General features: G+C 38.6%; 5 protein-coding genes and 1 pseudogene across 6 annotated transcripts in view; 3 read left to right on the top strand and 3 right to left on the bottom strand.

Moving 5' to 3' along the window:
• The window catches only part of mrps27 (mitochondrial ribosomal protein S27), a 19,844-nt gene extending 5,894 nt beyond the window's left edge, over positions 1-13,950 (bottom strand). The window contains exons 1-10 of the mRNA XM_088336294.1: positions 13,693-13,950; positions 13,382-13,459; positions 9,400-9,470; positions 9,267-9,325; positions 6,453-6,567; positions 5,746-5,824; positions 2,977-3,092; positions 2,795-2,897; positions 2,569-2,711; positions 991-1,143 (exon numbers count right to left, since the gene is read on the bottom strand). Of these exons, the coding sequence (XP_088192420.1) occupies positions 991-1,143; positions 2,569-2,711; positions 2,795-2,897; positions 2,977-3,092; positions 5,746-5,824; positions 6,453-6,567; positions 9,267-9,325; positions 9,400-9,470; positions 13,382-13,459; positions 13,693-13,813 (1,038 nt within the window). The 5' untranslated portion in view covers positions 13,814-13,950. The remainder of the gene's footprint in view (positions 1-990; positions 1,144-2,568; positions 2,712-2,794; positions 2,898-2,976; positions 3,093-5,745; positions 5,825-6,452; positions 6,568-9,266; positions 9,326-9,399; positions 9,471-13,381; positions 13,460-13,692) is intronic.
• A 6,809-nt stretch (positions 13,951-20,759) lies between these two features.
• On the bottom strand, positions 20,760-55,738 carry znf366 (zinc finger protein 366). Its single transcript, XM_088335119.1, has 8 exons — positions 55,483-55,738; positions 44,665-44,831; positions 35,788-36,708; positions 32,065-32,232; positions 29,983-30,133; positions 27,173-27,364; positions 23,924-24,098; positions 20,760-22,873 (listed from the first exon to the last, which is right to left on the bottom strand). The coding sequence occupies exons 3-8, from the start codon at positions 36,699-36,701 to the stop codon at positions 22,515-22,517; spliced, it is 1,959 nt and encodes a 652-aa protein (XP_088191245.1). The 5' UTR covers positions 36,702-36,708; positions 44,665-44,831; positions 55,483-55,738; the 3' UTR covers positions 20,760-22,514.
• On the top strand, positions 33,621-33,754 carry LOC148365855 (U2 spliceosomal RNA; annotated as a pseudogene).
• On the top strand, positions 48,288-53,878 carry oxt (oxytocin). The gene is made up of 3 exons (XM_088335118.1): positions 48,288-48,530; positions 50,892-51,096; positions 53,580-53,878. Exons 1-3 carry the CDS (start codon positions 48,411-48,413, stop codon positions 53,723-53,725), a joined length of 471 nt encoding a protein of 156 aa, XP_088191244.1. The 5' UTR covers positions 48,288-48,410; the 3' UTR covers positions 53,726-53,878.
• Positions 55,739-57,616: 1,878 nt separating the features above from the next.
• LOC148365857 (fatty acid-binding protein, liver-type-like) lies at positions 57,617-59,680 on the top strand. Its single transcript, XM_088335123.1, has 4 exons — positions 57,617-57,782; positions 57,868-58,040; positions 59,433-59,522; positions 59,595-59,680. The coding sequence occupies exons 1-4, from the start codon at positions 57,716-57,718 to the stop codon at positions 59,643-59,645; spliced, it is 381 nt and encodes a 126-aa protein (XP_088191249.1). The 5' UTR covers positions 57,617-57,715; the 3' UTR covers positions 59,646-59,680.
• Positions 59,681-62,010: 2,330 nt separating this feature from the next.
• Positions 62,011-71,749, bottom strand: part of smyd1b (SET and MYND domain containing 1b) — a 13,754-nt gene continuing 4,015 nt past the window's right edge. The window contains exons 5-10 of one of the 2 annotated variants that reach the window (XM_088335120.1): positions 71,250-71,288; positions 69,376-69,571; positions 67,804-67,896; positions 66,491-66,654; positions 63,996-64,164; positions 62,011-62,449 (exon numbers count right to left, since the gene is read on the bottom strand). In XM_088335120.1, coding sequence (XP_088191246.1) covers positions 62,285-62,449; positions 63,996-64,164; positions 66,491-66,654; positions 67,804-67,896; positions 69,376-69,571; positions 71,250-71,288 — 826 coding nt within the window. In that variant the 3' untranslated portion in view covers positions 62,011-62,284. The remainder of the gene's footprint in view (positions 62,450-63,995; positions 64,165-66,490; positions 66,655-67,803; positions 67,897-69,375; positions 69,572-71,249; positions 71,289-71,749) is intronic. The other variant, XM_088335121.1, reaches the window with a different exon arrangement.

Genomic DNA, 71,749 nt, shown 5'->3' on the forward strand with positions numbered 1-71,749 from the left:
GAGAGCTGTAGCGCTTTTATACCTTTAAGGCTGGTAAAACAAATCCAATTAGGAATTTTACAGGTTTTTAGTTTGCTTAGTTTGTGCAAGTTATGACAAGATGATTAATGATCAACGGATCGCTTGTGGACTTTGAAAAATGACCACTCCATTCCCACAGCAAGAATTGTGACCGTGTCACGTAGCTGAAGGTGAATGCACCCATATCATTCAAAATTTGCATTATATAGAGACATTTTTACAAGAGAACTCAGTTTCAAAACAAATTGCTTGCAGTTATCAATGACAGAACAGTCAAAATAAACCTCAACGGTCATAAGTAACGCCGTGAAGGACAGACATAAGAAGTGCGTTATTCATCAATACGGGACACAGACTCTGGCCTTATTATTCTTTCATAGAATTTATGAGATAAATAAATGTCACACAGTAAAATAAAATTAACTTAAATGTTAGCTTTGTCTTGAGATCAGGTTTAGCAGCTTGGTTAAATTTTGTCTCGTATAGTATGGTGGGGCTTTTACAGAAAAAAAGAAAATTGCTCTTAAGGCTCTTTGAGTCAGAAAGGATCCCGACCCCTGGTCTTGTCTTAATAGTACCAAAACATAAGGCAAGGGTAATTGCGCACAACAATTTGGAGGACGAAACAGAGTTTACTACTACGCAAAAACCCACACATGCCACCCCTGCATCTCACCAATACCAGATCCCTTACCCATTAAACAGATGACATGGAGCTACAACTCTAGGAAAACCGCTACATTTGTGACTGTTAAATTTTAAAGATCTTTGAAACCTGGCTCAAACAGAGGATCATTGATGCTAGCGTGAAGCTATCAGGGCATGTATCTACATCATTGACTTGGACTGAAAAGGGTAACCCTCATATTTTGTTGTACACTTGTATAATGACAATAAAGATCATTCATTCGTTGATTCAATGCTTAGTTAGCTTTCTAATCGCGGCCTTGAGCAAAATTTCCATCCCACCTTGAATTTGCTGTGATATTCAGAAAGTTTTTCCATTTCCGCCTGGTCACAGTCATCCAATTCTTTTTGTTCTCCCTCCCCAGCCGACTCCTCTCCAGACGAATCAGACGAGCTAAAGGACAGCTCCTGCAGCACGTCCTCTACGAAAGCCAACTGAAATGAACAAAATAATTAATTTAACCAGCTACTACAGCTAACACACACACACATAAGACAGTTTGCCGGATGTGCTATTTGACAGGTGACCGTGTAATGTAATCTTAGCACTGACCGGGAGGCACTGCAACAATGTCTTCCTAACATCAATTTATCCAGTGGTGCTTACGTGTGCACTCGCCATTATTGTCTGTCATGCCGTGTTTGGCCCTTTGGGTCTAAGATGTTTACAGACACACCGGGCAAAATGGCCCCTCTATAAATCTTGTTACAATAAGGCTAAACAACAAAATTGGACCCGACTGTCTCATTATGAAAATTTGACAAATGTGTGTGCTTTTTGTCTGATAAATGGCGTCTGTGTTATGCTCTTCAGGAGATGAGGTTTATGCTGCAAAGCTCAACAAGAGAATTAGAGGGCATTATGGGTAAAACATAACCTAAAATAACAGCAAATACATTATTATTCAGAGACTGTCATTATAACGTAGTTACTATGGCAACCTCAGACGTCCTACTTTAGTGGTCTATGCAGCTGGGTTGATACTTGGAAAAAACCCAATAAATCACTCGAAAATCTTTTTAATTTACTTTTTGGCTGGAGGCTAATTGCCACAATTAAGCCCTTATAATATTCACACGTCTCGTTCCTGGAGACCACGGTTTTTCGAAGCAACTTGAATCAATAACGGCAATAAGAAACTGGTTAAAATTGTCAGTTAATTGAAAAGGTGTAAACAAAATAACTTTAGTAAATAATAACTTAATCATGACATAGCGAGAGAACACGTCACATAAATACTTTTGTCCGATTTATAGAGATTGTTGATAAAATGGAGTGGGGCCAATAGATGCTGTTTGAGCTGCAATTGTTCCTTGTTAAAACATTTGGACCATATATTCTGGGCTATATTTCATTGAGCCTTAATACCCAAAAATAAGGTGGATAAAGTTGGAATTGCGCATAGTTACAATTAAACGATACTACATTCAGTAACTGTTCTGCCTTTGAGAAACAGAGTAGTCTTCGAGTGCCCTCTTGTGGTTGACATGTTAATTGTGGTTGCTAAAATTGTTTTTAGTGGTAAAACCAGACGTCATATTGTTCATTTGTGTTCTATGGAATAAATTATTTAAATTTAAATGTATTATTATTTTTTAATCCAACACAAGCTTTAATTCCATGTGCCTTGCAGGCAAGTGCTCCTTACAATACAAAAAGTATATCAATAAGGAACACATAGGGGGGAGCGCCTTATAAACCAGTGTGCTTTACATTGCAGATAATGCGGAATATCCGAAATCTTTAATTTAATACTATGGAAACAGATTTAAGGTTGATGCATGTAAGGCACTCAAATGCACAAGTAGAGTAAAAGACTAAAAACAAAAACTGCTATTGAAACACATTTCAGTCCTTACAGAGTCTTTTGTCAGTTTGACATCTGTGGTGGAGGCAGCAACACTCTCCATGACGGTCAGTGCACGTTGCATATACCCGCGCTCCCAAGATAGGGGCATGCCTTTGAACACAGCGTGGATGCCATTTTGCATCTCGACCTTGCCTGGTGAAAATAATAACGCAATGTATAGCCAAGAAAACAGCATGTAGTTTCCCCCCTGCTATCAGTTCTTCATTGATCCTCACCTAGCAGCACGTTCCCCAGAAAGCAAGCAGTATGGCCTATGCTGTTGTCTTGCTTGAGGCCGCAGATCAGCAGTGATGCTCCCAGCCCCCTCTCCTGCATCATCTGTTGATATGTGATAGCTGACATCATTCAAGAAGAGACCCATTTTCCCGGCACGGCTCCAGCGTTCGGTTGCACTCACATTGAGTTGAGGTTTAGTTGCTAAGTAACAGGCTAGAGTGTACAGAGACAGGACCTGCGTGGAGAGAGGGTCAAAGGCCTCCTGAAGCATCACCTCCTCCACCACAGAGGATGCACCTGGAAATAGAAACTTTTAGCACCACATAATAAACCATTGAGTATGTTTACATGCAGTATTCCGGTTAAGCATTATGATCCAATTATGGCCTTAGACCAACTGAAAATAGCCGGATTGAAAGTGATGTGTTAGTCTAACGGTGGACAAACATTTTGTTTCATGGGCTGCATTGGGTTTAAAAACTTGGCAAAAGGTCCGGGCTAGGAAGGAACTTATTTCTATCATCTACTAATAGTCTCAAATCCAATATATGAGAGAAAAAAATAGGCCTATCCAAATTTTCATACGATTGCTTCTATTTCAAATAGACACATCTGCATTTTTCTATGTAAACACTTAAAATTCTGAAAAAAAATAAAAATAAAATGACATTTTTTTAGAATAGCAGTGACGATATGAAGCTATGAAATAATAAATGTGCAGTCGTCTACATGTGCATTTTATGTTTTAATTTGTCTATGGTAGACCATCCAATCAAACTGGTTTTGAAAACACTCAGAATACATGCAAAGTCTAATGTCCTATCTATTACGTCCTTTTTTAAGAACTAAATTTGATAGTATGCATTAAAAAACTTGAAAAGGCAATAGGGTTAGCTCAGAAGTAGGGTTTATGCATGAAATATCTTGATAAATACATAATAATACATAATAAAATAGAAAGTTGAGAAAAATGTAGCCAGCTATTTGAATGTTTGGAACCCTGTGTGCAAGAGTGGCACAGAATTCAGCATTTATTTTATTAGTATTGCCTTTTCCATTTCATGCATACTATATTTTCAACATTTGGCAGGTTGGATTAAAAAGCATAATGGCCTGCATGTGCCCCCAGGCTGTATTTTCATATACTTCATATATGAGATTCACACCCATATGAATAATATTTAAATTGACAGTCAATGAACAAAAAGAGCTCAGAATAATACTCGATAAAAAGTTAGATTTGAAAGCTGAATTCAAAACCATACAAATTAAAACTACCAAAAGTATCTCAATTATATGGCGTGCCCCCACCCCCCCAAAAAAAAAATCACAAACCAGAAAGCTCTATATATTGTTTACTCATTTGACCATATTTGAACTATTGTGATTATTCATGGAAAAACACCCACCCTACAAAACATATTAAAACTACAAAAAAAAAATGACAATATTTTTCACAACTAGTTATCTTTATCTAGTCTATGTTACAGAACAGAGACGTCTTGATACAAAGACTAATAAGTTCATTCTCTCCCACCCTTGCCACCAGTGCACTGCAAATCACACCAGACAACTTATTGACAGCTACAATGTAATTAATATATTGGGCAATCAGTGCAGAGGATCGTATAAATGCTACCAGAAGAAGTGAAAAGAATAAAAAGGCTTGTCCAAAAAATACATTCTTCTCAGAGTATGTGCTTGAAGATGCAGATGATGTCTGCCTGCTTAACACTTCACTTATTGAAACATAAATATTTTGTTTGTTTGTTTGTACATGATTCAATTGTTTGTTTGTTTGTACATGATTCAAATTGAATCGTTTCTTGTACATGATTCAATTGTTTGTTTGTTTGTACATGATTCAAATTGAATCGTTTCTCCGGCGCCGTCACGAATGGCAGCCACTCCAGCAGCTCCCGTGTTATTTTCGATTGTTCTCAGCTCAGGGATGCTGCTGGAAAAGTGAATTTCCCTTCGGGGATGAATAAAGTATCTATCTATCTATCTATCTATCTATCTATCTAATCGATAATTGCAGGCATGAGAACTGATGCAACGGCTGAGAAAAATGGTGGACGAGCTGAATGGAGCACTGAGTCGCCCTTATAAGAATCTGCTCCAAGAACTAGATGCTAAGTCGGCTAAACACTTTGCTGCACAGACAAAACACTTCTAAATATCAAATATGTTGAAAACTGTTGTGTGCTCTACGATAAAGCTTAATACGTTGAAATCCACTGTCAAATTATGAACAGGTAAAACGAGACTCAAGCGTTCAGAAGATAAAATCATTTCGCCAAAGTAAAAATATTCAACTTACCCAACAGTTATTTCTATGCAAGGAGCAAATGCTCTGTGTTTTACTGTTCTAATACTCTCCCCAAAAATGAATTATGAAGTCGTTTTAGTAAAGTTGGCGTGAGTGACATATGCTTGGAGGGCCATTCAACACAATGGGATATTTTTGTTTATTATTTTAAAATGCCTTTCAAGATAACATGTATGTTCTATTGTTGGATTTTACCAAGTAAATTTCCCCCAAAAAATGAAATATATACTCCAGTTCGACTCGTACTCATTCTTAATTATGTATGTTTTGGCTGGTGCAATTAATAATCCAGAGGGACTTATAATCGGAGAAAACGGTTAATGATTCATTCAAATTGGTCCAAAAATCCAAATTATTGTCCTAGTCAATTCCTTTCATGTAAACGTTCCCACTATAGCTCTTAACCCAAACACTGGGCAAAAGTTTGAGTTCGAAAGTCACTTTTAATTTTTTTGTTCTACAATTTTTCAATTAACAACTTTTACCCCATGACAGGATCTGTGGATATACAAAAAAAAATACTGTAGGGGTACATAACATTCCAATGTAAACATATAGGAACCCCACTCCCAACAATTTTCCATGTTCCTCCAAATGTGCAAGGACATGATAGCCTACTCTTGAAGTCTTCATCCTTTAAGTAGGAGTCAATGAGCAAGTTGAAGGTGAAGTTGTCAGGGAAGATTCCATACTGGACCTACCACAAATAAATAAATCAATTATAACATTTTTTAAAAATGCTTATTTTTACACTCCACATAATATTGAAATTAAAATCCAAGGATTGGAATGAAAAAATTGTGAAAGCATGATATAAATTTTGGTTGAAATTTGATATATAATATATTGATATATAATATATACTTTCAATCTAAATCGATTGCATGGCGTATGCTAAACTGTTTTCTGTTCATTGCAGAACATCACGGCTACACTGCCATATGAACCTAAGTGAACACACCCGTAATAACATCCATATGCTCTTCCTGCACTCTGTATCAGTATTATGGTGTTCATAACAATATACTCATAGTTATTTTTGATTAAAAAAAAGTAAGTATTGATCAATTCAGCTGTTTTCTCTCCAACACTACTTTTTTGGAACCATGTTTACTAAAGCTACATAACGAATTGTAGACAAAAAGTAAAGACACACATTATATTAAGTGGAATTTTGCGTGAATGTAATTTTTCTGTTTCTGGAAATGGCATGTAGTAGTAAAAAATATACGTTTCTAGCCATTGGTTAGCCCATTGCCATTGGTTAGCCGGAAAAAAAGTTATCATGCATCTCCATGTAAAATTACACAAAAACTTAATCTTACCTTGTTTTGAAGTGTGTGCAGTGCCTTGTCTTTGGCGCCATATTTCAGACATTGCCTGATCCAACTGTGAATTGTCCAGTCTCTGAGATACCAACAATTTGGACTATGACGGAACCTAGGAAGTGGCAAAACATTGATTAAAAAAACAGCAACATCAAATACAAAAAGGTGACAAATTCCAGAAAACTGTCTAATGCACAATCAGGAATAAAAGCAGCAACAAATAGTAATATATTGTACGTTTTACTATTTTTTTTCCCAAATGTATTGAATAGACATTCAGTTATGTTGCCGATGGCTGCTCATTTGGTCTTGTATTGCTTTAATGTTTGTATTTTAACTTGAACTTTTTTTGTTTACACATTTCTCAAGTGTTTTCGTAAGACATTTTCTTCATGTTTTGTACGTTTCCTAACATTAATACTAGCATCTTTACCATAATAAATAAAAACAGGCTACAGAAAAAAAAGGTGAGTTCAGAAAAAAGTTTGGAGGTTTAATATTTTTATATTTTGACTCTATTGTTGATGATCTTTTAACAAATGCTAACCCCTATTGCATAGTTTACAAGAGACAAGCTCTAAAAGACACTATTACACGGTCATTTATTAATATACTTAGGAGAATAAAAAAACCTTCAAACTCACATCGACAATAATGGAAATTTTGGTATTTCTAGTAACCCTCAAGGGTCACTGTGTAATATTTTACCACGAGATGTCGCTGCATTGTGTAGTGCAACCAAAAACGAGTGCTACACAGCACAAGGAAGAATACAAACTACAGAGACTCAAAGTGACTAAACCATACTTTATTTTTTACTGCAGACAAGAAAAAGCCAAGTGGCTCATTTTTACTTTGAAGCTGCGTACCTCAGAAAATAATCCTTTGTGACATCTACCGTATTTTTCGCACTATAAGGCGCACCTAAAAGTCTTAATTTTTTTCAAAAGCTGACCATGCGCCTTATAATACAGTGCGTCTTATTTATGGATCAACATTAAATCACAAGGTCTCGCAACCTACGCAACAGCCGCCGACTCGATTTTCCCCCGAACGTGGAGTAGTCCGCGGTGTATGCTGGGATTTATATACCGGCGTTTCATTGGCTAACTAATGTGTCAATCATCATTTGAATCGATCACTATTGGCTGAAGTTATTGGGAGCCTCGGATTGGCTAGAGCGCCAAAACAAACCCTGCAATTGGCCGAAAAAGATGTATCACTCATCCGTTGAATCGATCGCTATTGGCTGAAGTTATTCAGAGCCTCGGATTGGCTAGAGCGCCAAAACAAACCCTGCAATTGGCCGAAAAAGATGTATCACTCATCCGTTGAATCGATCGCTATTGGCTGAAGTTATTCAGAGCCTCGGATTGGCTAGAGGGCCAAAAAAACCCCTGCAATTGGCCGAAAAAAAATGTGTCAATCATCCGTTAAATCAATCGCTATTGGCTGAAGTTATTCGGAGCCTCGGATTGGCTAGATGGCCAAAACAAACCTTGCAATTAGCCGAGTTTAGCAATGGCGTAGCAAGCTTGCTAAAGTACACCCTAAAGAAACATGTTTTATTAGTCTGTATTTGCAAATAATTTACTCTCCTGGATTTACTTCACTCACGGTTGTAAGAAGACCATGATTGCGTATCATTATTGAACGTGAGAACTTAGGTGAGCTATGCGGCTTTATATTTTCCCGGTATCTTGTTTTAGAACGATCTTGATGTTGCTGTGATGAGTTGAGTGAATTCAACTCAATTCCAAGTGTTTATTGTCATATGCACAGTAAAGTTGCGAGCGAAAAAGAAAATAGAAACTTAGAAATGTTTGGCATTTCTTGAATCCCAAGACTTTAACCTTCCGAATGATATTTGAAATGATGCATTTGAGTGACATCGTACGGACACCGCATCCGCACGTGTCTACGACACGTATTTGCTTCTTTGCAAGCTTTGGGAATGTTAAGGGGGTAATCAGTTGGACTGAATCATCTGACTGTTTTGTCAACGTTCCCATTGTAGCGCCTTATAATCCGGTGCGCCTTATCTATGGAAGATATAGGACCAAAAACTATTTTTAGGGGGTGCGCCCTATAACCCGGTGCGCCCTATAGTGCGGAAAATACGGTACTTAAAAATACATTGTGTAATAGATGACCACTAGATGTCAATGTATTATTTAATACAAACAAAAACCGATGCCAAAATAGCACAGGGTAACAGCAAAATGCAAGACAAAGATGGCAACAACTACTAGGTATGAATTCCGCTATGTAAATGAAAATACAAATTTCTCGACCTATGAATATCAGTCAAAAATAATTTTTGGTTCGTAGTGTGCCGCAAAATGTTTCCAATGTAAAAAACATGCCCCGGCTCAAAGAAGGTTGAAAAATACTCTTAAACATTGATCCAAACATTTTACACATCAGTTTTGATATGTTGCACCACTAATAGATAGATACACTTTTTTGCTTCGGGCACCCAATGATTAAGGCACAACATTTTACCTACTTAAAAATTTAAGGGAAATCAGATGAGAACAAGTAGCAAATAATAGTTACTGTAGTTAATTTCACCCTGTTGTTCGACGGAACGCATGCGAAAGAACACTTGGTCGAGTAAGAAACATCCTAAATGACGTTATCAGATTTCGAGTGGGAGAAATAAACAGGAAAGTTGAGAACAAAGGAGAGCATGTGAGCAAGCAAAAAGCAAAACAGACAAAGCAAATAGACAATACGTTCCAGGAAAATACAGAAAAGGCTTGCAAAAGTGCAGCTGCAAACTCAAAAATAGCAGAATATTTGACTGACTTGTAAAGGTAATACTCCGCTTGATCCACCTCCTCTCTGGACGATATATTGTCTACAAACTGGAGAAAAAAATACACATAAATCTGATTCCAGAGCAAGTAAAAAAATATATGATATAGATGTCAAGGCTCACCATTGATATAGTCAGGGAGCTCACAGGAAGATTCTTCTCATAGGTGCTGTCCATGTTGTTGGCTAGCAAAGCTATGCAAAAACATTTTTGAAAACAATTTATTTTAATGAGGGCTGTCAGTGCAAACAATCTTTTTTTTTAAATATGATTCAAGTCCATGGTGACACGCCAAGGACACTGCTGCCATGCAAATCCATAAATCAGTCTTTTTCAATAACACCATAAATATATCTTCTGTTCGATTTTTTTTTGTAGCAACATAAAATGTAAGTCAAATAAGTTATTTTAAAGGTTATCCAAATTGTGCAGACATAAGATTTATAGCCAATCAGCATCAAGAATGATCAACTGCTGTCCACCACGTCATATTACAAAGATGATAAAAAAATTGTTGCCATGGCAATGGAAGAGAGATTAATCATTGAAGTTCGAGGATGCATAGAATCCCTACGTCAAGAACACGAGGAGTGCACGCAGACCACACAATACAAACACACTTTTTGCAAGGGTCAGTTTATTTGGCCAGTTTGTATTTTTGAATACTTGATAAGCATTTTATGTTATATATTAATAGAAAACAAAGTTGCAGTGCGTTGGCGCGGGGGTGCCCACGTCATGTGAATTTGGTGCGATGTTAAGAGGACACACAAATATTGCACATGATTGCACCGTGGATTTACACCAATTGCTCTTGTTACAGAGTCATGTTTATTTGTACTGCCCTCAATCAGAAAAACAGACAACCATTACAACGTCCCCTGATCTGTAAACTACACGAGGGCAAGGTAAAACTCGAGAACGACGGCATGAGGAAAATTAATCAACCTTGAGAAGGAGTCTCACATAAGGTAATCCCCCTTACAGGAAGATCAGACTGCAATGGATGTGGCAAGGGCATCAACAGACAAAACACAGTCATCATCAACTCATCCACACTAAATAATGTAACAACAAAATGCCCCGTTGACAGCTTCCTGCCCCAAAATTTTGACTAATGCAGCAAGCTCTAGATCAGAGGTTGACCACCTATGGCACGCGTGCCAGCAGTGTCACGCGAGGGGTTAACCAGTGGCACGCGAGCGCACGGCAACATAATGATATATTTTTTAAACGCGCATTTTTACCTGAAATTTAGACATTTTCAGTTGTGCGATGTGTTGTTTAGCGACTTTATGGTCGCGCCCCTGCTCCGTGTGTGAGCGAGTGTCTGTGTGGTGCCTCGCAAAGGAGGAGTGATTAGTGTATTAACCCTCCCACAGAAACACCGGCGCGCGATAAATAAACGAATCATGACAGCTCCTCCCGCAAAAAAATCTTGTTCTTTTCAGCCAGCGTGGACAGATGACTGGCTTTGTGCAAAAAATGACCGTGCTGTTTGTGCATTATGCCTCGAGAGCATTGTACCTCACACGTCAAGTGTTAAACGTCATTACGAGACGAAACATGAACATGAATTCAACCACGAGTCTGACTTGGTGGAGACATTAAAACGCATTGTGTCCAGGTACGACAAACAAACACGGACCCTGAAAACATTTGCCACTGCTTAAAACGCCACTACCGAAGCAAGCTATCACATTGCTCACTGCTTGGCAAAGCACAGAGAACCATTTACTGATGGTGAATATATCAAAGGGGTGTGCTTCAAGTTTTGAAAGTTTCTGAAATAAGATTTTATTGATGAATGGTATGGTAGCTGTCCCTATCACTTGATTTTGATTGTAGTTCATTGTTGATGAAGAATAGTTGAAGTCATGGAGGTCTACAGGCCTTTCCACATGTTGCTCACATTCATTTTTGAGTTTGTTGATGAACAAGAATAGTGGAAGATAAATTGGTCTGTTATAAAATTTCAATGTATATCCATGTTGTATATTCAGACTGGACAGCTCTGTTGGATATAAAAAAAATTGTTGTGCAAGTCATTAATCTTGGTGTGGCAGACTGATGTACAAGGACATTTGAAAGTGGCACGCCACACCGAAAATGTTGCTGACCCCTGCTCTAGATGATGCGTCCAAGTGCTGTAATGACGGCTTGGAATGCATACACAGTGGACCACCCAGGTTCTCGTGTTATCTTTAATTGTCTTGTTCAAATTAATGTTACAACTGTTATCGTTATTATTACTGTAGGAGAAATACAAACAACCTTGACCCTGCGCATTCCTGTGAAAATACAGTGGAACCTCTGTTTTCGAACGCCTTTCAGTTCGAACAAATCGGTTCATGACCAAAAATTTCGATAAATTCTTGCTTCGCTTTTCGTTCAAAAAAATCGGAGTTCGAACGCCGGTACGCTAGGGTGCGATGCTGAGCGGCCTACGGGTGTAGATTGCCCCCACCTCTCGTGAAGAACTGTTATGACATGCACGCGCAATTCTTTTTGCTTTCGCTTTAGATATCGGTGAACGGAGTGTTTTAGCCCCTAATTATGCCTCCGAAGAAGGTCGGTGCAAGCAGCAAAGTTGCTACAGGTGAAAAAAGAAGGGTAGTGCGTACAACTATTGCATTTACGAAAGAAATAATAGCAAAATATGAAGAAGGTGTGCGAGTTTCCCTTCTTTCGAGGGAATAGAGCAGGGGTCGGGAACCTTTTTGACTCAAAGAGCCATAAAAGCAAAAAATATTAATTTTATTTTGGGAAAGAGCCACACCATATATTATGAGACAAATTTACTAAATTGCTAAACCCGCGCCCCAGACAAAAGCTTAGTCTTCAGCACATTTATTTTTGATGATTTGATAAAAATTATGAAAAGAGAATAATGCCAGAGCCCCTGTCCCAAATTCAACAAACAGACCACTTTAAACTTGTCTCTTTCTTGCAATTACTCAAGATCGGTTAAACTCCTTTTGACCCTTTTTTTCATACATATTGGTTTCAAAACCAGATGCAAGCATTTATTTTGTAAAAACGTCAGAACATTCTGAGAATAGGGAGCCTTATGTGTTTACCTTTGGCGAGAGATGGGAGGGAATGCTTGTACTTTTTGCATAGCTCCACCCATCCCTCCCACTCACCCAATCAAATGACTAAGTTCTCTTCCGGTGTTTCGGCGTATTTACAGTTCTGTGGATTCATCATAAAGTATCTGAACACTGAACACAGATTATATAGTGAACTTTTAAATAAAGGATTCTTTAGCGTTGTACAGCCAAAACGAGTTTTTTTTCCCCCTTTTTTTGTGTGACACCTTGACTGTAAATTGTAGTGAAAAACGTGCCCTATATATACTGCGAAGTGTTTCCTATGCATTTAGCTTTGGTTTGGCTTTACGTGTACCTGAATAGGATAGACTATCCCGGTTTTGAACAAAATGGAGAAATTTTGCATGCAATCAAATTGGTCTCTGAGCCACAGATACTCATAGAAAGAGCCATATATGGCTCGCGAGCCATAGGTTCCCGACCCCTGGAATAGAGCATGGCTTCTGCAGACCTTCACAAAGGTAAGAAATCCTATTCATAATTCTTTTCTTTATCCTTTAACCGCTCACCACTTTTTGTGGAGACCCGGGTGCTAAATGACATGTAAACGACCTGATTTTTTTTTTAGTTGTACACGTTCATGTTAGCGAACGTACGATTAGCCTGGGTTAGCTTCATGTTTACGTTCATGATAAGCATTCAGGGTGTTGGAACGGATTAAAACGATTTTACATTACTTTTAATGGGAAAAACGATTTTCGGTGATCGAACAGGGTTCTGGAACGGATTATGGTCGAGAACCGAGGTTCCACTGTATCATATTTTAGACCGTCCCTGGTACAGAAAAGGTTGAGGACCACTGCCTTATACAAATTTTATTCTACATAATCGGCATTTAACAATAATAAAATACATAGTGTACAATCATGGGAGTGCGATAATATACAGTAGTTTACATGGCAAGCTAATGGTCACGTCATAGCAAAATACACTATACTGTATAGTCTATCGTATGGCATGCATAAAATGCATGTCAACTACATTATTCTTACCCAAATTCTTGGAGTCCTTTTCTCTTGACTCCCATAACGCAGTGTCTGAATAAGCTGCTGAAAGTAGCCATCTTCTGGCTGCAAATGCACACGAAGAACATCAATCCTAACAGTAACAAAGAGTCCAAATGACAACTGAAATAAAAGAAATGAGACTGACAATTCTGTTAACTGTAGTTTGCACAAACGTCTCGGACATTTTGCTTTTATTCATCGAACGTCAAAATCTTAGCAACAATTCCAAATAACAAAACAGTGAGAATAAACTGTTCAAAATGTCAGTGGGATGGGAAAAATATACAAACACTTACCCGTCACAGACAAAGATAAAGGTTTAACTTTGACAATAGCTGTCACGTAGTGTCTTAGCATGGAGGCTGCCATCTTTAATTTAGGAATAGACCACTCGTAAGCAAGTGCGGAGGGGTGCATAAGGAAACTACACTTTTGGTTTAGACCATCATTAAATTTGTGGGCTACACCAGGAGATTCGAAGTCGTTTTCGCCGAGGGGAGAATCCGCGTAATGTCTGTCCTCATAGGCCGGGCCTGGTGTTACTTACAAGTGTAACGTGTTACCGAATGGTATGTAAAACAAATGTGAATGCTTTTTCATGCAAAATGTTAAATGACTCTGAATTTGTCATTTATCCAAGTGACAAACACAACAGTTTTATACATTTATACACATTTATAATAGGTTATAAACAAAATACATGAAAAAAGTCTATCTTTTTTAAAATTTTGGGGATGATTTATGCCTCAATTCCATTTATTGTCATTGATATGGAAATACTGCCATTTAGTGGCGCCGAGCCGTCACTTCACTCGGATGATGGTCAATAGGCTTTATGGCAGGGGTGTCAAACTCATTTTAACTCGGGGGCCACACGATAGAACAAACATTCTGTCGGGGGCCGGACTAGTAGATCAAAGAAAAAGAAAAAGAGGGATAAAGAAATAAGAGCAAGAGGGAGGCAAAAGAATAGAGAGGGTGGGACAAACAAAGAGAGAGAGGGAGAGAGCGTGAGAAACAAAAGAGATAAAAAGAGAAGTCATGAGAGAAGGGGAAAGAAAGGGAGAGGAAGACAGAGATCCAAAGAGAAATAGAAAGACAGTAGGAGAAAAAAGAGAAAAGAAAGCGCAAAGGGTAGGAAGAGAGAAAGAGAAAAGAGAGAAAAGGAAAAAAGGAAGTTAGAGTAAAAGAAGTTAAAAAGACACAGAGAGAGAAAGAGACAAAGAGCAACAAAGGAAGAGAAAAAGAGAGACACAGAGAGTGAAAGAGACAGAGACAGAGAGTGGGAGAAAAGGTGTGGAAGAGAGAGAGAGAGACAATAATAATAATAATAATAATTTCCTTTGTATTGTCATTCTTTGTAACAATGTACACAGAACGAAATGTCGATTGCACCTGACCCGTTGCAGCGAGCCGATGCAGCCGCAGCCAACAGAGGGCGCCGCCATTTTACCAATGTTATAAGTCTTAGGTATGACTCGGCCGAGGCGCGAACCAGCGACCTCCCAGTCTCAAAGCGGGCACCTTAGAGAGAGAGAGAGAAATAAATACAAGTACAGTGTCTTTGTGAGAGAAACATGGCTTTGGCATCATCAAGTTGACATATTTCAACCTGCAGCTTGTTTTTCTCTTGCGCTTCTCTGAGTGTTGTCTCGCGGGCTGGATTAAATCCCTTAGCGGGCCTGATCTGGCCCGCGGGCCGCCTGCTTGACACCTGTGCTATATGGGAATAGAAGTTCTTGGTCAAAGCACTCTTTTAATTATATATTTTTAGACGCTCAGACATTTTAAGCCCTTGCAGGCCACATAAAATGATGTAACCTGTTACGAAAGCAGATTATTCAATAAAAAAAATATTTTACCATTGAATAAACTAACAATTATCAAATGTCTTTTTAATGCAGAAGTAAAAAAAATGGCCTAGCCGGAGATATATTTTATTTGTTGGTGCATAAAATGGCATGGCGGCTGAGCTGTTAGCACGTCCGCGACGCAGTTCTGAGGTCATAGGGTCGAATCCAGCTACCAGCCTTCCTGTGCGGAGTTTGCATGTTCTTCCCGTGCATGCACGGCTTTTCTCCGGGCACTCCGGTTTCCTCCCACATTCTGAAAATTGTCCATAGGTGTGTATGAGCAAGTGAGTTATCTGTCTCTGTGTGACCTGTGACTGGCTGGCCACAAGTTCAGGGTGTTCCATGCCCAATGCCCGAAGATGGCTGTGATGGGCTCCAGCAACCCCGCCACCCTACTGAGGATAAGTGGTGCAGATAATGTATGGATGGAAGTTGGAAACCTAAAATGTGGCAATATGACAAAAATTCCTTGGGGCCCAATACTTTTGCCAGACACTGTGAGGATAAGCGGTGTAGCTGATGAGATGAGTTACATGTGATGAGTTGGTCAGCAGGTCGCCAGGTAGGCCGGTCGGTTGGTCGGTATGTAGGTAGGAACAGTAGCTTGCGAAACTATTTGGCCCCTTGAACTTTGTGAACTTTTGCCACATTTCAGACTTCAAACATCAAGATATAAAACTGTAATTTCTTGTGAAGCATAAACAATAAGTGAGACACAATCATGAAGTGGAACACACTTTATTGGATATTTCAAACTTTGTTCACAAATAAAAAACGAAAAGGTGAGTGTGCAAAATTATTCAGCCCCTTTACTTTCAGTACAGCAAAATGTCCAAAAGTCCATTGAGGATCTCTGAAGGGTAAATGTTGATCTAAATGACTAACGATGATAAATGAAATCCACCTGTGTGTAATCAAGTCTCTGTATAAATGCACCTGCACTGTGATAGTCTCAGAGGTCAGTTTAAAGTGCAGAGAGCATCATGAAGAATGAGGAACACACCAGGCAGGTCCAACATACTGTTGTGGAGAAGTTTAAAGCTCGATTTGGATACAAACAGATTTCCCAAGCTTTAAACATCCCAAGGAGCACTGTACAAGCAATAACATTGAATTGGAAGCAGTATCTGACCACTGCAAATCTGCCGTCCCCATAAACTTTCAGCTCACACAAGGAGAAAACTGATTAGAGTTGCAGCCAAGAGGCCCATGATCACTCTGGATGAACTACAGAGGTCTACAGCTGAGGTGGGAGAATCTGTCCATAGGACAACAATAAATTGTATCCTGCACAAATCTGGCCTTTATGAAAGAGTGGCAAGAAGGAAGCCATTTCTTAAAGATATCCATAAAAGGTGTTGTTTAAAGTTTGCCACAAGCCACCTGGGAGACACACCAAACATGTGGAAGAAGGTGCTCTGGTCAGATGAAACCAAAATCGAACTTTTTGATAACAATGCAAGACATTATGTTTGGGTAAAAAGCAGCACAGTTCATCACACTAAACACACCATCCCCACAGTCAAACATGGTGGTGGCAGCATCATCGTTTGGGCCTGCTTTTCTTCAGCAGGGACAGGGAAGATGGTTAAAATTGATGGGAATATGGATGGAGCCAAATACAGGACCATTCCGAGAGAAAACCTGATGGAGTCTGCAAAAAAACTGAGACTGGGACCGAGATTTGTCTTCCAACAGGACAATGATCCAAAACATAAAGCAAACGCTACAATGGAATGGTTCACCAAAAAATATATAAAGGTGTTAGAATGGTCAAGTCAAAGTCTAGACCTCAATCCACTTGAGAATCTGTGGAAAGAACCAAAAACTGCTGTTCACAAACGCTTTCCATCCAACCTCAGTGAGCTCGAGCTTTTTTGCAAGGAAGAAGGGCAAAAATATCAATAGTTCAAAGGGGCCAAATAGTTTCGTAGGTCAGATTATTAACTTAACACATGTGTTTTTGAAAAGTGACATGATTGTAATTTTATATTTGGACCTCAATATCAGAAGAGGGAGCTGTGTGCATGTAGAAAAGGCCTGAGGCCAAGAAGAAACACTGGAAGGTTTGCTGTTATGTTTGGACAGCTTCCTAAATATTGTCAGGCTATAAGAATTGTCTTATTTTTTGGCTTTATACTCTCTTATCCAATGACACCTGTCTTGTTTTTGCAAATTTCTTGTACAGTGGGGTCAATAATTGAATGGGCCATCAAGCACACGAACCAACTGACCATTGACTATAAATAATACAATGTAGCAGTTTGGCTATGTGTCAATGGAGATGACAGGAGTATCAGGGGCGGAGACGCGTCAGTGAAGAAAAACATGGAAGACTTTTAGCACCCTCTACTCCAGGAATCTCCAAAGTTTTACAAAATGAGAGCTACTTCTTGTTACTAATTTGTGCAAAGGGCACCCAGTTTGATATGCATTTCTTAAGTACAGTAACAACTTATCCTGTTATTACTATGCTATTACTTTGTTATTACTGAGTTAATTCATATAAGTATGAATTTTTAGCCTTAGTAAACACATATAAAAATTGTCGGTTTACTAGAAAACTTAAATGACCCATCAGCTGTCCTTAGGGGAAACCCTGGTGCCTGCAGGCACTACCTTCGAGACTCCTGAGCGACTTGCAAGTCGACCGCAACAGGAACCGCTTACCAGCAAAGAGCACAAGTCAAATTTAAGCAATGTTTGGACGACCAGTAGGGAAAAACAATTATAGGCAGTTTTAGATCATAAAACCACCTAGTTGTGTTTTGGATCAGCCTCATGCATGCACTGCAGGATTTTCTTGCTGTTAACATTAGAAAACTAAGAGAGAAAAAAAAAGAGATGAAAAAAAAATGTTCTCCAGTGCGGTGTATTTTTGAACCAGCGGTTGGGATTGAAATGCACAGGTGAGGAAAAGAAAGGAGGATGTGAGGACTTCCTCAAACTGTTCACGGTTTCACCTTGTGGGCAAAAGTGGTCAACAATGTGTAGAAAAGAGAAGCTGTTCTTCTGCATTTTGTTCACCTGGAACTAACGGTAAGATGGGACCTAAAAAAAATGCATTCCGATCCAGCCGAGAATAAATCAACTTGACTTGAAGGACTGACCCAAAGCGAACTCGAATTTACATATTTTATTTGTGAAGACTTGTTTATTTATTTATGAGATAGGGGAGGGCTTCTCTCTCACTGCCTTTTTTAAAATTAGTCATTTGTCATTGTAGTCACTTAATTTTTCTTTGTGGAAGACCCGCAAGATCGATACATTTTGTCCCCCTTTTCGCACCACGCAACCTTCCTCTGTGCACGCAGGGACAGAAAAGAGGGATGGAAAAGTGGGAAAACAATCAGTCGCGGGCAGGATCCTCCAAAAGAAGAATCAAACTAAGCACCATGATGGATGACTGATTTAAAAAAAGGCAGCGAGAGAGAAGCCCTCCTCCTTGTCGCAAATTTTAAAAAGTCTTCAGAAATATATATATTTTTTAAGTCAGCGAGAGAGAAGCCCGGCCTGATGTGAACCAATGATTGACATTTATGGCCCAAACAGAATTTTTGTTTGGGCTTGGGTTGGGTTTTGCCCCGGGCTCAAGATCTTACATGTACCTGAACTAATGTTGACTGTGGCCTTGATGGAACAATGGTTGGATTTGTCAATTGTGGTCAATTAAACATTCCAGTACACATTAATAGTATTATTATTGATATTAAAACTATCTAATGTACGATAGACAATTTCGAATCACTGCTAGCAGGATTGGCTGAAAAACTCACATGTAGTAACTGCCCTCATGGTGTCATATTTGTTGACAAATGTTATAATTTTCAAACCAAAATAAATATTCTGGCAAAAGGTCCAAAGGTTTGTGGGAGATGTTTGTAAATGGTTAAATGAAAAAGCAATTCAAAAATTAGATTAATTAAGTTATCGCACCTTAAAAAACATTTTTCCTGTTTGGAAATGCTTTCGCTCATTTGAAGTACATACAACGGGTTAGATCGTCAGACATTGTGGTAAGTGATGAGGTTGTTGTCACAATCACCCGGATCGGGAACACCTGTGTTCAGGATTTGGCGCCAACAGCCAGGACAGCTGATTGGCGCACCCTGTATATTTAAATCCCCAGCTTCCGGTAACACTTTGTTGGATTGTACTCATGCTACCTGTTGCCTTCAGCTCAGTAAGCCCGTACCTCTGACTCTTTGCCTGCTCCCTGTTCTCTTCTGATTGATCTCCGTTGCCGACCCGTTTCTGTAAATCTGCCCTGCCCGTCTGACTCCTGAACTCTTTTCCGAACACTACGATTACGCCTGTCCGCGACCATTCCCGCCAAGCCTTCACCCGCCTGTCAAGTTCCGTCAATCCGCCAACCAACGGATCGAAGAATCCCACCTTGTCATTTCCTTCCTTTCAATAAAACCAAGAAACGAGCGCAAGTGATCTCAGTCTTCCTTTCGTCCTGTCTGACAGTTGTATGGGGTTGGTGGCAGGTTGCAGCGTGCTGTTCCAAGCTTGTCTGAGGATAATAGAGCTTGTGTGAGAGTGGGGAGTGAAGTGAACGAGTGGTTTCAGGGAAGAGAGGGTTTGAGTCAAGGGTGTGTCATGTCAGTTTGGCTGTTTAATTTGTACATTGAACGAGTGGTGCGTGAGGTGCACGTAAGAGCAGGGAGAGCAGGTTTAGTGTGTGAGGGTGAGTTTCATGTAAGTCAGCTGTTGTTTGCAAATGACACTGCTTTGGTGAATGACTGCACCAGTGCTTAGTGCTTTGGTAATGGAGTTTAATAGAGTGTGTTAGAGATGAAAGCTTAAGGTGAATGCAGACAAGAGTAAGGCAAGCTAATGAGGTGTTCGAGAGGTGGTGAGGTAGGTAGATCAGAGATTTTGATGAATTTTACTAAGTTGCAGGAGGTAGATGGGTATAAGTATTTGGGTTCCGTATGTGGCAGCAGGTGGTGGTTTGGAGGAAGATGTGTAGAAAAGGGTGGGTGAAGGGTGCAAGGCAATGGGTGTGCTGAACAGTTTGTTCGATTGTAGAGACAAGTTACAACATTTTTGTGGTAATAATTACTATTGTCTTAATTGATTGGCTAAGTACAATAAATGATTTTTGTTGTGACTCATGGATAACATTTAAGTATTTCTGCGGGACACCCGCTGTTTGTTTTATCACGAGTTAGAGGACAGTGAGTGAGGTGTGTTCTCTTCCTCTTCCTCTGCTTTGAAAGGAAAGCAGCGGGAGGAGAAAAACATTGCAATAAAGTTTTTCACAGTTAGATGTGCTTCAACCTCCTAGCAAAGATCAAATCGCATGACTTCTATGAATCAATGTAACTGCTTGGTTCCACCTGGACGCTGTCCACCAATAGTATCACTAAAAAGCCATTGATATTGAAAAAAAATGTTGAAAATTCGACAGAATGCAAAAATATAGTTTATTTCACAATAAATCTAGTATAGTGATCACAGAACTCAATCATTCCCACAATGGATGGATTAATGTACAAGATTATTGCTGGAGAATCTGAATTTGTGTATGTAGTAAAATACATTTATTCACCTGAATCGCGAATAAAATACAATCTTCAAATAGGTTTTTAAAAGTGGAAGTTAACCCAAAAGATTTCCGAACAGGAATATTTTGTTTGGGCCACTACTTGTCTAAAAAGACGATTTGATTATCTTTGTGTTTGTACAATATGATTTAAGAAGCAAAATCCAACAGTTTTTATCCTTCTCAGTTGGCCGCCATTTTGAAAGATGGTGTCCAGGAATGACAACATTGATGTTTCATAGCTAACAACCAATCACAGTTCACTTGTTTTTCGAACCAGATATGATTGGTCATTAATTAGAAGCCTGAGTGTTTGAGATGTAACCTTCATCTGACTGCCTTCTCAAATTGGCCACCCTCAAGAATAGAATAAAATAGTCAGTGAACATTGTTTGCGACGAGATTAGACATGGCATTTAGGATAAACAAAATAAAAACGTAACAAAGACTGAGAATAGAAAACTGAGAAGGGCAAAAATATTAAGAAGGTATAAAATATATGAAAAGTTGTGCATTTTGCTTTTTATTCTCATACTCTTCTCTTCAAACACAAAATGCTGTGTTCAGACTAGCAGGGGGCCTATTTAACACAATTTTCCGCTTTAAAACCTTTTTTCAAAGTATAAAATATATATTTCATAACCATGTTAAATTTTACAGGAGGGCTCTCCATTTTTTGGCTATTCTATTGTTATTAATATTGGAATCTTTCCCAGTTTTTGGCTGTAGAATTGTGCCACAAAATATACAAAACAACAGATTTAAGAAAAAGTTATTCTTTTTGAGATTTAGCATGTATAAATCACTGATCTTTATCCAAAATAAATCACTGTTTGATGAGATTATGTTAGATTCACCATTTTCCCAAAAAACATTTCATTTCTGAATTGTTCACACTGCAAAAACAAAACAAAAGCAAAAAAACCCTAACCCAGTTGGTTAAAATCTTTGCTCATGCTAAGTATTATTTTCCTTGTTTAAATATAGGCCTATGTGTAATTTATTCCACAGGTAAAATAAGGAAAATATTCATTAAAGGGATACTATGTAATATTTGACCAATAGAAAAAGCAAAAGGAATAATACAAACTATGGAGACACAAAGTGACCAAGTTGCACCATTTCTTTCAGTCTGTCTCTTTGTACCCTGCGACTGGCTGGCAACCAGTTCAGGGTGTCCCCTGCCCACTTCCCAGAGATAGCTGGGATGGGCTCCAGCACCCCCACGACCATACAGAGGATAAGTGGTGCAGGTAATGGATGGATGGATAATTTTATTGTTTAAAAATTCAAAAAAGTATATATTTTTTACATTTTGCATTATGAGGAACACACAACGTCCCTTTAAAGTAAACAAACTATCTTCCCATCCACCATGTGAGAAGATTTTGCTCAATTTATTACAATTCTTCTAATTTAAATCAAAATTAACTTAGACTAATATCTAAAAGAAACAATGCAAACGGTAAAAGAATTTCATTTTTTGCAGTACAGTTCTACAAAAACCTGAGAGGGATCCTAAAACATTGTGTGCAAGTGTTCTTTGCAGCCTTGATAGACTGTATTAACATCGCAGTTAATTCAGATGATGCACAGTTCTTTCATTACTTCCAAAACAAATAAAAAACGTTTCCATCTTTTGAGCAAATTGTTACTCTTTGTTGTGTTCGTCTCAGCAATTTTGCAGCCCGGTTGACTCCTTGCTCTTTCCTCAGCTGTCAGGTTCTTTCTCCATCTCAGACTTATCACTTCTTGCACCTGCAGAATGTGAAAAAGTCAGTCCCTGGTTTGTTTTTAAGCATTGGCCCCCAGATGGGCCCTCTTGCACTTGGACTTTCAAGGTGTTGGAGGGCTCGTGCAATTCCCTTTCAGAGCTGTGCCTGTGCAAACTCTCCTCGTCCTCCTCCTGGCAGCAGCTACCAGGTCCGCTCTCGCCATCAGACTGGGAGAGTTGAAGACCCGGCAGCCCTGGGGTCTTCTGGGAAAGATCAAATGGCTCTCTTTGGTTGAAACGGCTAAGAAGGCTCACGGGAGAGGCGAGGCAGAATGGTCCCCGCCGTCGGAACACTGCTAGAAAATAATCAAATCTAAATGTATTCATAAAGCACTTTACAGGCAATGAATTGACAATTGCTGTATAGAAATATCAGTATACAAAGAGGAAATAAAATCCCCTGCCTTCCCACCAACTGCACAGACTCATATAATGGTAAAATCAAATAATAATGAAATCAAAACAATAAAATGAATACATCTTGGTGAGGCACAAACCAACCATTTGAGGAAAAAGAGCTGAGGCAGGTTCATCCACACTAGCAGGGATGGCAGCAGATGGCCATGTTAAAGATTTTCAACCATCAACACAATCCTACCAGTGCAGAGTCCCCCAATGTGAAAGAACAAAAATTATTTAAAAAAGAAAAAACAACTACAGAACCCAGACGTCAAATTGTGAGATATAATGTAAAAATATTACGATAAAAGGTTAAGTAAAACTAATAAAACTAAATAAAAAGGATGAATTGAAAGCCATATTTCAAAAATGGGTCTTTAACCTCCTCTTTTATACATAAAGAGTCCCCACAGATCTGATATCCTCTGACAGACCGCTTCATAGGCAGGGACCAAAGTGGCTGAATGCTGCCTTACCACAGGATTTGGTCCTCAACTTAGGAAAAGTTAACAGAATCCTGCCAGAGGACCCCAAGGGGTACTTGGGCTGATCAGACAGATAAGATGTCCCAAAACGGTTTAGACATTTAAAAACTAGATAAATAGATAGATAGATAAATACTTTATTCATCCCCGAAGGGAAATTCACATTTCCAGCAGCATCCCTGAGCTGAGAACAGTACAATAATAAAGCCAAAAGAATACAATATACAAATACCCAGTGTGACGTGCAAATGCCCACTGTAGCGTGTTATATAGAGTAACTAAATAGTGCAACACAGAATACATATTGCAGTAAGATTCGGTAATATCCAATGTAGGTGGTGTGGTTTAATGTGGGCCTTGACTCTGCCGGGTGGAGTTAAAGAGCAAAAGGACCTTAAAATCAAATGACGTTGTTAAAACAATCGATTATAAATACATGATCGATGCATTAAGGAAGCTTACATGTTTCATCCAGGCCTCTGTCCATGATCCCGTGCTTCACCTTCATGTGTCTGGTGAGATTCCCCTTCAGCGTGAACTTGCTGGGACAGTAGAGACACTTGAAGGGTTTGCTGTCCGAGTGGAGGTGCATGTGGCCCAAGAGGTTATGCATCCTGTTGAATTCTTTAGCGCAGAGCTGAAGAGCAAACAAACCCATAGTGGTTATCCACCAGCAGTGTTGGGACTAACATGCTACAAAGGAACTACTTTCCTCGGTAACAAGTACTGCAATATGCGTTATCAATAAAATGTTGAAACTCTATATTTTTTACTACATGGTGTGTTACCGCGCTACCTATTAAATCCAAGGATGGATTTATAGTGCTGTCTAATTGCTGAATATTCTTATATCGCTCATGATGTCACATACAACCCCTTGATCCCCCAAAAACACTTATTGAAGGTTGGACATGTTTATATCTACCTACAAAGTACAACCAAATACAGTTATGGCAGCGCCGTCTTCAGCACAGAGTACAAGAAAGCTGAATTTCTCCTAATGGGGATATTCCTAGGCAAAATAGGATCTAAAAAGAAATATATTAGGAACTGATAAAAAAGATCAATCAATCAACTAATAAAAAAAAATTTCCACAATCTATTATGGCTAAACTTAAAGGTACAGGGTGTATTAATATTATGCGTCTCCAAGCGGATTATTATTAAAATGTATGCTTTATATGTATTGGCCTAAATAACTAGCAGGAATACATTAATCTTCATATAAATGTGCATTTTTTAAAATAATTATAGGTTGAAAATATGATATTTTACATAACATATGCCTCACATAGAGGGAGATGACAGTATTGTCCACAATCTCACTGCTACAGGTACCCATTAAACCAACAACCTGGTGAAAGGCTGAGCAAAAAAATAAATAAAAAGGAGAAAAAAGGTGCTTTGTGGTCGCCGTTTGGATTCTTCTGAGTGTCATCATGCCATCTGTATCTACCAGTCGGCTCAGATGGGAAGCTGCGACGTTGCTGTTATGGACTTTTTGGGCAATTTTACATATTACCTATGTTTTTATTAATCCGTACCATGTTTAGTGTATTGTTACCCAATGCAGCCTGTTCATCCTGAAAGGGGGATTACCATTTGTGTAACCCCTTCGGAAAGTTTATTATTTTGAATTCTCCCTTGCTCGGCGATGCTCGCATGTCAACAGATGGTGTAATTGTGGCCTGTAGGGTCTTTTGAGACATTTTCTGACCAAGGGCTGTAAAAATAAATGTGACATGACTTGGCCAAGTAAGTGGAGCCCACTCAGATTATGGATTTATTTATGACTGATTGATTAATTTTATTTTGATATTATTTTTCTAAATTTATTTTGTGCATATTTTGTATATTTTTTCAGTTGAAAATCAGATTTTTGGCCCAAACTCACCCAGACCCTAGCTCCGGCGGTCCCCATGTAAATTCTGTTTCATATGTCCAGCCCCTTCATGGTCTGGTAATGTTGCATTTAAGCCTGTATACGGCCAATTAAAAGACTAGTTGCAAAGTTTGCAAAGCAGACTTTGGGTATCATGGCAGTAGATTGGTGACGCACCAACATTGGTGGTAAACAGCACGTCAGACAGGTGTATGAAACGGAGTCTGGCTCACATTGGTTAGAGTTAAGTACCGAATGAAATGTCCATTTATATATCATGGCATTTTTGTGAATTCCAAATATGTGGTGAATGACTACATGTAATGGTGAATGAATGTGCATGCACTTCCTGATACGCCCAAACCTAGTCCTTGATTTCCTCGTTTCCGCTCCCTCTGCCTTCTCTTTCTCAGAACTACACATACACTCACATGACTAAACAGAAGGAAAACAGAGGGACCGCGCGAGAGGAAGCAACAGAACAGGGAAGGGCAACTCCTCCGTTGTCCTTCCTCTGCATTCTCTTTTATTAGGGTGGTCTTTCCTTGAGGAGGAGAGAGGGACTCCGGACCGTCCGAAAGGACCGTGAGAAAACAGGAAGCCCCCACCCACCCACAGTAGAGAAAGCGAGATGAAATCTATTTGCGGGCCCCGTCCTCCAGGGAGGCGGGAGGCCATTGTTAGAGAGGTAGTTTTGTGCGCCGATATCCTTCCTATGAGCTATGAGGCCAAAAGCCTCCCTGCTATCTGGTCATGCTCCTAGGGCTTCTCCTATACACCAAGGTTAAACTCAAGAAAAAAACATGCGACGAAGGCTGCAATGATTAGCCGACGGTGTCAACAAAAAACGATAATTGAAATAGTCGACAATGAATTTAATTGTTGTCCATTGTCGCCAGACACGTTTTTCCAACAGTGAAGCATCTCTATATGAATATATTCTTCACTGAGAGTCGCACAAGCGCAATAGCTGATAGAGTCTCTGTCTCGAGCAGTAACATAAAAATAGAGAAATGGCAGCATCCACATCAACTACGCATACCAAAACTTCCAAAATGTGGGATGATTTGAGCCTTGGTATGTCGAATAAAGAGACCACTTGCAAAGTTTCATGGTGGTAGATCGGTGTTGCACTTTAAGAGCATGTCAGACAGTTGAATGAAACAAAGTCTGACTTTATTCGATAAAATTTAAGTAATATTGAAGGCAATTTGTTTTTGATTACATTTATTGTACATTTTATACGTGTATATTTTATGTATAAAACAGAGCTTGGGTGTTATGCCAGACTGTGCCTGACAAAGGTATTTGAAATAATGCACGCAGTAAGAAGAGCAAACGTCAGTTGTTAAAATGTTAAAAACAACAAACGTCAGTTGTTATTACCGTTTGTTTGTTTTGAGAATTGTTTGTTTTTACAGACTTTGCAGTTGACCAATGAATGCACTGCTGCTAATGAGCCAGTTTTGGATATTCAGGAGTAAAATGTTTACTTGATTTTGATGTATCATTATTTATTTGATGTCCCTGAAAAATGAGCGTACGTTTACTGATGTATTTATTTATTTACTAACCAACAGAGCCCATTTGTTTTTTTTTATTCAATTTTTGTCTAAATCCAGAGTATCGTTCCCATTTTACTTGTATTTGTAATCATTTACCAAATATACTTCAGGCTAAATTCAAGAAAAGAAATTCAATCATCCGGTTATTCAACTAATCAATTCAATAGTCGCTGACCAGTCGACTATTAAAATAGTCGATAGTTGCAGTCCTACATTCGACAAATACTACAGGATTACAGAGTTGTGAGGGCCCCTTACTTGTACCTTGCACTTGTAAGGTTTGACATCAGAGTGCACGATCATGTGAGCCTTGAGCGTCTGTTTCTGCACGAAACTCTTGAAACACTTGTGGCATTGGTAGGCCCTCACGTTGGTGTGGATGAGCACGTGCCGCTTCATGTTGGCCAGCAGCGTGAACTCTCGGCCGCAGATGCGACATTTGTGCTCCTTCACTCCCTGACGGTGGAGGCAGCATGTAAAAGAAGAAGATAAAAGGAGATGCGTTATGGAGGACCAATGCTGCCATATGTCGAAATAAATGTAGTGAAAGACAAATACTAAGATAAATATGCTATGCCATATGAATACATTTAATACGATAAATAAGATAAAAACTTGCTAAAAAAATGTTAACAAAATCTAGCTAACTATCAAAATTTTGGACACACTGAGGGCAATAGCGGCTACACATTCCTTTCAGTAGTACTTTCCGTAGTCCAGCAAATTCGCCCCACATGTGAAAGGTCCCCAGTTCGAGACCAGGTTGTGGCCAGGAGAGGCATGGGCGCCACCAGGCTGTGCTTGACCCTGACACACTACAGGAAATGATGCCCCTACCCCTATAGTGGTTAAGCGATACGCCCACCCATATATCCATCCATCCATTATCTTCACCGCTTATCCTCAGTAGGATTGCGGGGGTGCCGGAGCCCATCCCAGCTATCTTCGGGCAGTGAGCAGGGGACACCTTGAACTCGTTGGCAGCCGGTCGCAGAGCACACAAACACATACAACTCACCTGCTCATTCACACCTAGGGACAATTTAGACCAGCCAATTAACCAAACATGCATGTTTTTGGAATGTGGGAGGAAAACGGAGAAAACTCACGCAAGCACAGGGAGAACATGCAAACTCTGTGCAGGAAGGTTTGTATAGTTGGAGTTGATCCCATGACCTCAGAACCGTGCCGTGGACACACTAACCACTCAGCAGCTGTGCTGCCACACCCATACGTATTATGATTATATTTTTAACATTTGGTGAGACGGATGAAAAAGCCTGTTGGGCCACATGTGTTTAAACACCCCTGCTGTAATACCTAAATATACTGTATGGCATATACTCAATTTATTAATCTATTCATGTATTCTGCCATTTAGTTATTTACACTTTTATTTTGTCATGCATTTTGTCATGTATTTTGCCATGTATTTTATTTTAGTGAGTGTTTTGTCAAAACAAAATGTTATTCAAATGAGGAGGCGCCCCTGTTGGTTGAGCTTTTCACCTATTGGTTGATCAGTGATGAACGTATCGGTTATAGGTGAAAAGCTCAGCCAGACCTCTTGCTGCTACTGGTACCCCCCAAAAAACAAAACTTTTTGGCTGGGAAAAAAATGAGAACAAAAATGGTGTGGTTTGGTCACTTTGAGTTTTTTGGCAGCACTCATTTTCAGTTGCACTACACAATACAGAAACATCTAGTGAACAAATACTATACACTGCCCGTTTATTGCTAATGACAATTTGTGTTTCGGAGTTGTTACTTTTTTTGCAGGATATGTTTTCTGTTGAGTTCTTTCCTTTTCTTTTTTTAGATATAAAATTCCAAATGAAAAAACATTTGGATTTTATGATATGATCACAGAAATCAAACAGTTTATTGGCAGTATTTTAGATACTCTTTTCATTTGCTTCATTGTAAATGCGTTTTACAAAAAAATGTTTTATCTGTATCCGTTTGTTTCTTTGTTTGATTTCATCTGTAGTTATTCTGTCAGGACCAGAACAAATGGTAGACCCAGTCGCGTAACGTTTCTCACAAGTTTATTTAGAGCTAGAGAAAAAAACTTAGCCCCAGCGATCCGGTTCTCGCTGGATGCGGGAAGCAAGCCGCTCACGGGTCGGAGCGTGTTCCGTATGCGGAAGTGGACCTTCCGGAGTGGTGGTTCGTAGCGTAGTTAGACGGGAAAACAGGTCGTTAGAAGGGACGGGGGATCAGAACGTGGTCGGGGTCAAAATATAGGTCGTTTGCCGGTACGGGAGATCAAAATGTCGTCGGTGTTGAAAAACGAGTGACAAAACGGGACCGACGGGAGTCAGAGTCAAAAATGCTTGCCTTGTGTAAACAGAAGTTCGCTGACGGACTGACCCCAGGCGAGTGAAAGGACTGAGCTTAAGTAGGACAGGGAACCAATTAGGTAGCCAGCAGCGGCTGGCGCCAAACAAGCGGGCACAGGTGAAATTAATCAGTCATCGTGACATATTCATCTCGTTAAGTATTTCATTAACTGTGGAAAAACAAAATGAATTGAATAAATTACTTTATTCAGAAATAATAGGTAATCCTAAAGTATACCCCATAGGCAGAAAAAGAAGCTCTTTTCATTTAATTATACTTTAAATTGGTTTTCATAAAAAAATAGGAAAATCATACTTCAAGGGACACTGCTAAATATCTGACCAATAGATGTTGCTGTATTGTGAAGTGCAACCGAAAATGAGACTAAAAAGTACAAAGGATGCGCTAAAGTAGGCGCGGCGTCGGAGTGCAGCTTCGTGTTTACTCTGGGCTCGGTCCCTCAATTCAATTAAATCGGTCGGGCTCGGGCTGTTTCAGGCTTTTATACCGGTGGGTCAGGTCGGGTTGTATTTTTTTTAGGCCCGATCTTACCTCTAACTTAAAGTGACCAAACTTCTCAATTTTACTTTTCATTTACCTTCCTGGTCTTTAACAGCACACGAGCTTAAGGCACATGTACTTTTCTTTAAATACAAATGGGCCCCCTAGCACGAAGGTTTGGCCATAACTGGCATCGGTAGAAGGACTGGAAAAAAACGTTTTCTACCCACTTTGTGAGTGAGCGTGTGCTGCTTGAGGTGATGTGATTGGATGAACTCCATTCCACACTCGCTGCAGATGAACGGCCGGATGTCATTGTGCTTCATCATGTGGTTTTGAAGCTGGCTTGGGTACTGGAAAGTCTTCTGGCACTCAGAGCATCTGCAGTGAAAACAATGCTCTTTCATTCAATTGGCCATAACTACAACGGCATTCCGGCAATTCTAAACATACAGTGTCTTGCAAAAGTATTGGCCACCCCAAGAACCTCTTGTCATATTTTAGGTTTCAAACTAATAGGTAAAAAAACAACCTCAAAATATAAAAGAATCAACAACACACAAGACACATTCCTGAAAAGAAACCTAATGTATTTAACATTTGATATTGTGCTGACAAAGGAAACAATAAAAAGTAGGTGTAGCAAAAATATTACCCCCTTTTGAGTTCATACTTCTTACAACCTCCTATTGCTGGCATCACAGCTTCAAGTCTTTTTGGGTATTTCTCTGGGAGTTTTACACATCTTGAACCAGAAATATTTTACAAAACAGGTCAAGTTTCTTAAGGTTTGATGGTGACCTTTATATTGTTTGTTTTAAACCAGTCCATTATATATTTTGCTTAATGCTTAGGGTCTTTTAAGATGATCCTGCACCCCATTCTCAGGTCTCTTGCGGATTTTCTGCCAGAACCACCCAGTACTTGGCTTCATCCATCTTCCCATCAACTCTGAAAAACAACCCTAGGGCTGCCACTACCATGTTTGAATGAGGGGATTATGTTTTTTGGGTGATGTGTAGTGTTACTCTTACGCCAAACGTAAAGCTTTGCATTCAGCCCAAAAGATCCATTTTGGTCTTATCTGACCAGAGCATCATTTTATTTGTGTCACCCATGTATTATGTATCAACTGCAGGTGGGCCTTTTCATGGTATTCTTTCAGAAAGGGCTTTCTTATTTCCACTCTTTCATAATGGACAGATTTATGCAGAGTACGACTAGTTCTTGTCTTATGCAGATTGTTCCACCTTAGCTGTGTAGGCCTGCAGTTCATTCAGTATGGTCATGCACATATTGGTTGCTTCTCTGATTAGTTTTTCCCTGTTTGGGTCAAAAGTTTAGAGGGACAGTAGGCTATAGTTAGCAGTGGTTTTATGCTCTCTGATTTTAATATTACTGCTCTCACAGATGTGTGAGTGTTGCAAAATCTTCTTGTATTCCATTCCTTCTTTGAACTTTTCCACAACATTATCCTGCCTGGTATGATCTTTGGTCTTCCTAATGTTGCCTGTTCTCCAGTGTGCATTTAAACTGAGACTTAATGACAGGTGCACTCTGTTTGAATGTTTGTCATTTAGTTCAACATTGGATCATTCATTTGTCGTCACGGAACTTCTGTAGTCAGTTGTCTAAGCTGAGACCAGGGAGGCCAAAATTATTGCAACACCTACTTTTCAGTTTTTTTGTCATCAATATAATATAAAATACTAAAATAATTTGGTTCCATTTAATATTAGTGTCTCACATGTTGATGATTCCTGGAAAAAATACAACGTTTTTAAGATTTAAGTTTAAGTACAGCTGCTGAGTGGTTAGAGCATCCGCGAAACAGTTTTGAGGTCATGGGATCAAATCCAGCTACCAGCCTTCCTGTGCAGAGTTTGCATGTTATCTCTGTGTTTGCGTGGGCACTCCGGTTTTCTCCCACATTCCATAAACATGAATGTCAGGTTAATTGGTCAGTTCAAATTGTCCCTAGGTGTAAATGAGCAAGTGAGTTGTCTGTCTCTCTGTGCCCTGCGACTGGCTGGCAACCAGTTCAGGGTGTCCCCTGCCCACTGCCCTTAGATAGCTGGGATGGTCTCCAGCACCTAGCGACCCTACTGAGGATAAGTGGTGCAGATAATGTATGGATGGAAGTTGGAAACCTAAAATGTGGCAATATGACAAAAATTCCTTGGGGCCCAATACTTTTGCCAGACACTGTAAGACATTTTTTACGCGAGAAAACTATTCAAAGAAAAACAAAAAGGCAACAATTTTGTCCCATTGGACAGCAATACTTGGAGTGGGGCTAGGGTAAACATCACCTGTACAAGGTGGGACCGCGGTGGGAAGTCAGGTGCCTCTTGAGTTGTGTCAGCGTGGGGAAGTCCAGACCGCACTCGATGCATATATTGTCCTGGCCTTTCTCATGCTTTAACTCATGAGCACGAAGTTCACTCGGGTATGCGAAGCCTCGACTGCACACGCTGCAGCTGGTGGATGGGCGAACGCAGACCAGATGTTGAAACAACAGGAATTATTCTAGATGAATGTTATGTACAGTCTTGGGACTAACAGGTTACGAGATAAATATTATGTACAGTCTTGGGACTATCAGGTTAAAAGGAATTCAATTACTTTTCTACGTAACGAGTACTGTAACGCGTTACGAATACCTTTTTGTAAGTCTACTGTCTTTAAAAAATTGTGCGTTACTGCGTCACTTATTAAAGGCAGTGTCCTCTGACTGCTGAACACCCATGCCTCATTCTAAAATCCAAGGGTTCATATTTTCCCTTTAATGTAACTAAATGTAATTGAATACAGATATGGTGGTGCCGTCTCAAGCACAGAGTACAAGGTCGCCGGATTTCTCCTCTGTGGAGTTATTCTCCTTACCAAATATACTTGCACCTAAGCCGAATTTACAACTAATGCTGAAATCAGGGTGTTAACTTAAATGTGTAAATTTGTTTGTGTTACACCAGTAGCGTATCGTAGGCAGCGCATAGGGAGAGAGGGGTGGTAAATATAGGAAAAAAAACAACAGGAAATCAATAGCCAAAACATTTACGATTTAAGTATGCTAAATTTTGGTCTTTTAATTAGTATATTTATTTTTGCAATACATGGTGCGTCGACAAAAAACGTAAACACCTTTGAAAGTATTCTGAAATGGAAAAGGAGAGCTTCGAGCGGTTTGATGCCCAAAGACAAAATATGGATATGGAGTGTCCCAGCTCCATATAGATTCCAAAAGTCAAAAAATATAAATAGCTCACTGCTTCCACAGGGTTTTTCCACGTTTTATTCTATTTTTTTATTATCTTGCAGCTATATTAGAGCAGTCTTAGGGGGTAGGCTTCTATGCGAGTATATATGGTCATTTGTAACTAGTTACTTTGAGAGTAATGCACAACTTTCTGGTGTCAATCTGGGAGGAAATATACTTTTTTGAGTAGAATTATCTTTATTGTTAAATATTTACTGAATCTCTTTCTTTCTCTCTTTCTCTCTCTCTCTCTCTCTCTCTCTCTCTCTCTCTCTTTCTCTCTCTTTCCCTTTCTCTCTCTCTCTCTCTCTCGTCAGTGATTGAAATTATATATATATATATATATATATATATATATATATATATATATATATATATATATATATATATATATATATATATTTTGTGCAGGCTTGGGGAGTAACGGAATACATGGAACGGCAATTAATGCATTCATAAATTATTCAATTAATTATTTATTCTCAAATTAAGTAACTAGTAACCGTAACATAACATTACATAAACACTATTTATGTAATGTATCATGCTCCTTAAATTTCATTTTTCACGATTTGTATATTTTTTTGTCTTTTAGTTGATGCTAGGTCCTTAGCTTGGCCTTTTGGCCGTACCTCTTGCCACGATCTTTGATTTTTGCATTTCGGAGATGGAATAAGAGCTTGCTCTGTCCACTCCACGCATCGGCCCGGTATTGCAGTACCTCCGGGAACGGTGCATTCGCAATGATCGCAGCAAGGCTTTAGGGCTAGGACCTTAGCTTGGCCTTTTGGCTGAGAGTAAGTGTCCCGGCTCCTAGGCTTTGTAGCGTATTATGAACTGACCGATAACGGATAATGGATAATGAATAACGAAGATAGAACAATAACCCTTAAAAACCCAAAAACCCCTATGCTGCTGGGTTGATACTTGGAAAAAACCCAATAAATCACTCAAAAATCTTTTTAATTTACTTTTTGGCTGGAGGCTAATTGCTAGTGACATCACAGTGACATCTAGTGGTCAAAAATTACACATTGGAGCTTTAAAATAAAATATTTGTTTACCATGTGTATGGTTATGTAGGTTGTTGCATACAAACAGGGTTGGGTAGGGTTCTTTAACTTGATTACTTTCAATTACTTTTGGATTACTCCAATACCAAATATGCTAATAAAAGACAAAAGAAACTAAATATGAATAAAATGACTACATTTTGTGCAGGCTTGGGGAGTAACGGAATACATGGGACGGCAAAAATGATGTTGGCAATCTGTTTGGATTCATTTTAATTTTGTTTCTGTCTCATTTTACGTTAGTTTTGCCGGAGATCAAAGAGATCAAAGCCAGTAGAGAAAGCTTACCACGTGTTGTGAGTCATAATTTTATTCATATTTAGTTTATTTTGTCTTTTATTAGTATATTTGGTATTGGAGTAATCCAAAAGTAATTTAAAGTAATCAAGTTAAAGTAACCCTACCAAACCCTGCATACAAACCACGTCATTATTGAAAAACATTTCTTCATGCACAATATTTCTTGTGCAATGACAGTATTTGTATGAGTATTGCTGCAATACCAGCCTTATTTTTTGCGATGGTGGACGAAACCAATCTCCCCTTTTCATTTGTGGCTGATTTCTTATGAGGAAATATAAATGATATAATACAGTAACCCCGCGCCTCTACTGAGGATAAGCGGTGCAGATAATGGATGGATGGATGGATAATACAGTCACATCTAGAGATCAATTACTTCGGTGTCTGTTTAAAAAAAAAACAACATTGATTAAAAAAAATAAGCAAAAATACAAGAAAAAATGTATGAAAAAATGTATATATGTGCATTTTTTTAAATATTCATAGGTTGAGAAATGTGATTGTATTTTATATAAAATTACCCTAACCCTGAAGGTGTTACATAAATGTCCACTAATCTAAAAACTTGCTAAAGGCTGGGCAAAATAATTAAATTAATAAGATATATTGTGCCTGATGATCACTTTTGAGTCTTCGTTGTTTGTATTTTTTCTTGTGCTTTTAAGCATTCGTTTTTGGTGGCACTACACAATACACTAACAACTAGTGGTTAAAAAATACACATTGTCCCTTTATGATAGTGAGAAAAACTAAGTTTGAGTATAAGGGTTAAGGGACTTTAAATGGAGGGGGCTGGGAGATGTTTGGTGTCACTATTGCACTTTGGAGAATAATGATAACATGTTTTCCTTTTTTCCGAGGCCAAAATTATGATTAATTATAATAAATATATTTTTGACAATGTTGATACAAGTCCTAATTTATACTATTGATCAAATTTTTGAGAAAATAATTGTTTGCAATTACAGAAAAAATACGCTCAGCTTCATTGCACTGCATGAATTCCACTTAGCAACAAGTGACTGCAAAAGGTAATCCATTCTCTCCCCATCTCAATATGGTGTTGCACACGAACACAGCGGCTCTTGGCTCTCCCATTCAGTGCTTTTTTTGTGTACCTATGCCAGATCCATACCCATGAAATGGATGACCTGGAGCTACAAATTGTTGGCAACTGCTAGATTTGTGGCCCTTGTTTTTAAATCATCACAGACCTGGCTCAGTTCGAGGAGCCCCAATGCTGCGTGTAGCTAGCTGGTCACTCTCTATATTGCTTTTTTAATAGAAAGGAAAAACCCTCCAGGTTTGTTGTACTATTGTATAATGACAATAAAGACAACAACCTATTCAATTAAATGCACTGAACATAGGCAAATCAAAACAATGGCAGTAACACATACCTGTAAGGCTTGACGTCACTGTGCTGCATCATGTGTCTCTTCAAGTGGCTGGTCTGGGTGAAGGCCTTCTGACACACCTGACACTTGTGCGGTCTCATGCCGCGGTGGGTGAGCAAATGTGTGTGCAGGTGGCTCAGTTGCTTGAACAACTTGCCACAAAGGTGGCACCCATGGGGCTTGATGCCCTTGTGGCCCAGGATGTGCGTGACCAGGTTATACTTGGACGTGTAGGACTTGTCGCACATGCGGCATTTCCAGCGCTTCTGCTGGCCACCCACGTCCACATAGTAGCTGTCGTCCACTTGGACTTCGAACGCGGGCTTTTCACCGCTCCAAAGGGGTGGGTCATGAATGAGGCGTGGTGGCCTCACCTCCTCCCTTGGCGGGAAAGGCATGACAGGGCCGGGCATGAAAAATGGGTATGGGATAAAGCTGTGGCGTAGAGGGGGGAAGTATGACGGGTGGATGAAGAAAGGGGTTGGGGGCCAGATAGATGGGGCACTTAGAGGTTCCCGCTTCACCTGAACTGGGACTGCCCTGCAATGAACCTGTTGTCTGTTGAGCTCGATCATGTCGGGTTGGACAGTTAAAGAGGCTGTTGGGGCAGATGAAAAGGGGTGAGGGAAGACGTTGAGTGTTTTTGAGAGGCTCCTTGTCTCTTCTTTGATGCTCTTACAATCATCCATTTTGAGTTGAGTCCTTTTGTCTTTTTGAGAACCTTTGTTGAGGTTGGGTGCAGAGCTCAGCACGGAGGGAACTCCAGGAGAACCCTGAGATGGGCTGTTGCCATCTTTAAGGGGATACAGTGTCGGGGAAGCATTTGGGGTCCTGATAATAATGGGAGGTGGGGCCAAGTAGGATTTGTCTTTGCTGAATTGAGGACTGGTCAATAGTGAGAAAGCGACAGTTTCCATCTTGACCCTAAAGACAATGAAGGATCATATATATTGACAGTATTGGGACTAATGATTCAGAGCAATGAGTTCCTGGAACATAATTACTTTGCTCTGTAACGACCATGTAACGCGTGATTAATTTAAATTATGTAACTCTGCTGTCAGATTCAGTGCTGTCTTTGACACTGTGGATCATAATATCTGAAAAATTGATTGGTCTCTGAGAAACTGTCCTCTCATGGTTCAGATGGTACCTCTCACTGTGCTCAATACCGAGATATGACCTCTGAGCCTTTTAGTGTTACCTGTGGCATTCTGCAGGGCTCAGTACTTTTTTCATCATGTATATGCTTCCGTTCTGTGATATTATTTGCAGGTGACACTCAATTGTATCTTCCAAATGGAGGAAACTGCTCCATTAAGTTGTGGAAATTTGGAGTTCTGCCTCACTGTGATAAATGTAATATTACCCAGAGTGACTCAGTCAAAAATTTAGGTGTCATATTTGACCCTAATCTGTCATTTCAGCTACACTTTAGGAATATTACTAGAACAGTTTTTTTTCCATCTTTGCAACATTACAAAAATCCGCCCCATGCTGTCCAATTCCGATGCTGAGATTATAACTCCTGTCTTGATTACTGTAATATACCACTCTCTGGTCTCCCGAAATCTAGCATCAAAAGCCTACAGCTGGTACAACACGCTGTAGAGAAGCTCTTAACTAAAACAAGAATGTTTAATCACATTACCTTGATTTTGGCTTTCCTGCACTGTCTCCCTGTCGTTTAGATGTGATTTTAAGGTATTGTTGGTAGCCCTGAGACAAATTGATATGGACTGTCTCGGCTAAGTGTTCTTTTGCGAACTCTTTAGATTCCACAAGCGAAGAAATATGTCAAGTGTTCACTGCCTCCATAGGTTGCTGTCCATGTTCTCTTTTGTTTATTTTATCATGCGGCTATTTTTAAACAAATGGTTACTTTAATGTCAAAATGTCCAATGAGAATCAGCAAAGATTCTTAGATGCTTATATGAAATGATGATCTGAAATGATCTGCATTTATATAGCGCTTTTCAAGTCAAGACTTCCCAAAGCGCTTTACAATGTGCTTCACATTTCCCCAATAGCGGCCGTGCAGGCATGTAAGGCGCTAACCTGCTTATTGGGGGCATTAGGGGTTCAGTGTCTTACCCAAGGACACTTAGACATGTAACACAGAGGAGCCGGGATTCAAACTGCGAATTCTTGATTCCAAGATGAGCGCTTTACCTCCTGAGCCACTGCCGCCCCCAAGGTTATATAAGTGAAAGCATAAGCCACCAGATAAAACAGTCAGTTTATAGATATACAATGGCCAGTATATATCATTACACCTCGTGTGAATATTTCAAGATTTTTTGCAATTCTTTTTTGAAACTAAGAACAATTTCTGAAATTTTCTAAAGAAATATCAAATTACAAAATTGAGTTTTATATAGTAGAATGAATAAATTTAGATAGAACAGATTAGTTGAAATCAATTAATATGTACCCGACAGCAAAAAGAACTATATCTCAAATTTCCGATGATGTTCATGACTATTAAAAAGAGCAAGGTGTTTAATAGGCCTGACGTGTACAAGTATTCAGTCTTTTACTCGGGTTCGACGAACTTGTGCAAAATAAACTTCATTAATTTTGTTCCAAAAATTGAATTTTTGTGTGGTTAAATACAAACATTTTTAATGGCCCGTGGCCTCTGTCAAAAAATTAATAATATGTGACCTGCCAGTTATTTTTACCGCAGTATAAAATAAATTTACAAAAAAACAAAACAAAAATTACCATTTCACCAGCTGATGGCAATAGCCCTTTGGCCACCTTACCATTGGCTTTCTGTTAGATTTTTATCTCACCCCATTTCCAACATGCCGAGTGTAAATAAAAAAAAAGGAAAGTTGACTGTGAGGGGCGCTGCTTCCAGGAGAAGTGGAAATTTGAATATTTTTTCACCAAAACAACTGTGCCTGCCTAATTTGCCAAGAGACATGTGGCTGCTATCAAAGGAAAAATATCAAGAGGCACTGCCAGACGAAACATGCTGTGTAGAAAGCTAATTGGAAACAACCGCTGTGTAAAATTGAAGCAACTGGAGGCTGTTTTAACGGCACACCAGCACTTTTTCACGAGACCCTGCGAGTCAAATTAAAATGCTACGAAGGCGAGCTACGAGGTTGTGACGCTGATCGCTAAGAACTGCAAACCTTTCACGGAAGGTGAATTCATTAAAGACTGTTCAAAGAATGCCAGGCTTAATAGTTGGCCCTTGCACATTTTCAGTTCACCAAATCTGGCCCCGCTTTCTAAAAGGTTTGGACACCACTGTCTAAATGAACAGATCTTCTTTGACATCGATGAACAAAATTTGCGTATATCGTAGTACATTACAGTATTAGAAAGATAATCTATATTGTAAAAGGAAACTAAAATGTTCTTAAAACGGAATTAATGAGTACTTATTTATCCTAAGCACTGTATTGGACTAAAGCAAGGTCCCCAAACTGCGGCACACGGTGTGGAAACAGCCCATCTTCACATTCTATACTATAGTAAAAATAAAAAATAAAAAACTGAAAATGAGCAAAGTATTCTTCTCATTGTCCTAGTGTATGTCAAAGGGTTGCGTACCTTTTTACGCACATCGTTTTCGACACTTTCACAACTCCTAGCCATAGTTTCAATTCACAGCATAGTGAATAAAGTAATGTACCTTTCACTTCTTAATTTCTCAAAGGTCCTCTATCCTGAAATTGGGAACTTGGTCAAAAGATCACAATCACATTTTGCTTCTCCATCATGCTTTTTTCTTGTCGGCGTTCTCTTTTTTTTCTTTTTTTTTCTTTTGTTTTGTTTTTTTGCTTGTTGTTTTTCAAGTCGTGGCCGGCATTGAGTTTAAAAAAGTGGCATAGTGCCTGGTACAGGAGGGGGGAAAATTTTTTGATTTTATTATTATTTTTGTATTTGGTAAATGTTCTCAGATTCAATCATCAGCAATGCACAAGGAAACAAGATCATGTAGACCGAGACAATTTGCCTCATTTGCATCTATGACTAACACAAAGGGACACTGGGGACAAGAGTGGCACCAACACATTTCTTTATTAGGTATATATATTAATTATAATTCAATCTATTATCCTTATGTTTTTACCATTTACATTTGGCAGGTAAAGTAGCCTGATTGGCCGCATGTGGCCCACAGGCCGTAGTGTCTTATTTATCTTACATATCTTATTTATTTATTTTCCCCCTGTTTTAAGGGAAGAACTTTTTTCCTTCCACCGTTAGCTCTCTAAACCAGAACTCTGGATGAAAATAAATGTTTTCTTTATAAAAAGATAAGAAGCCTTCAACCTGAAATTCTAAAGGTCCCTGTCAAAAGAGTTAAATGGGCCTGTGAGGTAAGTATCCCCATTTCCACTCGTTTTCAGTATATCCATTCATCCATTATCTGCACCGCTTATCAGTAGGGAGGGTGTTGGAGCCCATCCCAGATATCTTTGGGCAGTGGGCAGGGGACACCCTGAACTGGTTGCCAGCCAGTCACTGGGCACATAGAGACAGACAATTCACTCGCTCATTCACACCCAGGGACAATTTGGACTGACCAATTAACCTGAAATGCATGTTTTTCGAATGTGAGAGGGAACCCGGAGGAAAAGCACGCAGGCACGGGAAGAACATGCAAACTCCACATGGGGAGGCTGCGGTAGCTTCACCGTGGGGCTGCGCTCTAACCACCCAGTCGCGTTGCCGCCTTTTTTCATGTATCATTGATCAAAAAGGATGTCATTAAGAGAAGCAGTCTAGAAATATTAATTACATCCCAAATCATCTATAACTATATCTTATCCAATTAATGAATGGCTAAATATATAAAAGTGAGCAGAACATTCTAAAATTTTCGGAGAAAACTATTGTCTTCTGAATTTCAGTTTAGATTCATGAATGCATACATCAACTTTATAACCATGGTGGGCAAACTACAGCCTAGGGGCCACATACGGCGCATCAGATTTACGAAAATGCTAAAAATATAATGACAATCCATTTAAAATTTAAAGTAACACTAATCCAAATAGGCTGTTGTATTCTTGTCAATCTTGCCCCCAGTTCCGCTTTGTTGCAGAGGTATCAGATTCGAGATACAATAAATGAATTTGCCCATCTTCAAAAAAAATGTAACGCCAATCAAAAAAATGTCCCTCTTCTGATTGAGAACATATGTTTTGGCATTACTCTGTAAAAAAACCTAAAATTTTGCCACATCAGCAGTAATCATGTGTTTAAGAAAAACAATTCTTAAAATGAGCAAAATAATTTCTTTCCTTATTTAAAAATGTATTTTTACTGAGATTGAATTGTCTTTATTGTCATTCATAGCAAAGTAGTGGACATTGTTTGCAACAAGAGTCGACACCCTAGGGTTATTAACACGTAATTAAGAGTTAAAAGAGGGCAGGATACAAATATGATAAATAGTCAAGAATATTAACAAGGAAGTGGTTTTAGACTGGCCTAAGTTATAATAAATTTCCAATGAAAAGTTGGTGCATTGTGTAATGAAAATTAGTACGATATCATTTAGCAGCAACAATAATTCCCTAATAAATCGTAAGATTGTGAACTTGTTTAGGGTGGTGATGGCCCTTAGAGGAAAATAAAATGAAAATGAGCAATTTACAGTAAAAAGAATGTTTCACATGCCATATTAGACAATTTTCATCATTAATTCCTATATTTTTCTTGTTTTACAAAAATGTTGAAAATATAAAAAAAATAAGTAATTAAGCTGTGAGCATGGTTATTAGCACTGTAGAGTAATATTTTTGTTAGCAAAACTGTGGTTGAACCACACTTCGCACTGGTTCCAAATGATGACCTGCTACCCAACTTATAATAAATAAATAATTGAGGTTGAAATTGTAAATCGGTGACAAATATATAATAAAAGTCTATATATTCATTCAGTTTCAATCATCACAGTTAATTGGTAATACAGATCAGTTATCACTTCAAGATTTTTCAGTTCACAACAATATTGTAAATTATACAAAATAATATTGCTGAAATAATTATATTGATCCATATTTTTATTCAGTTTTAATCATCAGTTAATTAGTAATACAAAGCAGTTATCACTTCAGATTTTTCAGTTCATATATTCTTCGTGGTTTGCTGTCCCGCCACAGTTGTAATGGCTTCTCAAGGTCCAATCCATTATTATCCTCCTCATAGCGTAACCAGGAATAAAATTTAGTCAATTTTGGCAGAAAAGTCCTTTTCTTGCTAGGAGTATTCCTTTGTTAATTTTCTTTCGTCGAATCGTTCGCTTGAACACACGTGTTTTCCTTGCCTCCGCGATCTTTCAAAGAATTTTCATACCTCTCAACCTACGCGGCTCGATGCCCTTACAAAATGTGTTATTTCCCCTTACAAAATAATCTTACACCATATTTTTTTCAAATGTGTTTATTTATGTAGTTTAACATGTTATATTGTACATGTGTTTCGTTATATCATATATATTGTTAATTAAGATTTTGTTGTGAGATACTGAGTTGCTCGACATGAATGAAGTTTATTATAAAAAAGGTTCAAAAATTAAGTAGCTTGGAAGTTCACCATAGAAGGGAAAAACACATGCAAATATAATTAAGTAGAATAATAAATTCCAATTATTAATTCATTTTCTGCATCAAATTATTGCTGGTAATATGCCGATTAAAGGGATGACCACAAACCTGTCTTTTTTCATTTTCTGCTTTTGTACTTCCTTTTTTTCTTTACTTCTTTATACAACATAATTCGTAGTATCAATCATCAAAGCAAGTGAGCCGTTTGAGAGCCAGCTCTCTTTAATGAGTTGATCCAAAAAGGCTGGTTCTCTAAAAAAAAGACGGACTTCCTTTCACTACACAACTCGAACTGGTTTGACCTGATTGATTTGCCGTTTCGTGAGAGTCGGTGTATACCGGGTATTACCGGATGGTACCCATAATTGACAAATTTGCGTTTTTCCGTACGGATTTTCTTGTACGTCGTACACGTCTTAAAATGCATAATAAATATACTTTGTACGGCCTTTTTTCGTGCCGGAATTATTGCCGTTGTTATCACTTTCTGCATGAAGTTTTATTACTGACACTGAAGAAATGACCAATTTTGTGTTGATTTTCACCTTCCCTCGATGACAACTACAACAACAATGACCTGATCTCGAAGCGCCGAAATCGGCGTGCAGACGAAAACTCGAACCGCAAGACCAAAACAACAATGGCGGATCTGCCCGATGAAAAGTTTGGAGTGCGGTAAATCTTTGTTCAAAAAAAGTAATCGGGTAATAGTGACAATTTTGTGTCAAAAAAGTTGCATCCCGGTGACGCACGTTGGTTTGAGACTATGCGTCCCCAGCAAAAATGATGCATCTAGGACCCAGGGACACGGGCAAACGAGAACACTGCATAAACAGAGAATTGAAATTTGCGTTTTCTCTCAGCCCTCAGTGTCAAGAAAATAAAAACAACACTATGCTAAGACAAGTGTATGCCTGAGTGGGTGACATAAAAGCACACTTTTACCACCTGCTGCATCCTGCCTGGCAGGCAGAAGGGAGGGCAAAGGCAATGCGCCCACCTTACCAGAAGTTAAAAATGACAGCTGCAAACAGAAAACACAGCGCGGTATGAAAGTTTGTTCTTTCTTTACTATAGAAAAAGAAAATGCCAGGGGTAATGTTTTCAGGAAAGTGGTCTGCTACAACACCAAAAATGGACATAAACATATGAAAAACGTTCAGCTTTAATTCTAAAAATGAAATACTTCAAATCTACAACCACAGTAATACTACAATACACAAATACTACTGAAGAACTATAATGACAAAAATACTAAAAAACAGAAGTACTACAAAAATACAAGCACAATTATATAACAAAATACTGCAAAAATACCCCCAAAAAATACTATAATAGAAATACTATAAAAATACCGCATAAATACTACATAAATACTACAAAAATAACACTACAGTAATAGTATCAAACAAAAATACTACTATACAAATATTATGATAAAAATACTAAAAAAAATACTACTACAGAGATATTATGAGAGTAATACTAAAAAAATACAACTACAGTAATTCTACAAAATACTACACACACACCACAAATTAAACTATGGAAATTCTACAAAAATACTACAGAAAGACAACATAAATACACCTACAATATTATTACAAAATTACAAATGAAATACATATCAAAATTAATTCAGAAATACTACAGAAATGCTAAAAGATTACTACTATTTGAGTGCTTCAAAAATAGTTCTACAGAAATATCACTACAATAGTACTATATAACAACACATATTATGAGACAAATTCGAATACAGAAATATTATGACAGAAATACGACACAAATGCAGCTATAGTTATACAGAAACAATCTACAGATATACTACAGAAAAAACTGCAAAATACTACACTTGTACTACAAAAACTATTTGGAAATACTACTGCAGGAATACTACAGGAAAAACTTCAAAAATTAAGCTACAGCAAGACTACAAAAATGCTACAGAAATACTACAAAAATCCAAGTGCAGAAATACTACGAAAATACTAAAAAGACACAACTACAGAAAAACTACAAAACTAAATATCAAATTAAGGGGTCCAAACGGGGACCTAATATATTATTTTCCTTCAGTTGTGAGCGTTTCAAAACCAATTTGATGAAACTTTTATTTAAAAATAAATGTAAAGAAAAATAACATGTAGATGTCTGCATGTATATTTATTCATTAATGAAAATAAAATCAGATAGGGCCATAAGGATCGAACCCTTGGACAATTTTTCAACCCAATGCGGCCTGCAAATTATATAGTTGCCCACCCCTGATCTACTCAGAGGTACACGTGCAATGGCATACCTGCCCCGAGAGTTGCTATGCCGCGATGCCGTCTTGTCGGCGGTCCTTCTCCCTCCCGCAGCCTCCTGACAGTGTGTGGCTCTTCCACTGATGAGTTCTTTTTTTAAGGAGGGGCTCAAGAAAGAGAACAGGAACAATCACTTTGTTCTCATTTTTCAGATGAGTACCTTCGGAGAGAAGGAAGGAAGGGAGGGGAGAGGAGAGGAAATCAACAAGTTGAGAGCCTGCAGAAAAATAAGGAAACACTAGATAGACATCTCCGTTTCTCGATGAAATGGGGATTTGCGGAGCTTTCGGAGGAATGCAGGGAGGGATGTTCCTAACACAGAACAATGAGCTTTGAATATGGAACAGAGAGCAAGTATGCAGGATGTATCATGAATGCCTTTTATTTGCAGTGATAAAACTGGTCTCAAATGTGCACATGTAAAATATCACAAATTACATGCAAAACTACGTGGTCGCATTGTTATTATTTGTTATAAATATTCTAAATGTACCTCTTTATACGTGTACCTCTGCACACAAGAATTTTCAATAAATTAGATTTGTTGTTTTGAAACCCTTTTTGAAGGAAAATGAAGTTCACAAGCAGTCCCAGGGGACACCACTAGAGACCAATTGAGATCACTAAACACCATTGGCTCGGTGCAGTTTGCGCATGCGCCTACCGCCATCAGCACTCTTGGCTATACTTGAAGAATACCTGTATTTCACAGCAGGTTTGTTTTGATCGCGTCTCTTTATTTACAGTTTATGGTCTTTTTAGTGACATTTTATGACCTGAGTAATGAGTTCCAGAAAACGGTAAGGTGTCTGAGAAAAAAAGAGAGTGATGACAATTGAAAGGAAGCAAGAAATAATGGAAAAACAGGAGTGCAGTGTTTGTGTGAGTGACCAAGCCGAGGAGTACAATCGGGAGGCAGCCAGTACTAATTACAAAGTCTCTGAAGGATTTGCAGCAATAACTTCCGACGGAGGTTATACAGAAACCCCTTGCTACTTCGCGCTTCAGTTACCGCCGGTTCACTCCTTCACGGGAAAAAAGAGATTATACACAATACTCAACCAAAAATCAGTTTTGTTTTGGCACAAAATCCATCCTCCTTTCTTTCCATAAGAAGATTTCAATTACTCTGTTGTACAGATTATCCCTGTGTTTTAGTTATACCGATAAGTTATTTTCATCAAAGCTAAACCTTAAAGCTGAGCCTCTCCCAGCTGTTGAAAGTTTTTGATACTGTTGACATTTTATTGGCCTTCTAGAAGGCCCTGGTTTAGCGGACTCGAAATCTGATTAGAGGAATGGATTTAACGTAACTTATTTTGTGCCTGAAGGCCTGCAGAACTGATTATAAAGGCCTCTGGATAGATTTCTCATCCTAGCGACAAGTAATGTCTAAAATGTGATCGGTTCATGGCTTAAATATCAAAGAATGCATCTGTGAGTAACGCAACCAGAGGAAAAAAGAAGGAAATTAATCTGACGGATCATTTGGAATCATTTCTTAAGTATTCATGGTTAAATACCATCACATGAGTCATAGATTGTTTTTTTAGGCCAGCAGAGAAGGCCTTGCAGAAAAATAAATCTTAGAACTACCACAGGCAAAATTATCAATACATGCAGCCACCCGGAGGAGCAAATGTCTCACTGATTAAACTCCATTGAATTGTCTGAACCACTACTGTAAACACATACAAAACTCTGACACTTGACACTTTGAATATACAATATAATTGCAAAACGCAATTTTATGAATTTGTTACAACCACGCGGGAATATTACATTTAAAGAGACGAAAGCCTGATCATTAAAACGGATGGAGAAATCGTATACCAGAGTTTCAGAAGTTACGAATAGAATGACAGCTTTGATTATTAATGAAAGAGATATGGCAAGTGAATGAGTCAACGTGAATAATTGAACTCATATCATTGAAAGAGGCAAAGTCTTCTCTTTGGATCAGGGCATGCCATTAGCTGTGTTAATTAGCTGATTAGGTCAATTAACCCGAGGACCCCAACAATGTGCGCCTCAATAAATGCCGGAGATTAGCCAACTGTTTTAAAGGGACGGTGTGTATTATTTAGTGGTTTGAAAGAACGTCATTCATTTAAAAAAAAGACTTGATTTGAATAATAAGTTAAGATACACAAACTATCATATTTTGGACCTCAAAGTACTGTTTTATATTGAAACCATGGTGCTTAAACTCGCAGCTCGGGGATAACAGGATGATAGTCTGAGGCCCCTAAATTCATATGGAAGTTACAGGGACAGTTTGTAATATTTGAGGACTAGATGACGTATTCTGACATGGAACCGAAAAGCAGTGCTAAAAATCCAGAGAAAGAATGCAAACTACAGTCACTCAATATGACCACAAAGCCCCATTTTTTGTGAATAAAGAAAAAGATGGAATAAATATAGAACATTAAAAAAAGAAAAAAAATTAAGAATGAAAGAAAGAAGGTAAAAAATGGAAGGAAAGAATTAATTAAGGACAGAAAAATGGAAGGGGGAAAAAAGAAGAAAAAGGAAATGGGGAAAAAGACAGAAAAAAGAGGAAAAGAATAAATAAATGAAAGAAGGAAAGAATGAAGAAAATGAAAAAAAAGGGGGGGACAAGAAACAGGAAAACAAGTGAAGGAAAGTAAATGAAGAAAAATAAAAGAAAAGAGAGGAGAAAAACAAAAGGCCAGAAAAAAATTTAAAAAAGAAGAAAAAACAGCATGTTATGTAAAATAAACAGTACTATCTCAACCCGTGGCTATTTAACAATTGCACATATTTGTGATAGTTCCTGTTTTTTTGCTTATTATTTCAATCAATATTCTTTTTTTTAATCATTTACATCATTATACCACTTCTTACACCATCCATTTTAGTGCAGCCATGGCTGATTATGGATTCATTTATTAGTGACCGATTCTTTTTAACGACAAATGGTATGCGTTTATATAGCGCATTTCAAATCACTGAAGATCTCTCAAAGCACTTTACAATGTGCTTCACACTTACCCATTCACACACACACACTCTCACACACACACACACCAATAGCAGTGTCAGCCATGTAAGGCACCTACCTGCTTTGGGGTTCAGTGTCTTGCCCAAATACACTTTTACATTTAACTCGGAGGAGCGGGGAATCAAACTTGCGACACCTCTCAAGACGAGCGCTCTATTTCCTGAGCTACTACATTAGTAATATTCTTTAAAAAAATATGTAGGGTGTTTCGAAAACCGATACTTGAAAGCAGAACATTTTTTGTGGAAAACCCCGATTTGGCCCAACCTCACCCAGAAACTAGCTCCTGCAGGCCCCAAATCAATTGAGTTTGAGACCCCTGATTTAGATGATTTCCCAATTGTACTCTCATCAGGTGCTCTTCTGCCTTCTTATAATTTCACATTGCTGACCTATTTGACTGGTGGTCACGTCCAGCATGCGTGGTCACGCACCGGAATGATTCATAAGGCAAATGATCCAACCTCATGCTGACCGTTGACCTCACTTTTGGTCAGCCACCTGCAAGAGTATCATTAAGGGATCCTAAGTGGATTTTGGCTTTCAGCCACACTCTTAAAAAGCTGTCAAGAGCGTATATAAGACACCAGAGAAGCGGTCCTGCAAAGCGGAAGCATCGGAAAAGAAATTCTGAAAAGCCTTTAAACAACAGGTAAAACTTTTGTGTTTGATATCTTATACTTAAACACTTGGTTCTTTCCTTTAGCAAAGATGAGCAGAGCTGCTGTGTCCGTCGGGTTGTTTTTCCTCTTGTCTTTATGCTCGGCATGCTACATTTCCAACTGTCCCATTGGTGGAAAACGCTCCATCATGGATTCCCCATTGCGCAAGGTGAGAACTTTCTTTCCATTCGTACAGAAAGGATTGTTGTTTTTCCATTAATTTTTAAGTTAAATGTGGGGTGCGTCGTTTCAGGTGTCCTTAAAAAGGTGAAAGGGGAATATGTTCTCTATGAAGAAGGCGTTGGTAATACTGTGAATTTGAGGATAGATCTGATCCAGGAAATACAGGGTAGTATTGATCGATAGTGATCAGATACCGAAATATTTGTTTGTTATGATCATTAAATAAATGACCCTGTTGAGTTAGTTCATACTTTCAATAGACAAGGCATAACAATTGTATTTACTAGAATGATTAAATTACTACATTGCAAAGAAAAAAAACTACAATTTATATATATATATATATATATATATATATATATATATATATAGCCAAGAGATTTTAACTAAAAAAGCAGCAATTTAACCAAAATACAAATACTGCATTACAATGTCATCAAGACAACAAAAGCACAGTCAGTAATTACAAATAAAGTGTCACTTGTCTCTCATTGGCCTGTTGCAATTGTGACAAGAGATTTACAGGGATTTTTTTCAGGAACAGTAACATGTTTATATTTTGGTTGCTGCCCATTACTCTCTTTTTTTCATGTGTTGATGTCAATTTGTGATGTTGCCACAATAGCAGACCACTTTACCACACAAATTACACCTGGCATTGTCCTTTTTTGTAGTTGGAAAAAAGTCCACTCCGATTTTTATTTGCCTGTCATTTATAGCTGATAGATTGGGCAATCGGTTCTGCTTAGCAGGCTGGATGCAGCCACAGGCCAGGTAGGGAGAAGTGCTAAATGTATACCTTGGCCAAGGGAGAGAAGGACAGCGCTATTTACAGAGAAAAGTGGTGTTTTGGGGAAATTAGTGGAGGAGCCAGGTATCGATCCCAGCAAAATAGTATCCAATGAATCCAAGTGCTTGTTTAGTACAGATATTATTATTATTTAAATCAATCTGCCCACCAACTACTTGTATATGCTAACAATGCCTAACTGAGATAGAAATCCTTGTAGAGTTAGTCCAAAATTATCTGTTTAACTTTATTGTTTATTCTATTTTGGTATAACCCTTATTAAAATTACTAAGCTGACAATCAAGGTTTGCTGAGGAATGATTGCGGCCTGCTTTAGCTTCTATGCCAGGGGGTCTCAACTCAATTTTCCTGGGGGCGGCCGGAACTCCAGGTACGGTTGGGCCAAATTAGGTATTCCACAAAGAAGTTCTGAAAAAAACATTCCACTGCTTTAAAGTATGTTGTATAAATTTAAAATAAGGTCGAAAAACAAAAATAAAAATTAGAATTCAAAATAAATCAATCAATAATTAAATGAGCCATAATCTCCCGGGCTGCACTTAAAGGGACATTAAAGGTGTTGTCTGCCATTTGAAAATTTCTACTTGCTGACGCCATCTTTTGGCCGAAATAATCATTGCAGCGTCTGCCAATCTGCTTGTGTGGCGCTTGCAAATACTTGACTGTCCCAGACGTGCTCAAATAAACTCATTTTTCATCTTTTTGGAGGTTTGGGTTGGCATTTTGACTGTATTTGAAACAACCCCTATCTTGATGTTTAAATCGAAGTTTTACATACACTTCTAATCTATAGCATATGAATAACCTATACTTTATGTTGATAATATGTGTAACATTTGCCCTCATGTAGGTTTTAGATGAGGGGATAGTGTCATAATAGTCTGTAATAATAGTTTGCAATAGTTTTTGATCTGTGCAGCTCTTTGAGACTCTTTGTGATTAAGGGCTATATAAATAAACATGACTTGCCTTAACTTGACTTAATTTGATCATTTTCATCCTAAAATAAAAGAAAACTACAAGCATGAGTGTGAAATCACTCTCCACCCACCCAGTTGTGCATTGTTAAAGCAGACTTAATAGAAGAAAATATTTAATTTGAAACTTTTTAAAGACACCTCAAGCTACGCCTTCTAGTCACAATGCATCGAAAACAATTGTTTTCATTAAACAAAAAACAATAAACGCTGGTTTGTAAAATTATATGCATGCATTGGTGTCTTTATTTGTTGAGAGAAAATACAAATTATAAACAGTTTATATGGACTCTTCAGGACTTCATTGCCAATATGATAGAGCTGCCATATTACCCAACAACAGCAGGAGTCAGTATAGAGCTAATATAAATGAAACACCAAGTAGTTAACCTTTTGGCTGAAACAGTTAAGTCAATGTCTCAATTGGTCCATGATGCTTTAATTTGCCTATTACTAGTTCTAACGATGCACGTAACAGTATAATCACATAAAACCTTACTATTTATGTTTGAACCACTGATACAATAGAGCTCTATTTTATTTCTGGGTGTGTTTTCAGTGCATGTCGTGCGGCCCAGGGGACAGAGGCCGCTGCTTTGGCCCCAACATCTGTTGCGGTGATGGTTTCGGTTGTCTGTTGGGCTCCACGGAAAGCGCCCACTGCCGGGAGGAGAACTACCTGCTTACTCCCTGCCAGGCGGGGGGAAGGTCCTGCGGGTCTGAAGGTGGACGCTGTGCCGCTTCGGGTCTCTGTTGTGATGCAGGTGGGTCAATAATTTTGCACACAAGATTCATTTCAAAAAGCTACCTCGCTATGCAAAGCGCTTAAACAGGCCACTAAACAAAAACAAACGATAAGCAGTGTTGGGCGCGTGAAACAGTTATTAGTTCAAACGTAATTCAGTAAGAACACAGACTCCCCCAATCCCCCACCCCTGGAAGTAACTATCAAGTTACAGATTACCTTGTATACTTGCATGTAAGCTGACCTAACAATGCTTTAAAATCGCCACATAATCAGTGTTCATTTTACCTCTGAAAAGTGATAGGTCCAGGGGACTCGCATGCTCAAAAATCTATGGGTCCCAACAGAGACCTATGGGTCCCCAAAATTTAGTGTTATCGAGGTTGAAATTGTAAATCGGCGACAAATATATAATATAAATCTATACGTTCATTCAGTTTTAATCATCACAGTTTATTGGTAAAACAAATCAGTTATCACTTCAAGATTTTTCAGTTCACAACAATATTTTACATTATACAAAATAATATTGCTGAAATAATTATATTATTCTATATTCTTTTGTTTATTTTCTTTTGTCGAATCGTTCGCTTCACCACACGTGCTTTCCTTGTCTCCGCGAAGAATTTCTCCGCCGTTTTTTCGTGCCAGAATTTTTGCTGTTGTTATCACTTTCTGCATTATGTTTCAAATTATTATTGACACTGAAGAAATTACCAATTTTGTGTTGATTTTCACCTAATACTGTTTTTTTGGAGGCATACTTATAACTGTCAACCTCCACGGCTCCATGCCCTTACAAACTGTCGTATTTTCCCTTACAAAATACAAAAAATCTTACACCATATTTTTTTTTCAAACATGTTTATTTATGTAGTTTAATATGTTATATTGTACATGTGTTTCCTTATATCATATATATTGTTAATGAACATTTTGTTGTTAGACACTGAGTTGCTCGACATGAATGAGGTTTATTATAAAAAAGTTCAAAAATGAAGTAGCTCGGACGTTCATTGCAGAAGGAAAAATACATGCAAATATAATTAAGTAGAATAATACAGTTTGTTATTCAAATTATTAATTCATTTTCTGCATTAAATTATTGTTGGTAATATATTGATTAAAGGGATAACCTCAAACCTGTCTTTTTTAATTTTCTCCTTTTATACTTCCTTTTTTTCTTAACTTCTTTATACAACATAATAATTCGTAATAAAATGCATCAAAGCAAGTGAGCTGTTTGAGAACCGGCTCTCTTTGATGAGTTGAGCCGAAAAAGCCGGTTCTCTAAAAAGAGACGGACTTTCAATAAACAACTCGAACTCGTTTGACTTGATTGATTTGCCGTTTTCGTGATAGTCGGTGTTTACCGGATGGTACCCATGATTGACATATTTGCGTTTTTCTTGTACGTCGTACACGTCTTAAAATGCATAATAAACGTGCTTTGTACGGCAAAAACGTACAGGTTGTCAGGTATGCATACCTAACCTTCCCTCGCCGACAACCACCACAACAATGACGTAATCTCGAAGCAACGACATCTTGTTTGCCGAGATCGGCGTGCAGACGAAAACTCGAACCGCGAGACCAAAACAACAATGGCGGATCTGGCCGACGAAAAGTTTGGGGTGCGGTAAATCTTTGATAAAAAAAAATTGAAAAGTAATCGGGTAATAATGACAATTTTGTGTCAAAAAAGTTGCGTTGATTCGACACTATGCGTCCCCAGCAAAAATGATGCGTCAAGGAGGCAGGGACGTGGGCAAACGAGAACACTGCACAATCAATAAATAGAAGAAAATGTGCACATCAATCTGTGGAAGCAGTGAATCCTTGGCTTGTGCAATCTTGAGAGCTTGTAAAGAGACACAGAGCTTTGCCACTCCATATCCATTTTGTCTCTTTGCTTCAAACCTCTCAACGAACTCTTTCTGAATTTTTGTATACTGTCCATGTTTGTATCCCCTGGTTGCATGTTTAGCCTTACGTGCAATTTCCAGTATCCCTTTTTTTTAAATCAGATGACTTTTTCATCTAAACTATACTTTCTTGGTGCTTCCCGGTTGCCTGTTTCTACAGCTGCCTTTAACTTTTTAGCTTGAGCTCGGCAGTATAGGAAAAAAATTTTCTTCTTTTCTCTGGGCGTGGTGTATTGCAAGAATAATTTTGTAAATACAAAGACCAGATTCAGCACACTTTTACCATAAATTCTGTGCTTACATTTGCCGCATTGCTGGTTTGTTGTTTTTGCATAAGTCACACCCCTCTCCATCCACACTGCTTACCAGTGACACGCAATCAAATAATCCCCCTGACCTACTGATTTTAGCATTTTATTTTATAGTTATAGTTTCGGCTCAGATGCGTTACCAAGAAAAGTCATTGCGTCCCAGGAATGCGTTCCTTTTGTAACGTTTTAGTCCCTACACTACTGATAAGAAAACGGAACAATCGTACTCAGAGTGTAAAGTGCGTTCTCCTTATCCCGGTTCACAGATGGCTGCAATACAGACCAGTTGTGTCTCACGGACGAGGAGGCAGAAGAGCAAGCGGGCCAGTACGACGGCGATGAGCAAAATGACATCATTGTGAGGCTTCTGCATCTGGCCGCCCACGCCAATCCTCATCGACTCGCTCAGTGAGGTTCCAATGAGGAGCCGGACCTCCCGCTAGACTTTTAGTGCTTTGCTTAGTTGCCTCTTGTCTAGGAATTTTTATGTATGAAAACAAGAGATGAATGCCGACTATCATCCGGCTGCCTTGCATGTTGTAATAAAGATTTGAGGAAGACTAAAGAGCCGGCTTTCTGTTTCTTCAAACTACAATAAAGAACAATATTCACACTTACAGTGCATCAGGATTCTCAAATGCGCAGTGTGGGGAACATTTGCGGCCCACTAGACGATATCGTGAGGCCCAGACATTAATATGCAATTTTAATGTAAAGATACGATATGGATGCACACTCCGCGAAGGAGATGATCTGCCCTATTAAGGGTCGGGGGTGTCGTTTGAGTTGTCCTTTCAAAAGTAGAAATGTGTTTTATTAAGTATGTGTTAACTATGCCAAACTGATTGCAAAGAGCCCTTATAATTCATAGATCCGCAAGCGAGCGGTAAGCCACGCCTACAATAGTTACGGTATCCAAGTATCACAAGCGGAGCAAATATGGCGGCCAAAACAACAACAGTGAGACTCTTCAGTCAATATTCATGAGAGGCAATGCAAAATTATTTTTCTCTTTTGAATTAATTGACTCATGTACTATTGCAAAGGTTGTACGGCCTACAAATGTCGTTTGTTCTTACAATTCTTTCACAAGATATCCATTTCTTTTTATTTCCTGACATATTTTGTCACATAATATTAACATTTTTGGGGGCTTATTTAGTCGGTTGTAAGATACAGAACTGTACTTAATCACATTTTTTAGCGGAAGTACAATGTTGGCAACAAGATTGACTTGCTATAATTGGAAATTATTTGAACGCAACACAAACTTTTTCTTCTTTTTTCCGTGTTTTTTTTAATTCCTTTAAAAAAATCTCATTGTGTTTATTTTTTCCGATTTGTTACTTATTTCTTTTTGTTCTCTATTTACTTTTTTCCTACATTTCTTTCTTTTCTTTTTTTCTGGCTTTTTTCTAAATTTGTCTTTCTTTTTTCTCTTCCTTTTGTTTCTTTTTTTCTCAGCTCTTCACTACTTTTTCATTTTGGTATTTTTTTCTTTTTTGTTCTATTCCCCCATTCCTTTAAGTCATTTTGTGCATATTTTTACATTATATTTGGTCATGTTGGGATTAAAGAAGCAAAAACAACCAGAAGAGCCGTTTAGGACCCAAAAGAGCCAGTTCCTTTTAGTGAGCCGAGCCGAAGAAGCCGGTTCTCGACAAACTCTACTGACTTTACTTTTCAACTTCGTTCGACATTGACTTCAAAATACCGCATTTAGGACTTAACGTCAGGGGAACCCGTATATTTTTACTTTCATGCACTGTAACTTTGACTTAAGTCGCTTCTTAATTAGTAATTTTGAGCCCTCGTTTTTGTGCGCTGGCTAGATTTCCTTGTGCGCCGAGCATGTGCGAGCAGTGCGCAATTGCGCACGCGCGTAGTTTAGAGGGAACACTGCTTGAAACAACATTGGCTAAATGCTAAAAAAAAAAAGTCTTAAACAGTGCCACAAGTTACTGACTTTATGAACAGATAAGTATTATGTTAAAATATATATACATCAGTTCTACGTTTTTGGCATTTGGCTTATTTTCGCCATTCTGTTTAATCGATTTTCAACACAATCGAGCGACTGGAGTTTGTGATTTATAGATCATGTTCACAAGACGGAGAAAATAAACGTATTTTTACAGAATTGCCCAATTCACATTACCCATCACAAACCGTATTTTCTTCAGTCTGACTCATCAAAAACGTTATCACTCTGCAGTAGTCCACCATTCACCGTTATCTGCCCGCCATCTTGTGTGTGTCGGTGTCGGATTGATATCAATATCAGTCATTATCTCCCGCAAATTTTCACCTTTGATCGCTCTCCTCTTTCAAATCTTGCAACTCTTTTGTCAGGAATCTAAATACCGCCGTGTACTGAGCACAGTGCAGAACGCTGAGGGAGGATTATGGAGTAGAGCTTGATTGAATCTTGGTTTGAAAGAGGGAGACACACGTCTTATCTTCAGCGGTGACCTCATCACCTGAGTAAAGTTCATATGCGAGGAGGCAATCTTACATACACTTCGTACAAAGAACACTAATTGGAGCTTATGGAAATATACAAGTCCATTTTGAAGCTCTTTTCAACCAAATCTTTGTTTTAAACCGACAGTGTGTTTTATTCAAATCAAGTGAAGTTCAGTTTATTTGTATAGCCCTTAATTTCAAGAAGTCACCAAGGGCTATTTAACGCCACCTAGTGGTAGAAACAATAACTTCTTACACATAAAGTCAACTCTTCCAATTTTCTGCAAGGCAATGTGCTAAATTGAATGTTGTTCTGTCCTGGAAGAATAGAATGTCTATCTAGAAAAACTGATGAGTCTGTTTTTTAAGGGAATTTTTACTTTCAATTTCAATGTTGTTCAAGCCTGGGAGAGTGGAATATCTTTCTGGAAAAACATGCACTAGATTTAACTAGGTTTATGTATTTTTTTTAACAGGCAAAAATGATCTCATGCATCCTGTGTAATTGTTTTATCATGATCACTATTGAAGCGCTTTCACACCCGCTCCTAAAATGCTGTCTTACACAACTGACTTTTTTGGTTTCATGTGAACAACTGAAATGCTCTCATACATTATATCCAGACAGAAGAGCAGCTTCAGCGACAGACTGCTGTCACTGTCTTGTACCACGGACAGACTGAAGAGTTCTTTTCTTCCTCATGCCATGAGGCTCTTAACTCCACCCGGCGGAGTAAAGGCCCACATTAAACCACACCCCCTACATTGCATATTACCGTACTTTTATTGCAGTGTGTATTTTATGTAGCACTATTTAAATACTCTATACAACACGCTACAGTGGGTATCATCACGTCACATTGGGTATTTGTATATTGTATTCCTTTTGCTTTATTATTGTATTGTTCTCAGCTAAGGAATGCTGCTGGAAATGTGAATTTCCCTGCGGGGATGAATAAAGTATCTATCTATCTATCTATCTATCTATCTATCTATCTATCTATCTATCTATCTATCTATCTATCTATCTATCTATCTATCTATCTATCTATCTATCTATCTATCTATCTATCTATCTATCTATCTATCTATCTATCTATCTATCTATCTATCTATCTATCTATCTACATAATGGAGATGCTGCCACAACTGATAAGCTTTTGCACATATTGCTCATATCCTTCATTCGTCCACCTATTAAACAATTTCGCAAACACTACTGAAATTTTGTCACCGTACTTCATTTTCATTTATTTCCCGAACGTCCTCTTGAAATGCTCTCATGAACCGAAAATGTTATTTGCTACTCCCCTTTATTCACTATAGATAGGCTTTTACACATACTAATTTAAAATACCCTATGAAAACACTGCTCTCACCCACACTCCTTTTTCTGTTGTTGTGTAAACTACTGAAATGTTCTCTTGCTGCTGATTATTTTGTATTTAAATATTTTCAACAATCACACACACTAATGACTTAACATAATTTGGTTTAAATCAATGCTAAAATGCTATCACACAATTGAAATGTGCCCCAAAAAACAACTGTTGTGTTGATGCAATCACTATTTCTAGTTCCTTCAATGACATCTCAACCCAGATAGGTCAACTTTAAGAGTAAATGTCTCGAGTCACCCGGCTTGTGTAATATTTTGCAACATATTTGCATGATTACGGGAGAGACACGTTCTATGCTTACTTTTGTTTTGGGAATACCTTTAAGGCAGGGGCCTCAAATGTCCCACGGGCCGTGAGTTTGAGAGTTTGGGACCATCCTTTCTCCTTGAGTCTTATCATCTGCTATTGGCCTGCGGCCTCTGTAATTGGAGACAGCTGAAGTTAATGATTGGTATGTGTGAATGTGTGTGTGTTTGTGGCAGTATATAAGTCAACACAATAGCATCTCTTTCCTCTAAGTTCACTTGCCTGGCATTATGTCTTTTTCTGGAAAATACCAGCTTGAGTCTCAGGAGAACTTTGAGCCTTTCATGAAGGCCATTGGTAAGATTGTGCCTTGTATTCCTGTTGAGTTAAAATTCTCTTGTCTGGGTCACAGGTGTTTTGACCCAATTTATTTCCATTCCAGGTCTTCCTGATGACCTTATCCAGAAAGGCAAAGATGTCAAGAGTATCTCTGAGATCGAAGAGAATGGCAATGACTTCAAAGTGACTGTCACAACTGGTAACAAAGTCCTTGTTAACTCCTTCTCCATTGGGCAGGAGGCTGAGCTAGAGACTATCACAGGAGAGAAGGTCAAGGTAAGGCTGGCGTTTATTTGGGACATGTATCCTATGACTTGGTGCATCACATGATAACGTAAACTACTATTGTCACATGTTGATGGTCGCCATATCGGTTAATTTGGACTGGAGTCCAACAAATGCAGTTTAGTTGTAAAAGCTGAGCTACCTTTGTTGCAGGCCACTAAAGGGTGCATTGTAGGTGGGCCTGGTTTTAGGAAACTTTTATAATGCTAACCTGCACAAGTGATATGCAAGTTAGATTTTTTTTGGGTTCCTTAACAGGTCATAGGTTGCTAAATGTGTAGTCTACATAACATGCATTACACCTCATTGGGGCTGCCAATTTGCCCTTATTGGTAACAATAACCCCAAACCTTAAGTTTAATGTGAAAATTGCAGCCTAACTTTAATGCCATATGATTGAATAAATAACAAATGTAATAACTTGATCTCTTCCAAGTAGTAGTGGCATTTGTATAAGTTGAATGACTTTTTTTGGTTGCACTAGTGACATTTAGGGGTCGAATATTGGTCCCTTTTAAGAAAAGCTGGTAAATCTCACATGTCAACAACTTAAAATTTGGTAGTCAAAATACATTTTCATTAGTGTTTTTTATTCTGTTGGACTCTAATAGATTATTTTTCAAGCACAAGTTTCAGCTGTTAAAATGACATATTTTTATGATTTCATGTAAATGTAACATGACTTCATCCAGTACTGTACATGGCTCAAACCACTGAATCCCTTTTAACATAATTGCTACATCAACATTCTGTGGTTCACAAACAAGTGTAATGACTCACGTGAGTGGTTTAAAGGGCTTTGTCTACTTTTTTTTTTTTTTCCCTTCTCTCAGCTCTCAATTGAATATTGGATTACCCGATATAAGATCAAAAAAACATATTTTGCAACTGATTTAAGAGCCATGGTGAATTTGGTACTCCTATGAGTACATTTAAAAAAATAAATAAATAAAAAAAAACTTAATTCAGACGACATTGCTGTGACTAAGACACAAATATAAACTTGTGCCTTCTTAATACTCATAGGTTGCTTAGTTTTGCTCGCCTAGAGGGAGCTGGTAAGATTTCTGCTACCATTAACTAAAACCAAAAGCCTAGGCAAATTAATTAAACTGGATTGCAGAACATTTAGTGGAAAAGTGTTGATGTCTCGACTTGAGAATACCTGTTCGAAAGTGTTTTTCAAAAGTACAATGTTAACGTTTGACCCACATAAATGTAAGTTTTTTTTTTTGTTTTTTTTTTTACTTGTGAGCCCTACATATCCTGGCAACTTTGTGCTCCAATTTAAAAGTTGCCATTCCCTCATATTGGAGTTAAGGTGTAAAATGCCTTCGATGTCTGAATATACTTTTTTTTTTTTTTTTTTTTTTTTTTTTAAAGGCGGTGGTTCAGCGCGAAGGCAACACACTGAAGGTTACTCTGAAGGGAATTGACTCTGTCACGCGGCTGGAGGGAGACACAATCGTCAATGTGAGTGTTGTGCTCATAACAATTGGATAAACTCATGAATGCTTAACTTGACTGTTGTTTTTTCTTTTTCAGACAATGACGCTTGGTGACATTGTGTACAAGAGGACAAGCAAACGTATTTAAGAATGCGCCTGCCATAATAAAAGCATTAAGGCACATTGCTATGTCTCAATCATTAAAGTTCGGTTGACCGACTTGCGGACCCGAGAACTGCATATAACTTGCATAATTCACTGGGGGGTGAATTTGTTTTCATATTCCTGAATGATTTAAAGTGGCAGTGCTTCTCATTTACACTTTAAGCTAAACAGGTTGTAGCTTAATTGTGTTGGACGATCTTGAGTTTTGAGCTTTCATTTTTGGTTTGATAACAAACCCAGATTTGTAATGTGGTGAGAGCATTAAAAATTGGTTTCAACACCTTTAAGTGCCACCAATGTTAAACTGCCTTGGTTGCCTCTGGCGTATTGAACTCTCAATTTGGAAGTTGTGGAAGGGTGCTGCATTAAAGTACAGTATGAAATTAAGTCTTCTAAGCTGGATCATTTCTGTAAATTGGGTCTAGATTCAGACTAAGGTTGTGGAACAATTGACTGGAAAACATGTAGGTTTACTCATGATTTATAGTCAACATTTATCTGAGTAAATTTGGAAATTTAAAGCATCCAAATCATTAAGTTCAGGACAAGCGGGCAAACTTGAGTTGCGGAAGATGCTAATCCCTCAATGAGGTCAAAAGATGGTTGAACCAATTTTTTTTTTTTATTTGTATAGCTCTTAATCAGTCTTAAAGTGCTGCAGACCATGGATCATTGCACACCAGACTTATGACACCATCCCCTTCTCTAAAACCTGAATGAGGGCACTAAAATACACTAATATTGTCAACATAAAATGTAGGTCTTTTTACATGCTATAGAGAGGTGTTTTAAACATTTTCACTGAGGTTGCAGATCGAATCTCTGGGGTAAGAGCATTCCACAGCATCGGTGCTCGAATGGAGAATGCTCGAACCTGCGGATCTCCTCTTGGCTCTTGGGATCACTAGACCAGCGTTTTCAGAGCGAAGGCTCTGGATTGGAACCTGGGAAATTAAATCTGAAAGATGAGGGAGCAAGTCCATGCATGGTTTTGTATACTCCCAACAGAACCTTGAAATCTTAAGCTAACAGGGAGCCAATGCAGGTTGGCTAAAATCGGGGTAATGTATCCAAATGTCTTAAAAGACCCGCTGCAGTATTTAGTACCTGCTGAAGGCTCTTGATTTTGGACTTCAGGAGACTGGAGAGTAGTGCATTACAGTAATCGAGATGGGAGGTAAATTATAATCTCTATTGTATGCGAAGATGGAAGAAAAGCTGTAATAATATTCTTCACGTATGAAGGGACAGATCGGGGTCAAATATTACACCTAAATTTTTGAGTCACTCTGGGTTATATTACATTTGTCAATGTTCAGAGCACTTTTTCAGAAGTCACTGCATTTAGATGGACCAATAACTAACATTTCGTTTTTTATGAAAAATCGTTTTAAAAATTGTTTTAGAAACAAAGTTCAATGTAACGTTTAGGGGTTCTCTGATAAATCCCAGAATATATTTTAAAATTATTCCTGGCACATTTAGACTCATTTTGGTACTTTTGGCTACTTTTTGTTTGACTGGTCTCATGTGGCCAGCAGTCCATAGTTTGCCCACTCCTGGTCTACAATTTAATATGACAAGTTGGATGAAATTGAACAATTTCCTAGAGCCCACTAAAAAGTCAGCACTCTGACAAATTATACCCAATAAACTTATTCTAACCTGTTAAAATGTTTTCCTCTTTTACTGCAATGTTAATATCTCAAGACTTTGGTTATTCAAAAACCATTGCATGCTTTTGGACATTCCTACCAACCTGCCTAGTTTTACAACCAGCAGGGTTTCTGTTCATTTTCAGTCTGAAGTACCCGTTTAAACACTAAATGAGCGAAGAGATGTTTGCACTTGTTGAAAGTTCTAGGTTCTAGTTGTTTTTTTATTGGGCGCCTGCAAAGGCGATAACATAGGATGCCAGTTATCCTGACTTGTGCACCGCTTTGGTTATTAACAGTTCACATAGTTGCCAGTTTTTGCTATATTACTGTTTTTTTATTCAAACACCATTTAAGGCTGGTTTACTTTTGTAATGCAGGAGATGCAATAAATAGGGCTTAAAACAGTTATTGGGTGTAGATGTCTAGGTATGTTTCAACGGTTATTTGAAACTAGATGGTTACTTTCAAAGTAATGTGCTAATTTTGGTGTTATCTGGGGGCAACTGAATTTTTCAATAAAATAATTACTGATTTTCAGTAACCCGCCCCATACAGGTTGATACACACCACATTTGTGCACTGTTCATTAAATTTACATGCAGACCCACACAATTTGCTTTATTTACCAGTACTTGATGACATGGAGAGCTAATATGGGCTTGAATATATATTCATTTTGTTTTACTCCTGTTTTCCATCTGTCAGGTGTATTCTAAAAATACCAATGTTGTCCAGGTCGTTCCTGAAAGAAAACACGCCAGAAAACATTTCTGAAAAAGGTGGGGTCAATTTGAACAGACATGCTAGTGATATGGTGTCATGCTGTTGAATCCTGGAATGTGCGAACGCCACACTTCAATTTGGGGACTTGCTTATCAAGACATCACATTTTTAATGCTAAACATGAGGCGAGCACGTGGAACTGCAACCGGAACAAACAATTAGCATGGCATTTTGCTGTGGTTCATTTCCTCCTGTGGAAGAGATTCTTGATGCCTTCCTCCATGGACTTGGGTTCATGCATCATGGTCATGGGTTTGTTCTTCAAGGCGGCATCTCTCATGCTGTGGTACACGTACTCGTTCTGCTTGAACATCCTCAGCTCCATCTCTGTCTGCACCCGCATAGACTGCAGGGGAGGAAAAGGTGGGACGAATGGAAAAGTGTCAGCACTGTTTTGATGCTTAGTCGTTTAGTGAGTTTGAAATTGTGAACATGGGTAAAATGCAGATTTCTTTCTGGATTCAATGTAAACATGTTTTGGGATGAAGTTACAATCTTCCAGAAGGAAATAAAATATAGGAGTAAAAATTAAGTGAATGATCAACTAATATTGTTTATCAAATTGTTTTCTAGCTGTAATTCAAGTCACCGGGCACATTTGGTTAAAAAAAAAATGGCAGTTGGGCCTGGCCAGACAGAAAAAGAGATTGATTGATTGGATTTTTCTATACAGCCGATACAGTCTCGAATGCTGCGTTGAAACCTGAAGGAAAGAAAGAAACATGTATGCCTATCCATCCATCCATCCATCCATTATTTGCACTGTTTATCATCAGTGGGGTGCTGGAGCCAATACCAGCTATCTTTGGGCAGTGGGCAGGGGACACTCTGAACTGGTTGCCAGCCAGTCGCAGGACACACATAGACAGACAACTCACTTGCTTATTCACACCTAAGGACAATTGTGAATGGCAAATTAACCTGACATGCATGTTTTTGGAATGTGGGAGGAAACCCACACAAGCATGGGGAGAATATGCTAACTCCGCACAGGATGGCTGGTAGCTGATTTTAAACCCATGACCTCAGAACTGTATGCCTATCCAATTTTTCTCATGTGCATTTTTGAATGAATCATCTACATTTAGTGTTATATTTTATATTTGGTAATTAATTAATTTTATCCAAATGTTTTTGACGCCAAATGAAATAAAAAGTAATATATTCGCCTTAATGAACACATCTGATAAAAGACGTTGGAAAAACTCAAAAACATTAGCTCAGAAGTCTTTCAGCTGCATTTATAAATAGATATACATGCAAATATCTATATGTTCATGTTATATATTGGTCATATTTGTTTATAAATCAATTAATTTCATATATTCTGTTTGAAACACTCAGAATGAAAGTAGATTCATGATGTATTCCTTTTTATTTAAAACATGTGATAAAACCCAAAATGTAAAAGGACACTGGGGACAAGACGACCACCAAAACAACAATTATTAGTAGTGATACTTTTATTACCACCATATATGATCATTATATCTTTACCATATGAGGCATGCAGGTCGTACTTTGCCGTGTACTGTTGTAATTTGTCAGGAGTTCAGAAAGCAACACATTCAACTCTTTTCATGTATACCATATTATGATGGATTTTCTGTTGTTGGATTGTACTTTACGGGACATGTAACTTTTTGGTCATCTATGTGCATTTTTGTTGTAACTTAAGCATTTTGTTTACGATTTGCTGGTGTTCCAAATTAAGATGTTCCAGCTTCTTATAAGAATGCTCAGTAAATTACAGTACTTTTATTTGACCATTTCTGATTGGTGCATTTGTAATCTCGTCATTGCAGTTTGATTAAAACGCATTCAGCTAGATTTCATCGTCTGCATTGTATCTGCAACATATGGTGACCGGATTCGTGAAAAAGTTTTGGTACCTCCAAGTCTTTGGTGATGGGGTGGGTGGGACCGTGCGTTATCATGAGAATGGCATAGGCTTTGCAAATCATCCCGTGGCCAACCTCAATCAGGCCAGCTTGCCAGTGGGTGACTCCTGCTCGCATAGCCGCCATTCCCAAAGTGGGATTGTTGGGGTGGTACAGCTTCCTGTTTGAAATCAGACAAAAAAGCCACAAAGAGTATTCAGGCTTTGTATAGGTGCTTGAAATCCTTGAATATGATTGAATTTTAATGTTGTGTCATCAAGGGTTGAAATGTGCTTGAATTTCGGGTGAAGTCCTTAAAATGCTCGAAATTGTTGCAATATTTCAGAACAAGTCTGCTTAAAAATGACGTTGAAACTGCTCTGTGGTGGCTTTGCTTTACCATTGCATTTCTTCCCTCGGGATAAAAGGCAGCTGACATAAGTTTGTATGGCATTGTCCTATAAACTGCATCGCTGCTTACGGGCCGCGCCCAAGAAGACAAGGGCATGCTTGACCTTAACAGGGCACCATGAAATGTGTATTAGTGCAAGGATTAGGTATCAATTATGGAAATTGATTATTGGCCATGCAAAACGTTAAGGTAGCGTTTACTAGTGATAAACTGTAATAAGCAAAACTTCCTGCAACTGAAATTGTATGCTACATAATACCGTCAATTTACCCTACATGGGGAGAGATTTGTCCAAAAATATTTACACATATATTGTTCGAATCCACAAATTTGCAGTATTTTTGAGAATAGCAAGGTTAATGAACACCCAGACGTTTAAGTTTAATATATGTTCTTTTGTTTTTAACCTTCAGACATTTTAATTAAATTGGTTTTGAAATTTAAAAAAGTAATAAAAATTGTCCCAAAATTTTACAGTATGTTTTAAAAAAAATGTTTCCATTAAATTTGATGAATGTTGTTTTCGTCCGTTTGACAGAGAACTAAAGCAAATAAAGAAACATACATTTTTGTGATTAAGGGCTATATAAATAAATTTGACTTGACTTGACTTGATATAGACAGCTTTTGAATGTTGGGGACCCTGGGAAAAACATGGCACAAAATCAAATCATTTTGGTAGTAGTAGTAATACTACTTTGTCACCATTTTATACATAGTATTATTATATATTTTACATTTGACAAACTGCATCAAAGAAACTGACGAGGCAGTTGTGGCTCCCGGGCCGTAGTTTCCCCAGCCCTGCAAACGGTTCCTTGTTTGACAAGCCAGGATGAAAATTCCAGCTGCATACCCCAGGATCGATCTCAAACTCACGGATCGGAAAATGGAAATGTAATGACTACTGAACATTGGCTCTTTATGGAGTTTTATGAAGATGTGAAATAATTTGTAAGAAGAAAAGGTATTGCAGGAACTCTTATTAAGGAAAAGAGAAATCCTGGCACCATTGTGCACCGAATATGTAACATGTTGATGCTATTTGCACATCTCCATGAAGTGTATTCAGTGGTTCAGTGGAGTGATTTTTGCCCGTTTCCTGCCAGAGTACTTTACAAAAGTGTGGGCCTGAAAGTAGAATTTTCAGTTTCCGGTAGGGTTTAGAGCTAGGTTTTTGGCCTGAAACTATGGTTTTCAAGCGTTCCTAGGGTTTCCAACAATGGTTTTGGCCCAAAACAAGGGTCTTAAAGGATTCTTAGGGTTTACCGCTAGGTCTTCAAAATCGGTTTTGTGCCTCAAACTAGGGTTAAAACCATTCCTTGGGTTTCCCGCTACGGTTTCAAATTAGGATTTGGGCCTGAAACTAGGGTTTCAAAATATTCCTAGAGTTTCCGACTAGAGTTTCGAATCAGGGTTTGGCCTGAACTACCATTTTAAAGATTTCACGCTAGGGTTTTGAATTAGGGTTTTAATGCATTCCCTGCTAGGGTTTCTGATTAGGGTTTGGCCATGAAACTAGTGTTTCATAGCTAGGTTTGTCCGTGAAGATTTTTACAGGCTTCCTAGAGTTTCCCGCGAGAGTTTAGAGCGAGGGTTTGGGCCTAAAACTGGGGATTTAAAGCATTTCTTGGGTTTCCTGCCTGGCTTTTGAAAAGGGCTTGGGCCTAAAACTAAATTTTAAAAGCATTCCTAATGGGCTCCAGAAGACATACTCGCTGGGTCCACTCCTGTTCATTCAAAGTCCAGCTCATCTCCTAAATGCAGGAGGACGCTTTACACCAACAACGGCTACCAGATGATAAAGGTGGTGTATTTGAGTCAGATCAGGAATCTTTTCTTGCTACTGGTAATCATTAAAACCTTTCCTGTTCATGTGGGGGAACAATCCCCCATCCACAAGACTGGAAATGAACAGTGCCACCAGGCTGTACTTGCCAAAGACACACCACAGCAAGGGGTGCCCCAACAACTAAGCTGCTTAATGGGTCTGTGAATCATGATATATCTTTTAAATAGTTTTGGTTTGATATGGTTTTGTAAACCCAATCATCAACTGCAGACCTAAGAAACAAATAGGACATTGTCTACGTACATGTATCCATCCACCATTTTATGAGCGTATTCAGCAGCATCTTCAAAATACTGCAGGTAGGCCTGCACCTCACTCATGGTGCTCCACATCCTGAGCAGGTAAATGTGAGTGTCAGCAAGAACCGGCTCTGTCTTCTCAATGCACTCCTTGCAGATCTTCACTACCTGTACAGATAACACAACCAGGTTTAATGGTATTAAAAAAGATATTTTTTTGTTTTTATTTAGGCTCAGAGCGTGTTGTGTTCCTCCCCACAATTATGGTAATATATTGCAAAATATTCCACGTACTGGGGGACTTAAGATATGTAGTCTTAAAGTTGATCTAGCTCTTTTCCTCTAGACCTGTGACATCATTGAAGGAACACATCACTTTCAACATTGTAAATCCCATTATCACAATATTCGAGGCAGCTCACACAGAGACTCCGATTGAAGTGAACAGCGATTGCCTACACCTCATTTCTACTTGGAGAAATTGGAACTTTGCTTATCCTGTCGCAGGGGGCCTTGTGACTGTTTTGTCCGAGTTGCACGCTTCAACCTCCAAAAGCGCCGTGGGGTAAGTTTATTTGCTTCCGTTACAGCGTGTCTTTCTTCTTTGCTTTTGCCTCTTTTTAGATAGGCCATTGTGGCTTTTCATTTGTGTTTTTTCAAGGCGTGTGTCGCGGTTGGTAAAATATTGTTTGGCTATCTCCTTGTTAGTATCGTCTTCCTGTTTCCCCTGTTAGCAGCAGTGTTCCTTGCCGTATTCACATTTGTTGCCCTAGCTGGTATTTGTTGTTGGTTCCTGGTTAGCCTGACTGTGTGTTTTTGGGCCGCCAGCATCTTGTTTTTCTGCCGAAGGCTGCAGCCGCCTTTCGTTGATCGCTCCCCGTTGGCCTATTTTAGCTCTCCCTGAGTTATTTTTGTCAGTTTTTCCCTTTTTTGCTGCTTCCCCTATGTTGTGCCATTAGTGGATCCACCTGTGACACAAGGCTGAGGCATCCTCCACAAAAAACTAGCAAAACCGTGGCTTAAAACACCCGTAACCTTTTCGATTGATTACCGCATAAACCAATATGATGACTGACTTTCTAGGGTGCCGGTGTTCCTTACATAAGGTCACAGCTCAGGAAGTCAATGATGAGACAGGTTGTCTTCAAAATGTATCACGGAAAATAATTGGAATATACTAGAAAAACATAGATTTCATGCAATAATCATGTATTTTTTTCTCACATACTGCATTTTCTAGAATTTGGGAATACCGTTTTTTACAGAACAAGCAGCAGCATCTGAAATCAAGGAAAATTCTGAAAAGTGTTGCATTACCTCATGGTAGTCGCCCTTTAACCGAGCCTGGTCCATCTTCTCTAGCATCTGGAAACAGTAATCTGTCGAGTTTTTCACTTGCTCATCCGATGGCTGAGGGAAGGCAGGAAGGGCAAAAGGCACATTGTTAAAAAAAACAACAACATTATTGTGTATCTTTCATCAATGGTTCTTCAATGGGTGTGCTTCTGTCCTGCAGGGTACTTAAAGGCACTTAAAATGGTACTTCAGATTTTTAAATACCTTAAAGCTGGCATGTCCAAATTCCGGCCCAGGGGCTGGTTAGGGCCTGTGATCAAATTTTCACAGCCTGAGGGCGTTTGAGGAAAAAGTCCATAATCTAACTGCAGATGGAAGAGGAGAGTCCCAGGTGGGAGAGTTGCTCCATCAGTATCTCTGGGACAATAGTGTGAAAACACAGTCCAGGACGAGCATTCAGACCTAGCTCCTGCGTTTATCTAAATGGCTCAGGGCAGCATGAAGAGCCGTGTTTATCGTGTAGTCAGTGGAGCAGTTTGCCCTGTAGGCAAACTTATAAAGGTCCAGTGTGTTGGGTAGGCAACCTTTGATATGTTGGAAGAACAACCTCTCGAAGCACTTCCTGTCCACTGCATATTTTCGACAGGCCTGTAGTCATTGAGGCCAACCACTGATGACTTCTTCTCTTTGTAGCACTCGTTTTTGGTTGCAGGACACAATCCAGCAACATCAAATGGCTTAATTATTACACACTAATTATTACACGCTGTCCCTTTAATAAGTATTGCATACTCACTTACCCTTCAAAAACACTGCAAATGAAATCTTGTCCAATGTTGGATTAGTTTGCTTAAATATAAAGATCATTTTTCTATTTTTTTCTCATCTTTGTTCTCATTTTACAATTTTTTATCTTTCATTGTTAATCTTTGTATAAGAAGAAAACACGCATTTCACAGAGTCACAGAGAGAACCTACTGAAAAAAATGTTGCGAAACACTAGTTTATGCCAGCTTTCACACATAAAAGCTATCTTATCTGGAATTACCTTTGAAATAGCCCTTGACTCTCTTCTCACAATTCCCTTATCAGCCGTGACTAGTGTTGGGAGTAACGCACTTACAAAGGAACGTGTTCTTGGAACGCAATACAATTTTGAGTACTGTAACTATGATAAAATCTTGTTACTCAACTGTTCTTACCACATGGTGCGTTAGTTTTGCTTTTTTAAAAAGCAGAATGTGAATTACAATGTCTTCTGTCCATGGACGTTTCCTCCTTCGCCAATGAACTAATACACAACGCATGCTAAATACAAAACCAAAGAAGCGTGGGCATGTTTATATGTATCTGCAGAATATAAGTAAATACAGTTACGGTAGTGCCGTCTCAAGCGCAGAATATGAGAACACGTTATTTCTCCCTACTGATGTTCTGATATTCTACATACCTTAAATCATTTTAAATGAAATAACTAGTAACTAAATACTTTTTTTCAGCAGCACGCCCATCACTGGTACGTCTCTGCTCCACCCTGTAGCTTATGAGTGCTGGCCCCCTGCATTGTCACAGAAAGCTAAACCGAATGCCAACCTTGACTCCGTCCTGTTCCCGGCCTCCCATCTTCATGTCGTCTTTAATGCGTTCCTTGCAGTGTTGGCACGTGCAGTCGAAGAAGTACTGCGTCTTCAATAGCCTTTGCCTCTCTTCCGACACATTTATGAAGTCCACATAGGAGACTGTCAGCTCTTCGCCCTCCGCAATCTTACCCAGCGAACGCAGCTCGATCCTGAGAAGCAACCAGGATGGAGGAAAGCGTCAGAAAGTGAAGGAAGATTTGTGTTTGTTTGTTTTTTTTATAAAATGTTGTCATTATAGGTGTGATGATGAATCCTACTTCATGCTGAGAGTTTTAGTCTAGTCAAATGAAATTTGGGAGGAGAGGGTAAGGAAATCTAATATTTTGTTAGTTTTCAAATTCTGCTAATAAGAATAGTAAGAATCATCTTGGAGGGACCTAGTTGAGGTGAGGTGGTTATTTTACATGAACAAGATGTATACACCCTAGATTGGTTGCCAGTCAATAACTAGGCACATTGAAACATAGACAACCATACATTCACACTTTTATTCCTTTTGACAATCTGGATTTGCCAATCAACTTTCCATGCATGTTTTATATTTATGTGGAAGGAAAGCCTGGCCAGTATTTTCACCCCTCCTAAAATAACAACTAAAATGAGACAGACTACATTTTTGGTTGGCATATTGCAATCTTAAACGTTACCTTCAAACAAAATGAGGTACTGTTAGTTTAAACTTAAAATACATCAATAGATTTTGAAGTTGCAATTAGAAACAGGGGTGTGGAACCTTCATAAGATAATTTAGTTTCTGGCGTCTCCCCTGAGCCTCTTTTAAACCTTCAACGTTGCAGAAAAGCAGATCAGCCCTAAGGGTTGTGTGAATAAAAAAAAACAGCAACATGATTGGCCGATAGTGATAATGATGTCAAAACAACGGACACCAGAGGGCACTAATAGTCAAAATATGAAACTGGCATCCTATAAAATTTCCATTGTATTTATCCAATAAACAGAATAACCTTATCAGGTACAACAGTCATTTATCTGCTATAGTAGTAGTGATCTGCTGCCACCTACTGGAAATGTATGTATACCACAATTACTCTGCTTATGACGGGAAGACCAATAGTTGGCAATGGCAGATTTTTTGGTAAGTCAAAATTATTAGATGCTCTTGGCCTAGTCTGTTAGACATTGCCGGCTTGCAATAGGACAGCAAAGTCTTCAAAATAATTAAGGACTCATCTCACCCCAGCCACCACTTCTTTGACCTGTTGCTGTCCTGTATGTGCTACAGGTCCCCTTAAAACAAGGACGAACAGGCTCAGGGACAGTTTCCAAACCAGGGCTATCACCAGCCTAAACAAGCATGTGAAAAATATATATCTTGCAAGTTGCATTGAAAAATGTGTATTCATATTTAACAACTTATTTTTGAATTTCTGTTGCGGTTAAATGTTATTGAACTACTTTTCATTGCAATTTTGTTATGGTCTAGTCTCGAAGCAATAAATATTTTTTCCTATTCATCCTGACATACTTTTATAAGTCTTTATTACGTGTTTACCCTGGAGTGCCATGTCTAAACTCATTGCCAACAATATTCACTACATTGTTATCAATGGCAATGAAGACGATTCAATTTAAATGATTATCGTTTTTCGTCACCAAACAGGAGAAATAAGACAAGTTCCTGCAGCACCCCAGACCCACTGAGAACCACTGGTTTAGAAGACAGATTGAGGTGAAGTTAAAAGAAAATAACATGTTCTGAAGAGGTTAGTACATAACATATTTGTCACAGTTGGGTTGTGCTGGAGGGAATAAAACACAAGGTTTCTTATAAACAAAGCACACGTAAAAGGCCAAGAGGCCACGCACCTCGGTTGAGAATGATACAAAGCATTCACAGCTGACTGACTGAAAATAAAACAAGGAGCAGTTTTACACACAAATGCATGGATACAAACACATAGACACGGATAACAACTCAAGTTTTCTTAAGAGGTATTTCCAAATTCTTAAACATGCAAAATGTGAGGAAATAGTACATAGTGTTTGCAGAAAATCCATATCCTGTATTATTCATTGGTATATTCCAATTAAGGAGGGCTTGTCTTGTTTTTGTCATCCTGAGCTGTGACATCATTGGAGGAGCAACAGCACCCTAGCAAGTCAGTAGCCAAATTGTTTAAATATGTTAATTAGTCGATGTAGTTGCGAGTTTCTTAAAAGGTTTTGGGTAGTATTTGTGGAGACTACCTGAACTTTTTGTCGCAAATGGAAACTGCATTTGTACGACAAAGGGCGAGCAGGGGGCTAACTGGCAAAAAAAACAGACCGAGAGCCACCAATGAGGGGCTAACCTGGACCGATCAATG

Source organism: Urocampus carinirostris, chromosome 5, assembly GCF_059441175.1.
Source record: "Urocampus carinirostris isolate Australia breed hairy pipefish chromosome 5, RoL_Ucar_1.0, whole genome shotgun sequence".
In the NCBI taxonomy this organism is placed as follows: Eukaryota; Metazoa; Chordata; class Actinopteri; order Syngnathiformes; family Syngnathidae; genus Urocampus; species Urocampus carinirostris.

Excerpts from the sequence above, each read along its gene's own strand:
- znf366 (XM_088335119.1), bottom strand. The coding sequence starts at position 36,701 with ATGGAAACTGTCGCTTTCTCACTATTGACCAGTCCTCAATTCAGCAAA. Across the intron at positions 30,134-32,064 it reads CGCGGTCCCACCTTGTACAG|ATGCTCTGAGTGCCAGAAGA; the intron begins GTGATGTTTACC and ends TTTTCACTGCAG. Across the intron at positions 27,365-29,982 it reads AGCACACGCTCACTCACAAA|GGAGTGAAGGAGCACAAATG; the intron begins GTGGGTAGAAAA and ends CTCCACCGTCAG.
- LOC148365857 (XM_088335123.1), top strand. The coding sequence starts at position 57,716 with ATGTCTTTTTCTGGAAAATACCAGCTTGAGTCTCAGGAGAACTTTGAG. Across the intron at positions 57,783-57,867 it reads GCCTTTCATGAAGGCCATTG|GTCTTCCTGATGACCTTATC; the intron begins GTAAGATTGTGC and ends TTTCCATTCCAG. Across the intron at positions 58,041-59,432 it reads TCACAGGAGAGAAGGTCAAG|GCGGTGGTTCAGCGCGAAGG; the intron begins GTAAGGCTGGCG and ends TTTTTTTTAAAG.
- oxt (XM_088335118.1), top strand. The coding sequence starts at position 48,411 with ATGAGCAGAGCTGCTGTGTCCGTCGGGTTGTTTTTCCTCTTGTCTTTA. Across the intron at positions 48,531-50,891 it reads TGGATTCCCCATTGCGCAAG|TGCATGTCGTGCGGCCCAGG; the intron begins GTGAGAACTTTC and ends GTGTGTTTTCAG. Across the intron at positions 51,097-53,579 it reads GGGTCTCTGTTGTGATGCAG|ATGGCTGCAATACAGACCAG; the intron begins GTGGGTCAATAA and ends CCCGGTTCACAG.